The sequence below is a fragment of the Coregonus lavaretus genome (assembly GCF_964263955.1).
Source record: "Coregonus lavaretus genome assembly, chromosome: 5".
Classification (NCBI taxonomy): Eukaryota; Metazoa; Chordata; class Actinopteri; order Salmoniformes; family Salmonidae; genus Coregonus; species Coregonus lavaretus.
In genome coordinates this window covers 25774974-25847062 of record NC_139992.1, presented here as the reverse complement: position 1 = coordinate 25847062, position 72089 = coordinate 25774974, and the positions used below count along the sequence as shown (strand labels likewise).

Here is a 72089-nt window from a genome sequence, read left to right as displayed (position 1 = left end):
ACCCTTATGAGGGAAATTAGCGGTAGAGTATGATAGATATTGTAGAGGGTTTAAAAATAAGTTAATTGGGTGATGAGACAGGTTGACGTGATGTTGAATGGGATTGTTTAATAGAAGTAATTATTTCTATTTAGGAGAATGAGAATATGTTATTAGGTAGTATTGCTTTGTGGAGACGATTTACTAATGAAGAACATGTCTCGATAGTTGAATAAGGAACGATATTTGATAATTTATCATTTTATTATGACATTATATCGTTTGTTTAAACAGCAGTGAGTTATGATGATGGTTTATTACTTCAGATAACGATCATTTGTTTATAGTACGTTGAACGATGGGAGGTAGTTGTTGCTGTTGGCCTGATGGATTAAGTAGTCATCTTTTTATGGGTTTTGGATTATGAAACAATAGGTTTATATTTTTAAAAAACATCAATGCAACAGTTTGCGATGTATAAATTACTAAAAAGGAGTGAGATTGATACGAATGATTGGTGATGAGATCGGACTGGGGATATATGTATGATGTTTTGTGTGTAATTACTATCTTTGGATTGTTGATTATATGTTAACGACATGTATACTTTCTCTTCCAGGAACATGGGGATTTCTTTATATCTCATTGGGATGTTAAAAAAGTCTGTAGGCTAGGGTGGAACTAGTTAGTAAAATTAAGTAGTTTTATTTTTAGGTTGTCATAGGGAGCTACCAAAATAAATAAGGCCTGGCCATTTTTTGTTTGTTTATTGTTTTACTATATGGTGTTCGAATAACCACAAACAAACTACTTAGTATGAAAGGTTATTCTGTATAGGATTTTTATTTATATTTTGGGTTTTTTGACGGGATAGTAGTGAAATATCTTAAAGGGGCATACACATGTAATTTGGGTTTTATTTACTGAGGGATAAGTAAATATGTGTGATTTATTTTGAAAAGAGCTGTACTAAGGACTTACTGTACACTCGGGATACAACATTTATGAAATGTCTTAATGGTTATTAATGAGTAGTATACTATTGGATGAAACAATTCATTGAATGATTTCAATGACCTCTGAAATCTGTCCTGGCTTTATAGTGTGACCTGATCACCCGCACTATAAATTCTAGAGGCATGCTGTATTATGGGGTTAGATATAATAAGGATAATTGTGAAGAAGTTTATAATTTGGACAAAATCCTATATATATATATATTAGTCCAAACAGGACAAGGATGAAGTGAGAGAGTTAGTCCTGAAGGAGAGGTATTCCTTGAATAGTGTTATGGGATACAGTAAAGGTAAAGATATGCTCAAGGGTTGTCATTTTCAGTTTAGTTATTATTTTTGGTTTAATAGGCAATATTGTTGTTGTTTAGTTTTTTTTAACACATGAATCACGATGTGATGCATGTGTCCAAGGGGGGAAGTTGGGCTTACAGAGGTTTTAATGTTTTATAATGGTTTTGTGGGGAAATATGCAAGGTGTATTAAGGATATGAGCAGTAGTAATAATGTGTTATGGGTTAGGTTAAATCTTTTTTGTTTTTGTGATAGGAGGCATGAAATAAGTGGACTACAACAAGCTGGAAGCAGGTGTGCTTCATAATTTCAAGGCTTCTCTTGACGGATGAGAGGACATAAGTAGCATACTGTGTCTCACCTAACCTAACAATGTTCTTAAGATTTTATTTTCATGGGTGAAGATAACTCTGCCCAACTGAGTAGGAGAATCTGAGTATTTTCTGTGCCCTGGAGACTATGTGATGGCAAAAGACTACAGAAGAAAGAGCTGGAAAGACCCTATGTGGAGGGGCCTGTACCAGGTGTTGTTGGTTACCTTAATGATGGGAAAAGTGGTGGAGACAGATACTTAAATCCATGTTTCCCACTATAGGAGTGTTCCAACCTCAGCCATATGGTGGCATTGTTGTATTTTGTGTGTGTCTGTGCTTGTGTCTTTGCAGCAGTAACTCCGAGCTTCCCTATGGCTAGGCTGATAGAAGGACACTCTTCGCAGACCGATGTTGATAGATTGAGAGGGACTCTGGCTGATCCGGAGACCATAGTGATGGGAGAAGGTTAACAGCTAAAAGTGACCATACATCATTGTCCAGGTTACACCAACAGCGGTACGGACAGAGGGGAGCATGATCGGGTATCATCTAAACCATTGTACCAGAGTGAGGGAACTGATGACTAGGAGACCACCGAGACTTCCAAGACCTTCCAGACTGCCGAGAGATTCCAGACCACCGAGAGATTCCAGACATTCAAGATGTTATTACAGATGGTGTTGTAATGCATAGTAGAAATAATTCGGTCCAGAGCGGTGTGAACCTCAATAAAAACAAAAAACCCTCTACCCGGCTGAAGAGGAACAACAAAGGCGGTGAAGACGTTCCTGTCCGACACCACCTCTGCCAGGAGACCTGAATCCAGCATCAAATCAAAGCAATCAATTGCCTTCTCTTTTGTGCCTTTTCTCTCAAGAATGTGACAGGAGTCCATGTGGAGTGAGCAGGAAGAGAGAGGTCTATGCCAATGCAACGTTCTTCGTAGTTTGGGTATACTGGTTTGCAAATTGACAAAACAGAATGATGGTGGAGGTGGGGCGGCTCAGGTGTGACATTGGAATTGGGACATTGCCATGGGCAATCCAAGATGAACTATGAAGCTATCTGAAGAACATAATGAAGACGCCAGAAGATTGAGTGCCGGTAGAGTAAGGGAGTGTTAGTTAAGGTAGTATGTTGATTAAGGAGGTATTATACACTGCTAAATTTATAGTAATTTAGACTAGGAATGCATTAAGATAATGATCTGTTGTAATTCTTGTTATGAGGAAGTTAATGCTAGAATTATGATAGTGTAAATATACATTCTGCCAGTGTCAATATGTGCCAAGGTGAGAGATTTAACTTTGAATGATGGAACCAAAGTGAATAACTAAGAATTGTCATTCTAAATCTGTTTTGGGTAATTCATCTGATAATGACTATGAATTATAAGGTGACTGATTGATTTGAATAAGTTATTAATATGTTAATAACTAATGATGTTGACATTGCAATTAATGGATTAGATATTGATATTGATTATTTTGATTGTTATAATAATTGTGATATGGGTAAAAAAGGTTATGTAAGCTAAAGATGTTGACACTATTCTTAACATGTCCTAGATATTATGGTTAAAACAAAGTTGCATTTATTTCTTATATATTTTGATGTGTTAGAATACTACCACATATATTGGAAATACAACAAAACAAAAAGGGGAGCAATTGTTACAAAGCTCAACAGCAACAATTGGAGGTTAGTTTAGAGGGAAACCTTCAAGACTTGTAACCAATACCTGACTGGGCTCCTTGTCCTCATCAGGATGGGTCAGACAATGAGGAAGATACATTGGTCTGAATATATATTCTTATAAACATGTAACCACAGATGGCAAGGCTAAGAATAAGTATATGCACATGCTTACACTCATTTTATGTTAACTTTTGTTTTATTGGTTAAGGGGGGAATATATATAGATGATTTTCAAGTACATATGTTGTAGAATTAAACACCTATATGCCTTAAAATGTTTATGGATTGAGAACCAGTTGAAGGGTTAATACAGAGCAGAGACATTTATGTGTTTTTCATAACTCCCTGCAGCTGGTCTGGGTATGTCAATGACATGTGATGGAGATACAACTCCTCATGGTGGCCGTGTGGAGATTGGAGTAACAATGGAACTAGTGTTATCATTTGTTTGTGCTTATGACCTGACACATAGCCACATGTATATAATCTCAAGGGCCAGGGAGGATGGTAAATGATAAATTTTTAAATGTATGTGGTTGAGAATGGGTTATGGATGACATGTTTAAACCATGTTTAAGTATTCATTGATATGTTTTATAATGTGTTACTAAATGATAAAGGTAAAACAGAATGAACATGATTGATACTTTGTACTTCAGATATATGTCTGGATAGTGAATATAGTCAATACAGAGTGTGATTGTTCTTTAATGTACGTATGTACATAATATTTTGAGTCACGCCACTAATAAGATACAGAGGCCCCATTTAGATAAGCACAAGTAGCCCCTGTGAGTAGCCAACATGTGATAATGAAAATATGTTATTCATTCACAAAGAGAGGAGTAACTATGTATGTTGACTATGCATTTGTGTCTGTATAAAAGGACAGCTCCGGTTCAGGGCAAGCAGTTGCTCCATGGAGCAAGCTCGGCTTTGTTATGCAAATAATCAATGCAAGGGCGCAGACCTCCGTCTTTCTTCTTCACAAAAAAGAAACTCGAGGAGGCGGGCGAAGTGGAGGGACGTATGAACCCCTGGCACACAGACTTGGAGACGTACACTACCGTTCAAACGTTTGGGGTCACTAAGACATTTCCTTGTTTTCTGAATAAAAGCAATTTTGTTGTCCATTAAAATAACATCAAATTGATCAGAAATACATTGTAGACATTGTTAATGTTGTAAATGGCTATTGTTGCTGGAAATTGCTGATATTTTATGGAATATCGACATAGGCGTACAGAGGCCCATTATCAGCAACCATCAGTCCTGTGTTCCAAAGGCACGTTGTGTTTGCTAATCCAAGTTTATCATTTTAAAAGGCTAATTGATCAAAACCCTTTTGTAATTATGTTAGAACAGCTGAAAACTGTTGTGCTGATTAAAGAAGCAATTAAGCTGGCCTTCTTGAGACTAGTTGAGTATCTGGAGCATCAGCAATTGTGGGTTCGATTACAGAATAAAAATGGCCAGAAATAAATAACTTTCTTGTGAAACTCGTCAGTCTATTCTTGTTCTGAGAAATGAAGGCTATTCCATGCGAGAAATTGCCAAGAAACTGAGGATCTCGTACAACGCTGTATACTACTCCCTTCACAGAACAGTGCAAACTGGCTCTAACCAGAATAGAAAGAGGAGTGGGAGGCCCCGGTGTATAACTGAGCAAGAGGACAAATACATTAGAGTGTCTAGTTTGAGAAACAGACGCCTCACAGGTCCTCAACTGGCAGCTTCATTAAATAGTACCCGCAAAACACCAGCCTCAACATCAACAGTGAAGAGGCGACTCCGGGATGCTGACCTTCTAGGCAGAGTTGCAAAGAAAAAGCCTCAGACTGGCCAATAAAAATAAAAGATTAAGATTGGCAAAATAACACAGACACTGGACAGAGGAAGATTGGAAAAAAGTGTTATGGACAGACAAATCAAAGTTTGAGGTGTTTGGATCACAAAGAATAACATTTGTGAGACACAGACCAAATGAAAAGATGCTGGAGCAGTGCTTGATGCCATCTGTCAAGCATGGTGGAGGCAATGTGATGGTCTGGGGGTGCTTTGGTGGTGGTAAAGTGGGAGATTTGTACAGGGTAAAAGGGATCTTAAAGAAGGAAGGCTATCACTCCATTTTGCAACGCCATATTTTGCAACGCTTGATTGGAGCCAATTTCCTCTTACAACAGGACAATGACCCAAAGCACAGCTCCAAACTATGCAATAACTATTTAGGGAAGAAGCAGTCAGCTGGTATTCTGTCTATAATGGAGTGGCCAGCACAGTCACCAGATCTCAACCCTATTGAGCTGTTGTGGGAGCAGCTTGACAGTAAGGTACATAAGAAGTGCCCATCAAGCCAATCCAACTTGTGGGAGGTGCTTCAGGAAGCATGGGATGAAATCTCTTCAGATTACCTCAACAAATTGACAACTAGAATGCCAAAGGTCTGCAAGGCTGTAATTGCTGCAAATGGAGGATTCTTTGACGAAAGCAAAGTTTGAAGGACACAATTATTCTTTCAATTAAAAATTATTATTTCTAACCTTGTCAATGACTACATTTCCTATGCATTTTGCTATATTTCCTATTCAAACTCATTTCATGTATGTTTTCATGGAAAACAAGGACATTTCTAAGTGACCCCAAACTTTTGAACGGTAGTGTATGTCTCCATCGCCTCCATTTCAGCCTGCGACAGGGGATACAGATGACTCCTGGGAGGCACAGCGTCTACCCAGAGGTTTATCGCGCAATCCCCCGCCCGATGAGGTGGTAATTTGGTCTCCTGCGTGCCCCAAATCGAGGTATTCGGGGGGAATGTGCACGGTGAAGGTAGTGTCTGGACTTTCCACCGTTGTTGCACCAACGGAAACACCTAGACACCGACCCTGACACTCTCGCGACCACCCTGTGAGAACCCTATGCGGCCATGAAAAGGTGGGGTTGTGTAGTGCTAACCAGGGAAGATCTAACACAACAGAAAATCAGGAGACTCAATAATTTTTTAAAAAGGGACTTGCTCTCTATGGGTCTCGTGCATAACCATGGTGACTGGTGCTGTAACTTCCCTAACAAACCCGGACCCTAATGGCCGGCTGTCAAGTGCTCTGATGGGGAGTGGAATGGATAGGGGAACCAATGTAATACCTAGACTATGTGCAAATGACCTGTCCATGAAGTTCCCAGCTGCGCCTGAATCAACCTGCGCCTTACACTGGGGAGCTACCGTGTTATCAGAAAAGTGGATGTATAGGATACAGTGCACAGCAAAGGGCTCTAAACAAGTGTGGGTGTTCGATACCTGGGGTGACGCGAGAGTGCCCTGCCTGCCACCTCCAGACTCAAAAGAACGCAGACGACAGCGTGCAGGAGAATGTCCTCTCGTGCCACAAGAGTGACACTGGCGCTGTCGTCCTCTGCTCTCCCGGATTGCCGCTCCACCCAGCTCCATCATCTCGTGATCCGGGTTAAGGAGGGGGGGGGGGGGGGGGGGGGGGGAACGGGCACACCCCTTCCAGGACGTCCTCTAGAAGCCAGCTGGTTGTCCAACCGGATGGCCATGTCCATCAGTTCATTGAAGGACAACATGGTGTCCCGGCAGGCTAGCTCCCTTCGGACGTCCTCTCGTAGGTGGCACCAGAAGTGGTCGATGAGGGCCCCCTCGTTCCACCCAGACCCCGCCGCTAGAGTCCGAAACTCCAGGGCGAAGTCCTGCGCGGTCCTCGTCCCCTGCCTCAAGTGGACCAGCCGCTCGCCCGCCTCTCTACCTTCGGGCGGGTGATCGAAGACGGCCCGAAAGAGGCGAGCGAACTCCCCATAGTTGTCCAACGCGGCTCTTCCTTCACTCCAGACCGTGTTGGCCCACTCCAGGGCTTTCCACGAGAGGCAGGAGACGAGGGCGGACACCTTCTCCTGCTCCGAAGGAGCCGGGCTGATGTTCGAGAGGTATAACTCCAGTTGTAGGAGGAATCCCTGGCAGAGGGCAGCTGTCCCATCGAAATCCCGTGGTCGGGATATATGAATCCCTCTGGGTGCTGGAGTGTGGGTGGCTGGATCCGGTCACTCAGCTGGTCCCGAAAAATCGGGTCCTCTCCTCTCCAGGCGTTGGACGACCTGATCCATCGCTTCTCCCAAGCTGGCTAGCACCGTCAAATGCTCCCGGACCCATGCCATGACTTCAGGCATCTGCTCCTCTTCTGCTGACTCCATGTCTTAGGTGTGTGATTCTGTGATGAGGTGATGTTGAAGGAGTCAGGTGCAGGAGGGTAAATCACAGAATAACAGGCTTTATTCCGCAACCACAGAGTTACGCAGTAACGCGTCAACAACACTCCAGTGCGCAAAACAGGCGCACTGGAAAATACAAGGCACACAGGGAAATATCCCGGCGATACAAAATACAAGGAGCTCCACCGAGCTTCAGTATCCTCCACAATAAACAATCACACACAAAGACAAGGGGGCAGAGGGAACACTTATACAGGTACTGATGAGGGGATGTGAACCAGGTGTGTGTAATATAAACAAGACAAAACAAATGGAATGATGAGATGAGGAGTGGCAGTGCCTAGAAGGCCGGTGATGACGAACGCCGAAGCCTGCCCGAACAAGGAGAGGTGGTAGCTTCGGAGGAAGTCGTGACAACACCACTACAATCACATGTCTCATTTTAACCCTCCCCTGGGATTTCCAACAACCAGTAAGTGATCATGCTCTGTGTGACATCATTGGGTTGTGGACTGGACACAACAATCTGGGTCTTCAGTCTCTGGGGTGTCATTGAGTTGGGTATTTGGTCTCAAGATCTCTATACCAAGAGCAAACTGCTGGGAACAGCAGTACAGCAGATAACCAGAGTGTTTTTGACCTAGGAATTTACTACATGTTTATTACTGCAAGACTAATGCCGGACAAAACCAAGAGAGAATGAATCCTGGTCTTCCTTTATCAGTTGCTGATGAGACTTCCGGAACATCATGGATGTGTTTTAGGAAATAGTTTTCAGTGCTTCCAGAATTAAGAGGCCTGTTGTGATGTGCCTGGACTCATCCTCAGATGGGAATATCATAGAAAAATCCTCAACAAAAGGTTATGAAACACATTTCCTCTCCAACAAGGCCAGGGGAGCAACCCCCTAGAGGAGAACACAGCTGAACGCACAGGTGTGGCGGTGGCAAGTTGCCATTTTCCGAGCGGGCGGGCCCATGGTGAAGGATGTATCCTCTGAGAGGGCTGGGTAGCTGGGGGACTGGGGCACTAGGGGACTTCCTTTAAAGCGCTGTGTGTTGGTATGGTGGCCGCTGGCATGCTAAGCCCTGCCGTGGGCCCGTGAATGGCGCTGGGATTTCACACAAAGACATGATGTCATGATGGAGGGTGCTATTGAGCACGTGCGGTGAGGCGAGAGGCCAGATTAGATTCCTGTGGCAGGGCACTAACCGGCCACTAATCAGAACGCTAACACACTAACAAACCTATCGTACAGCGATCTGCCTACGGCGCGATGGCGCCACACGCTTCCAGCTTCCAACATAGCCATTGGAAAAGAGGGAGAGTGAAGGAGAGAGACAGACTGAGAGAGAGACTAAAAGTGATGGTAAAAACGAATATACATTAAGAACAAAAATACAGTAAGGACAGTACAGTAAGCAGGGTAAATACAGTGAAGAGAGTAAACATAACAGTTCATGTCATATGTCATCTAATGATTGTCATCATGTTATGAGGAGCTTATGTAGAATAGACAAACATTGCCCCCCCCCCTCCCTTTTTACCATTTAACACAATCACACGCCACATAGACAAAAAAAAAACAGACCACTCAGGTTTCTATGGTTACTACAGTAGCTTCCATCATTGGTCATTGACCTTGCTACAGCAATACCATTACATAGACCTACATCTCTCCCAATGACTCCACATACATTTCCCCACATACATTAACCATTTCTATGTATTTTTTATTTTATTTTATTTCACCTATATTTAACCAGGTAAGCCAGTTGAGAACAAGTTCTCATTTACAACTGCGACCTGGCCAAGATAAAGCAAAGCAGTGCGATAAAAACAACAACACAGAGTTACATATGGGGTAAACAAAACTTAAAGTCAAAAATACAACAGAAAATATATATACAGTGTGTGCGAATGTAGTAAGTTATGGAGGTAAGGCAATAAATAAATAGGCCATAGTTCAAAAATAGTTACACATTTCGTAATTAGCACTGGAATGATAGATGTGCAAAAGATCATGTGCAAATAGAGATAATAGGGTGCAAATTAGCAAAATAAATAACAATATGGGGATGAGGTAGTTGGGTGGGCTAATTTCAGAATGGCTGTGTACAGGTGCAGTGATCGGTAAGCTGCTCTGACAACTGACGCTTAAAGTTAGTGAGGGAGATGAGTCTCCAGCTTCAGAGATTTTTGCAGTTCGTTCCAGTCATTGGCAGCAGAAAACTGGAAGGAATGGTGGCCAAAGGAGGTGTTGGCTTTGGGGATGACCAGTGAGATATACCTGCTGGAGCGCAGACTACGGGTGGGTGTTGCTATGGTGACCAGTGAGCTAAGATAAGACTGGGATTTGCCTAGCAGTGATTTATAGAAGACCTGGAGCCAGTGGGTTTGGCGACGAATATGTAGTGAGGGCCAGCCAACAAGAGCGTACAGGTCACAATGGTGGGTAGTATATGGGGCTTTGGTGACAAAACAGATGGCACTGTGATAGACTACATCCAATTTGCTGAGTAGAGGGTTGGAGGCTATTTTGTAAATGACATTGCCGAAGTCAAGGATCGGTAGGATAGTCAGTTTTACGAGGGCATGTTTGGCAGCATGAGTGAAGGAGGCTTTGTTGCGAAATAGGAAGCCGATTCTAGATCTAACTTTTGATTGGAGATGCTTAATGTCTGGAAGGAGAGTTTACAGTCTAACCAGACACCTAGGTATTTGTAGTTGTCCACATTCTCTAGATCAGACCCGCCGAGAGTAGTGATTCTAGTTGGGTGGGCGGGTGCAAGCAGCGTTCGGTTGAAGAGCATGTATTTAGTTTTACTAGTGTATATAGTGGTGTGAGGAGCGATGGGGTGAGGTTGTGTTCCTCTAAGCGGGGAGGTAAGCTTGGCTTCTTCTTTATATGTGTCGAGTAAAGCTTAAACCATGCATTTAGATTGTAGGTAGGTATTGTAGGTAGTTTATCCAGGTAGTTATTGTAGGTAGTTATTGTAGGTAAGTATTGTAGTGTATTCGGCTGAGCCCGGTGAAGCACGAGGCTAGCTAGCTAACCCACTACCTGGACCATTAAAGCTAGCTAGCTAGCGGGTAGCAACACCGCAGCCACTGCTAGCTGGCCAACTATACCAGCTAGCAGTACAGTAGCAACTAAATACATTTCAACGGAACGATTTGATTAGTGTAAAGTTAGCTAGCTACATAGTTGTCTTGGTATCAAAGACAAAGGTGTAGTATAGAGAATATATCGAGGTTAGCTAGCCAGCTACATTTTCAAACAGTCAACACCGCAGCCACTGCTAGCTAGCCAACATTACCAGCTAGCAGTACTGTATCATTTAATATCAGCCAATGAGAATTTTGCAACGTAAGCTTCACTTTCTGAACATTCGAGATGTGTAGTCCACTTGTGTAGCTAGCATGACTGACTTTGTGCTAGCTAGCCAATGTTTAATTACTTCTGCGTTATGAAAGGAACTAGACATGGACATGAATGATCCATTGGTAGTTTGTTGTAACCAAGTATTGGTGCTAAACCGTGTGTTATTAGATGCTAGCATGCTAGTTAGCTATGGCGTCATAGGATACGGTGCCCTGGGCTGTTTTCACAGAAGAATACTGTACCAAGTTAGCTAGCTAAATAAACTAAGTTAGTCTATTCCTGGAAACATTGAACTACTGTAGATTACAGAAATTATCATTTCTAAAGTGGAAGTTGGAAGAGTTGTATTTGAGTGTTTCAGTGAAAGGTTAGTGAGGGAGGCCTCGCTTCCCCAGATGTTTAGTTAATTTCATTCCGATCTCCTTTGCATTAGTGTAGCCTTTTCTGTAGCCTGTCAACTATGTGTCTGTCTATCCCTGTTCTCTCATCTCCACACAGGCCATACAAACGCCTCACACCGCGTGGCTGCTGCCTCTCTAACCTGGTGGTCCCTGCACGCACGACCCACGTGGAGTTCCAGGTCTCCGGCAGCCTCTGGAACTGCCGTTCTGCGGCCAACAAGGCAGAGTTTATCTCAGCCTATGCTACCCTCCAGTCCCTTGACTTCTTAGCGCTGACGGAAACATGGATTACCACAGAAAACACTGCTACTCCTACTGCTCTCTCCTCGTCTGACCATGTGTTCTCGCATACCCCGAGAGCATCTGGTCAGCGGGGCAGTGGCACAGGAATCCTCATCTCTCCCAAGTGGACATTCTCTCTTTCTCCCCTGACCCATCTGTCTATCTCCTCATTTGAATTCCATGCTGTCACAGTCACTAGACCATTCAAGCTTAACATCCTTATAATTTATCACCCTCCAGGTTCCCTTGGAGAGTTCATCAATGATCTTGACGCCTTGATAAGTTCCTTTCCTGAGGATGGCTCACCCCTCACAGTTCTGGGTGACTTTAACCTCCCTACATCTACCTTTGACTCATTTCTCTCTGCCTCCTTCTTTCCACTCCTCTCCTCTTTTGACCTCACCCTCTCACCGTCTCCCCCTACTCACAAGGCAGGCAATACGCTTGACCTCATCTTTACTAGATGCTGTTCTTCTACTAATCTCACTGCATCTCCCCTCCAAGTCTCCGACCACTACTTTGTATCCTTTTCTCTCTCGCTCTTCTCCAACACTACTCACTCTGCCCCTACTCAGATGGTAATGTGCCGTCGCGACCTTCGCTCTCTCTCTCCCGCTACTCTCTCCTCTTCCATCCTATCATCTCTTCCCTCTGCTCAATCCTTCTCCCTCCAATCTCCTGATTCTGCCTCCTCAACCCTCCTCTCCTCCCTTTCTGCATCTTTTGACTCTCTATGTCCCCTATCCTCCCGGCCGGCTCGGTCCTCCACTACTGCTCCGTGGCTTGACGACTCATTGCGAGCTCACAGAACAGGGCTCCGGGCAGCCGAGCGGAAATGGAGGAAAACTAGACTCCCTGCCGACCTGTCATCTTTTCACTCCCTCCTCTCTACATTTTCTTCCTCTGTTTCTGCTGCTAAAGCCACTTTCTACCACTCTAAATTTCAAGCCTCTGCCTCTAACCCTAGGAAGCTCTTTGCCACCTTCTCCTCCCTGCTGAATCCTCCTCCTCCCCCTCCCTCCTCCCTCTCTGTGGATGACTTCGTCAACCATTTTGAAAAGAAGGTTGACGACATCCGAGTCAAATGACACTGCTGGTCCTGCTCACAACTTTTTTGGGGGGGGATATATTGTAAAGTGGTTGTCCCACTGGCTATCATAAGGTGAATGCACAAATTTGTATGTCGCTCTGGATAAGAGCGTCTGCTAAATGACGAAAATGTAAAATGAAAATGTTTAAGAGCAGTTGGAGGCTACGGAAGGAGTGTTGTATGGCATTGAAGCTCGTTTGGAGGTTTGTTAACACAGTGTCCAATGAAGGGCCAGATGTATACAAAATGGTGTCGTCCGCATAGAGGTGGATCCGAGCGTCACCAGCAGCAAGAGCGACATCATTGATATACACAGAGAATAGAGTCGGCCCGAGAATTGAACCTTGTGGCACCCCCATAGAGACGGCCAGAGGTCCAGACAACAGGCCCTCCGATTTGACACATTGAACTCTATCTGAGAAGTAGTTGGTGAACCAGGCGAGGCAGTCATTAGAGAAACCAAGGCTATTTAGTCTGCCAATAAGAATGCGGTGGTTGACAGAGTCGAACGCCTTGGCCAGGTCGATGAAGACGGCTGCGCAGTACTGTCTTAATATCGTTTACGACCTTGAGCATGGCTGAGGTGCACCCATGACCAGCTCGGAAACCGGATTGCATAGCGGAGAAGGTACGGTGGGATTCAAAATGTTCTGTGATCTGTTTGTTAACTTGGCTTTCAAATACTTTCGAAAGGCAGGGCAGGATGGATATAGGTCTGTAACAGTTTGGATCTAGAGTGTCACCCCCTTTGAAGAGGGGGATGACCGTGGCAGCTTTCCAATCTCTGGGGACCTCAGACGTTATGAAAGAGAGGTTGAACAGGCTAGTAATAGGGGTTGCGACAATTTCGGTGGCTAATTTTAGAAAGAAAGGATCCAGATTGTCTAGCCCAGCTGATTTGTAGGGGTCCAGATTTTTCAGCTCTTTCAGAACATCAGCTGTCTGAATTTGTGTGAAGGAGAAGCGGGGGGGGCATTAGCAAGTTGCAGCGGAGGGTGCAGAGCTGGTGGCCGGGGTAGTGGTAGCCAGGTGGAAAGCACGGCCAGCCATAGCAAAATGCTTGTTGAAATTCTAGATTATTGTAGATTTATCGGTGGTGACAGTGTTTCCTAGCCTCAGTGCAGTGGGCAGTTGGGAGGAGGTGCTCTTATTTTCCATGGACTTTACAGTGTCCCACATTTTTTTGGGAGTTATTGCTACAGGATGCAAATTTCTGTTTGAAAAAGCTAGCCTTTGCTTTCCTAACTGATTGTGTATATTGGTTCCTGACTTCCCTGAAAAGTTGCATATCGCGGGGGCTGTTCGATGCTAATGCAGTACGCCACAGGATGTGTTTGTGCTGGTCAAGGGCAGTCAAGTCTGAGGAGAACCAAGGGCTATATCTGTTCTTAGTTCTGAATATTTTGAATGGGGCATGCTTATTTAACATTCAGAGGAAAGCACAACCAGGCATCCTCTACTGACGGAATGAGGTCAATATCCATCCAGGATACCCGGGCCAGGTCAATTAGAAAGGCCTGCTCGCTAAAGTGTTTTAGGGAGCGTTTGACAGTGATGAGGGGTGGTCGTTTGACCGCGGACCCATTACGGACGCAGGCAATAAGGCAGTGATCGCTGAGATCCTGGTTGAAGACAGCGGAGGTGTATTTAGAGAGTAAATTTGTCAGGATGATATCTATGAGGGTGCCCATGTTTACAGATGTAAGGTTGTACCTGGTAGGTTCATTGATAATTTGTGTGAGATTGAGGGCATCTAGTTTAGATTGTAGGTTGGCCGGGGTGTTAAGCATATCCCAGTTTAGGTCACCAAGCAGTACGAACTCTGAGGATAGATGGCAGTTCTATCGAGACGGAAAATGTTGTAGTTGGGGATGGACATTTCTGAATTTTTGGTGGCCTTCCTAAGCCAGGATTCAGACACTGCTAGAACATCAGGGTTGGCGGAGTGTGCTAACGCAGTGAATAACTCAAACTTAGGGAGGAGGCTTCGGATGTTAACGTGCAAGAAACCAAGGCTTTTACGGTTACTGAAGTCAACAAATGATAGTGCCTGGGGAGTAGGAGTGATACTGGGGGCTACAGGGCCTGGGTTAACCTCTACATCACCAGAGGAACAGAGGAGGAGTAGAATAAGGATACGGCTAAAGGCTTTATGTACTGGTCTTCTAGTGCATTGGGTACAGAGAAAAAAAAGGGCAGATTTCCGGGCGTTGTAGAATAGATTCAGGGCATTATGTACAGAAAAGGATATGGAAGGATATGAGTACTTTGGAGGTAAACCTAAGCGTTGGGTAACGATGAAAGAGATAGCATCACTGGAGGCACCGATTGAGTCGGTCTCCGCGTGTATGGGGGCTGGGACAAAGGAGCTATCTAAGGCAGGTTGAGCTGGGCTGGGGGATCTACAGTGAAATAGTACAATAAGAAATAACCGAACCAGCAATAAGCAAGGCATATTGACATGGGAGAGCGGCATAAAGTAATCACAGGTGTTATTCGAGAGAGCTAAGACAACAGCTGGTAATGGCAACAAAGTTTGGGCTGAGGCTAAACCTAAACATGATGCGGTACCGTATAAAGGAACAGTCCAGCAGGCATCAGCTGTATAGCTGAGTTATCATAAGGTCCGGTGAACAGCAATAGGAGAGTTCGGAGGTAGTTCGGGGGCTCCTACAGCACTGGCGAGCAAGAGGCCACGGCTTGCGTGTGCTAGCGGGCCGGGGCTAGCAGATGGATCTTCGTGGTCGACGTCATAACGGGAAGCCTGTTGAAACCACATCAGACGATTTCGTCGGCAGACCAGTCGTGTTGGATCGGCGGGGCTCCGTGTCAACACTAGGAGGTCCCGTCTGGTTGACAGAGAGGTAGATAGCCGGGAGATGGGCCTGGCTCGAGGCTAGCTCAGGGCTGATTAGCCAACAACTACATCCATTTGGTTGCAGTTAGCTAGTTGCGATGATCCGGTATTAAAGGTCCAGCGATTTAGTGATTCCGGCAGAAAAACCGATATGTTCTGGGTCGATAACGCGCTGTGCAAACTGTGCAGACTGGCCGATAATAGTCCAGGCTAGAGCTGGCTGGAAGGTAGTGCAGGCCACGGACAATGGTGAAAAACCGCTAACGGTGGCTAATAGCAAGTAGCTAGTTAGCTGGCTACTCCCGTCCGGTAGACAGAGAGGTAGATAGCCGGAATATGGGCCTGGCTCGAGGCTAGCTCAAGGCTAACTGGTGCTTGCTTCGGGGGCAACGGTGATTAGCCAACAGCAACATCCAGTTGCGGCTAGCTAGTTGCGATCCGGTGTTAATGTCCAGTGATTCAGTTATTCCGGCAGAAAATCTGATGTTCTGGGTGAAAACCGCTAACGGTGGCTAATAGCAAGTAGCTAGTTAGCTGGCTAGCTAGTTTCAACTGGAGATTCTAGATAAAGGTAAGTCAATAATAGAATCCGTTCCACATTGAGTGAGGCGGGTTGCAGGAAAGTACATTTTGTAGAAGGATGAAAAGTGTGATAGGGAAATAAGTACGAAAAATACAAAAAAATACAAAAAAACAGGCTATTTACACGGACACACAACAAAGAACATGACCGCACTGCTACGCCAATATGGATTCGAGAATCTTGAGAACTAGTAAGACAAATGAGAAAAATAAAATACATGCCATACTGATTTTATGCTTAAAGCTGCAGCCCTACAAGTTACAAGACTGACTGAAGATTTCCTTTTTTCTCAATGTGATTTACAAAAATCTGATTTTAGCCTGACCACAGCTATAAGTAATACAGTTAATTTACTAAGTTCGTTAGAAATTAAAGTTTATATTGTGTTTGCCTTAAGGATGGCATAAATGTGCAGAACATATCCCAGAATATCCCAATAGTGCTGAAAATCCCAAGTCAGAGAGATTCCTCGTCCTTCAATAACAAACCCATGGCTGAGTCTCAGCCCTTCTACTCCTCTCTACATGAGGCAGGAGGAATGAAAAGAGTCTCACAGAAGAGATACAGGATGAGTGTCATGAGAGGGGGATGAAGGAGAGCAAAGAAAGCGAGTGATAGAGATGAGTAGAAAAAGAAGACTGAAAACCCAGGGCTAGATCCTGTGAGCTAGTTGTGGTCCTAAGATACTCACACACGTGAATACTTGAGTAGGATCCATAGTGGAACATTGTGCATCTAGCCACCCATGCATTTCATACAGTACATGTCAAGTGATGTATAGGTTATTTTTAAGGGAAGGACTGCATAAAGCATCCTATTTTCCATACAGATATACTGTATAGGCTATATATATGGAATTGCTCAATCTGAACACACACACACACCACATAAGTCGCTCTGGATAAGAGCGTCTGCTAAATGACTAAAATGTAAAAATGTAATGATCATTCATACCTGAGTGGTTATCAGACTCACAGTCTCTCATGCATAGAGAGGTTATTCACAGAGAGAGTTAAAGAGATGCTATCGGAGATGTCTGTATAGGAGGGCCTGCGGGCAATGCTCCCATGATGTAGCACACTACCATGACCACTACAGTATTGGACTTACTGTACACTGGAATGCAGTATTAAAGGGATATGTCACAATTTGTAAAGTACTTGATGTATCACCTTTATATAATGGGACATCTGATTTTAAGTTATGAAGCGTCTATGTAGGCTTTATAAAGGCTTAATAAAGAGTGATTTATTAAAGATTTCATTAAGCCATATAAGCCAATTTACCAGTAAAATCAGTCTTAGGCCAGAGACTTTTATGGCCATGGCAGCTCTAACCTCTCTCACCTCCAATGTGTGAACAAATCACCTATCTCTACCCCTGAGAAATGTAGTGTTTCCTCTGAGAACCCAACGTTCATTACTTTCCAATGATTGTTCTTAAGATTGAACAGACCATACAAAGGCATTTTTTTAACCTTTCCTCTCATAGTCACCAAAGCAAACAAAGCCAAATGTTTGAGAGAGAGAGAACGGGCATCAACGTCGGCCAAGTCAAACTGGTGATAAGACTTTTTAATCTCACTGTTTAAACTGGAGCCTTCATTTCGACCAGCTTATGTGCCAGTGGAGCAGTAGAGGCACACACATGCATACTAATATGCACACACACCTTGGGTTATGAAAGGCATTGTTCTATTCGGCTGGTCACGGGCCATACCATTGTGTTTAGGAGGGCAGATATGTTGTTGCCCAGCTGGACTTGGGTTATACCATTGTATTTGGGAGGTCAGGTTTGTTGGGTTTGGACGAGCACTCTGTCTCTCCCTCTCTTCTGGAGTAGACCTGGTTGATAACCTCACTGGACCTGCTGCCATAAACCAGATGGGGTATAGCCAAGGTCATCACGCACACCCAACACACAAACCAAGCTTCCTTCATTTTACATGTGATATTAGAGCTATGCAAAACAAGGAAATTAATCTGACTATTTTATCCTTAACGTTTAGCCGGCGATAAATATTTGTGTCGACCATTGTTACATGGTTTGTTAGAGAGTTAAATACTGTTAGATTGCTCATTAGATTGTAAAAATTGTTATCAAGATTGTTAGAGATTGTTCGATGGTGGAGGGTTGTATTGTTTGGGTTCACTACCTGTGTTTTTTCTCCAGGCTTCCCTTCCTATGTTCTACCACATTGCTAACACAATGCTAACACACGCCGGCCACTGTGTATTTCTGAGGGGACAGAGTTCCTGTATCCAACACTCAGAGTGTCGAGAAGGCCTCTATTGTCTTCAGCTTATGTTTACTGTGTTGCCTCCACTCCAGACAAGTGTTTTTAGGAGCTCTAGTGGTTCTAATGGTCCCCATGGGACATGGGGCATACTCCTGCCTGCTGGGCAAAGGCCTACTGTACACCATGGCCTGCTTCCTGCCATGTACAGATGTGTTTGTATTTAGTACAGGTAGCTATGTAGAGGATAACTTGCCTGACCAGGGGACACAGACAGGCAAGGCAAGGAAAACACTGGACTCTGTGACCATGAATCATCTAGGCTACATTCCTCCCATCTTCACACACCCAGTGAGGGCTCTGTCCTGGTCCTGGAGCTAGGAGGGATGAGTGAGTCTCAGGAGTCCTGTAGGCAGAGCTCACTGCAGGTTCACAAGCCCAAACCCTGCTCCAGTAAGCCTGGAGGACAGGGAGCTTTTAAATTATTCTTAAATGATGCAATAAAATAATTCCTTACTGGAAACCAGGAAACACACTCAGAGCACATGGGCCCAAGCAGTGGTGGAAAAGGTACTCAATTGTCATACTTGAGTAAAAGTAAAGATACCTTTATAGAAAATGACTCAAGTAAAAGTGAAAGTCACACAGTAAAATACTACTTGAGTAAAAGTCAATGTAATTGCTAAAATATACTTAAGTATCAAAAGTAAAAGTAAAACTATCAATCATTTCAAATTCCTTGTATTAAGCTAACCAGACGACACATTTATTTGTATTTTTTTTTTTTAGATAGCCAGGGGCACATTCCAACACTCAGACATATACTACCGTTCAAAAGTTTAGGGTCACTTAGAAATGTCCTTGTTTTCTAAAGAAAAGCATTTTTTTTGTCCATTAAAATAACACCAAATTGATCGGAAATACAGTGTAGACATTGTTAATGTTGTAAATGGCTATTGTAGCTGGAAATGGCTGATTTTTAATGGAATATCTACATAGCCGTACAGAGGTCCATTATAAGCAACCATCAGTCCTGTGTTCCAATTAAACGTTGTGTTTGCAGAGTTGCAAAGAAAAAGCCATATCTCAGACTGCCCATCTTAATCTTTTCTTTTTATTGGCCAGTCTGAGATATGGCTTTTTCTTTGCAACTCTGCCTAGAAGGTCAGCATCCCGGAGTCGCCTCTTCACTGTTGACGTTGAGACTGGTGTTTTGCGGGTACTATTTAATGAAGCTGACAGTTGAGGACCTGTGAGGCGCCTGTTTCTCAAACTAGACACTCTAATGTATTTGTCCTCTTGCTCAGTTGTGCACTGGGGCCTCCCACTCCTCTTTCTATTCTGGTTAGAGCCAGTTTGCACTGTTCTGTGAAGGGAGTAGTACACAGCGTTGTACGAGATCTTCAGTTTCTTGGCAATTTCTCGCATGGAATAGCCTTCATTTCTCAGAACAAGAATAGACTGACGAGTTTCAGAAGAAAGTTATTTGTTTCTGGCCATTTTGAGCCTGTAATCAAACCCACAATTGCTGATGCTCCAGATACTCAACTAGTCTCAAGAAGGCCAGTTTTATTGCTTCTTTAATCAGCACAACAGTTTTCAGCTGTGCTAACATAATTGCAAAAGGGTTTTCTAATGATCGAGTACTTTTGAGTGTCGAGTAAAAAGTACATTATTTTCTTTAGGAATGTAGTGAAGTAAAAGTAAAAGTTGGCAATAAGATAAATAGTAAAGTAAAGTACAGATACCCCCAAAAACGACTTAAGTAGTACTTTGAAGTATTTGTACTTAAGTACTTTACCCCACTGGGCCTAAGGAGAGAGAGAGAGAGAGAGAGAGAGAGAGAGAGAGAGAGAGAGAGAGAGAGAGAGAGAGAGAGAGAGAGAGAGAGAGAGAGAGAGAGAGAGAGAGAGAGAGAGAGAGAGAGAGAGAGAGAGAGAGAGAGTGGGAGAGAGCAATGGATTGTTCCATTCTGACAGGATATGGAAGGGCAGCTTCCTCTCTGTACCACGGGAAACCTTGGGATGTAGAGGATGATCGACACACACACAATGGAGGAGAGGAAGAGGGAGGGTAGGACTGGGTGGAGGAGGTGAGCAGGTTCAGTGTGATAAGATGGCAAGAAGGAGGAAAAGAGAATAGAGGGTATGGAAAATAAGAAACAGATCCATAGTTTGAGGAGTTGGGGTGCAGGGAGAAATGCATAACCGTAGGGTTGAAATTAGGTATTGGGGTTACTAGTGCTATAGTGGTCATGAAATTTTGTCAGCCAGTTATATTCATGCAAAAGTCTGCTGGTCTCATGGTAATTGACCATTAATTAACATAAACACGTTTAGCATCTCCAGACCTCCAGGCATACAAGCCACTGATGCAGGCCTTTTGAACATCTACATTTAAAAAAGTCTAATAAATCAATTTAATATACATCATTACAATAAAACCATTATTTATTTTAGTAATGTCTAAAGAAACATTATGATATGAAGAAAATGTATTTCAGAAGAATAGAATATGAGTTGGCCTGTGTAAGCCTATGTTATCTGGCTATGCTCCATTCTATAGGCTGTAGGCTTGTTCATTTAGCTGACAAGATATGCTTATAAATCCTGTGCCATTATTTTATTTTATATGATTTTATAGTATGAAGAACATAATTGAACAGCTGAATAAAATAGAAAGGATATTTTTCCCATTATACACCATATGAAGTGGCTATGTTGAGTGTGATCAATTGAAACAGGTCCTATATGCTAGATTTGGAGTTATTTGACAACTTTAGTTGTGAATGATACAAACCTTAGAATGTCTTAGAAATCAAAACATATATGGGCTGCATGGTGTGACAGACTATAGGCTATTGATGATTTGACGAAGTAGCAAAAAAAGCTTGGCACAGCTGTTATATTTATATTATATTTTATATTATATATTTTTATATATTTTATATTTATATTAGCTGTTCTCGCATCAAGTCATCCACCCATCAGACTATTCTCAATTTAATCTCGTCTTTACTAATATGTCAAATTAGTTTCGATTTAGAATTGCCCATTATCAAATTGGCGGGAACAGGGGCAGGGGAAAAAGACACGTCATCTGTATGCACTCAAATAGCCAGTGGTGGAAAAAGTACTAAATTGTCAAAGTAAAGATACCTTCATAGAAAATTACTCAAGTAAAAGTGAAAGTCACCCAGTAAAATATTACTTGAGTAAAAGTCTAAAAGTATTTGGTTTTAAATATACTTAAGCATCAAAAGTAAAAGTAAAAGTATAAATCATTTCAACTTCCTTATATTAAGCAAACCAGATGGCACCATTTTTTTTTTCTTCTTTTTATTGACGGATAGCCAGGGGCACACTCCAACACTCAGACATAATTTCCAAACAAAGCATTTGTGTTTAGTGAGTCTGCCAGATCAGAGGCAGTAAGGATGACCAGAGATGTTCTCTTGATAAGTGTGTGAATTGGACAATTTCCCTGTCAAAATGTAACGAGTACTTTTGGGTGTCAGGGTAAATTCATGGAGTAAAAAGTACATTATTTTCTTTAAGAATGTAGTGAAGTAAAAGTAAAAGTTGCCAAAAATATAAATAGTAAAGTAAAGTACAGATACCCAATAAAACTACTTAAGTAGTACTTTAAAGTATTTTTACTTAAGTACTTTACACCACTGCGAATAGCAAATGGAGGCCGCGCGCTTTCCCACGGGTCCGTTTTGTAGGCTACTTCGGGTTTTATAGCGGAGCATGTGCTTAATATGAGCAGCTGAGAAACAAATATAAGAACACTTATTTCACTCCACGCATCAACCACTGTTTGAGGAGCATGCTCTCGCTGACCCAACAGGTGATATTCCGCCCAAACTCTGATGCCATGGGCTCTCCAACCTTGTTCCTGCAGCTACCCAGTGCTTAATTTGGGAAACTAAGTGAAATCTGTTCGGGAACATCGATAGTAACATGTTTTCGCAACGAAACATATTTCACTAAACTGTTGACAGCCGGTCTGCACGCTCGAGAAAGAAATAAACAAGAGAGAGGAGGAGATGGAAATGCATGGTGATGAGATATTCTAGCTAAAGGTAATGTGTCACCCAATTCAAATCAAATACAAATTCACTAACTGTAAGCCGCACTGCATAATCAATTAACCAACAGCATTGCCTAGGTCTATACGTTCTCTCCCAGACTCATGGATATACATTTTGGAGAGTAGCATATGGTAACCAGTCCAAACCTTATGCATAATAATACAGTCCACACTCAACGGCAATAACTCAAATTTGTTTAATTTTGGAGTATAGGCTAGACCATTTATGTACCAAAGACATCTTAAATCAGTTTAGTTTTATGTTTTTCTGCCATTCTTAATATGCAGTAGGCTATGTATTGTAGGCATAATCATCATTTTAATTCAGGGTTTTTTGGGGAGTTTGGGCTCATAGGTCTCCTGTAGCTCAGTTGGTAGAGCATGGCGCTTGCAACGCCAGGGTTGTGGGTTCGTTTCCCACGGGGGGCCAGTATGAAAAATGTATGCACTCACTAACTGTAAGTCGCTCTGGATAAGAGCGTCTGCTAAAATGTAAAAATGTAAATAAGCCTATGCATAAGCTTTAATATGGGTATGGGTGTTTTGAATTAATCATCACCTTAGAAAGTGCTATCCATTTCGTTGTGTTAGGCTTTGAAACAACATCCACAACAACCATGTTTTACACTGTTTCAACCTGCTGTTGAACTTCTTTCTTCAAATTGGAGTTATTTGACAACTTTAGTTGTGAATGATACAAACCTTAGAATGTGGTTAAAGGGACAATAGAGCCCTGAGTGCCAGGTCATTAGGACCTGATGGTCGTTAGCAAATTGGGTACTACCAAAGCATGTCTAGAGCCCATAAAAGGAGATTACCGTGACTCAACGGTCACATGGAATTTTACTGCAGTCATGACTGCTGTTGTGGGATTACCGCAACAGCCCTAGGGGTTACCACGGATTAACAAGCAATATTGTACGATTTGGACATATACAGCACTATCTGTAAACACAACATGGGGTGAATACAGGATTTGTGGCACAGGTACAGAACAAGGGGTGAGAAGTGAGAGGGTGTGGCATATGAGTGAGTAAAGGTTGCTGAGAAATGCAGAGGGAGAACAGGAGGATGCAGGGGCACTAGGTTTTGTACAGAAGGTCCATAGATAAGGTGGAGGGTAACACCCTCTCCCTGTCCTATCTGAAGAACACATGTTGTCCAGGGTATGATTTCATCCCTGCTGGGCCCTTCAGCCAGGCAGCCAGCAGCCCACACAATGTTGTCAGTGGATACGAGCATGTGGACACACAGTTACAAGCCTTCCGTTCCCCTCACACCCTCACCCGTACACACACACACACACCTGCGTCCACACAAATACCCACACATACATTCTCACAAAGGTGTACAGCATGTAATAAAAATGATTTATTAGTGTTCTTATTTCCTGAAATACGACTGAGCCACTTTAGCAGACCCAAGGTGAACAGGAAGTTAATAAAACATTACCACATGTTTTGGAAAGAACATGTCAATGCTCCAAAAAAACACATAATAAGGCTAGCAATAGTCTCGAAAACCGCAAACTAGGCAACAGCAGTGACTAGGGTCTGGTTTCAATGACGGACTCTTGGCAAATGTAACGGGTTGAAGATTGTTGTGGTTCTTGAACGCAGCCTCCTGTCTCTGTCAGTCACAGGTGTAGCTCGTTCTAATTATGGGTGTGGCTTTTTGTATAAAAGCTGTGCTTTTACTTTGTTTCAGGGGATGTCCTTACAATGTGCAGGCTGGTATGAGCCAGGTATGGATTGTGAGTAGCCTATGTTAATTTTTTTTTAACTGTTCCCGTAGCCACTGGTACCCTTTTACCATGGCGCGCCTTTGTAAGTATGTGATTTGTATTTGGCCAGAAAGAGTAAGAATATTGGTTATTATCAGCTGTGATTGTGTCTGAGAAACTTTCATTGAGTTACTTGAATAATTGCAATAAAACCTATTTTTGTATACTTCAGGCCTGATCCTTCCCATGCTCCACTCCTTAATGTAAAGAACCTATACATTGCAAAATAGTAGCTAGCAAGATGGAGGTTATTTTTAATGAATGCATTTCGCAAGTGGCTAATTTGCATCAACTACCTTCACTAAAACCACTGCAACGATTTTGCCTGCCAACTTTGGTTTTGAATCACGATGTTCTGGCATGTCTTCCTCGTGATTTGTTGGGAGAGTTGTCTGTCTAAAGTGGACCCACCCCAGAACAATTAGTTTTTCCCTTATCGAAGTTACCAAAAGAGTATTAAAACCAGACCATAGTCACTGCTGTTGCCTAGGGTCAGGTTTTCGAGACTAGGCTAGCAACAACAAACTCTTTCTGTTAATATTCTATGAGACATGTATCAAGCCAATCCATTGTTATCCAGCTTAGGAAAAGTGTGGTACATTTCTTGGTGGTTAAGTTTTTGGAATAACCCAGATCATGACCCTTCAATTGAACCCTGGGCCAGTGATTGTGTGTTGCTTAATGGATGTATGTGGGTAAATCCATTTGAATTCAATCCCTTTTGAGAGCATCCCTTTTGCAACTAGCGCTCTCTCACATCAGTATTAGACATTCATCCATGTTTCTCAAATGTCAAATTTCGAAGGTGTCACAGGAAGGCCAAGAAGATCATCAAAGACCTCACCACCAGAGCCACAGCCTGTTCTCCCCACTTCCATCACTCAGACACAGGCAGTACAGGAACATCATGGCTAAAACTAAGACTGGCCAATAGCTTCTACCCCCAGACCATCAGGCTGGTGAATAGTCAACACTAGTCAGCTACCTGCTCCGCCTGTCTCCCTTTTTGTTTCATTCACACCTGCACGGTTGAAGTATTTCACTGTACACTGACTAAAAAATCGTATCAATCTACTCGTTGTTGTAGGTTACAGTGTGGGTGCCGTTTCAATCGTATAAATAGAATGGACTTAAACCTTCAGATTACTGCAATTTAGCTGGTACACCATTGACATTTAAATTGTATTGTAATGTTAACTCCTAATTACTACCACAAAGATGACCGCCGGTGCACCTACTGTTGAATGTGAACTTAAATGGTCATGTCTATTCTATCTATATTTCTATGATTTCAATAGGTTTCCTATGGAAGATTTGCAGTATAATTTAAAACAGACATTCCCATTCAAGTCAACATTCTGATGTGTGGACCTCCAACCATCTTTGTGGTACCATTTACATTTTTTTATTGTATTTATCAGCCAAAACATGACAACCACCCTGTATTTAAGAGCATGTTGTGTCTCAACTGATCATGGGCACAACACAAAACCCGTAGATGTAAAATAGGGTTTAAGCTACAACATATGAGAATATTTAAATTCAAAAATCTGAGTTTACTCGTTCTTAGATTATTGACGTTAAATGTCAATTTGTATAAAAAAACTTTATCCAGAAATTATAAAAGTTTGACAACCCTGTTTGTAAGCTTTTAAATTATATCAATCATTTCCAATGATGAAGACATGGATGTCTCATGGTATGGTGGGGTATGCAAATTGGGTCAACTCTCTTGAATGTTTTGGCATTCAGATCCAAAAAGTCACTCTGAGCGGTCGGGTAGGCTGTTTGGCGTGTTTATCCAGCAAAAAAAAAAACAGTTTGCCTTGTTTTCATGGTGGAGGAGGAAATAGCAGGGACCAATGTACATTTCTGTGTCACGGATTCAGCCGATGCTGCCCCTCCTCCTTGCTCGGGCAGGCTTCGGCGTTCGTCGTCACCGGAGTACTAGCTGCTACCGATCCATGTATCTATGTTCGACTTGTTTTGTCTTAATTGGTCACACCTGTTTCCCATCATGTAGTTGTGTCTTCCCTATTTAACCCTCTGTCTCACACTGTGTGTTGTGCGTGTTTGTTCATGTTTTGGTTGTCGTTAGTGTGCGGGATAGTTCCCTCCCTGCGTGGAGGTTGTTGTTCATTATTTTACCTACGAGTAAAGTACGCCTTTTGATTAGCTCTGTGTCCTGCGCCTGACTTCGCCTACCGCATTACACTGACGCCTTGACAGAAACACGCACCTTAACATGGAGTCGGCAGGTACAGCAATGCCAGCCGGATCGATGGAGGAACGCGTCCAACAACAAGTGGCCATGATCCAGGCTCTCGGCACTGCTATGGAACGAGTGGTGAATACCATGGAGCGATGGGAGAGAGGAGGTATCCCTATACCTCCTCCAATTACACCACCACCAACACCGCTGTCCATCTCTTCACCATCTGGGTCCAGTGGGATTCGGCTCTCACTCCCGAGGGCATATGACGGTACAGCTGCCGGGTGTCAGGGTTTTCTGCTCCAGGTAGAGCTCTACCTGGCAACCATCCACCCGGCTCCCTCGGGATACGAGAGCGTGTCCGCCCTCATCTCCTGTCTGTCCGGTAAAGCGCTGGAGTGGGCCAACGCCGAGTGGGGGGAATAGACGCCGCAACTGTAAGCTATGCGGGGTTTACCCGCCGCTTTAGGGCGGTATGCGATCATCCACCAGAGGGGAGAGCGGCGGGTGAGCGTCTATTCCACCTCAGACAGGGGAGGAGGAGCGCGCAGGAGTTTGCACTGGACTTTCGGACTCTTGCTGCCAGCGCAGGATGGAATGAGGGCCCTCATTGGCCACTACCGTTGCAGCTTAAGGGAGGACGTTTGTCGGGAATTGGCCTGCAGGGACACCAACCTAAACCTGGACCAACTGGTGGATATGTCAATCCGACTGGATAACCTGTTGGCCACCCGCGGACGTCCAGATCAGAGGCCGTCCATTCCATCCCCCAGCACCTCCGACCCTACCCTTATGGAGCTCGGAGGTGCTGCTATGAGGGAGACTGGTAGAGGGGCCGTCCCCTGCACCAACTGTGGCCGCAGAGGACACACTACTGGTCGGTGCTAGGGAGGGTCTTCAAGGAGTCGAGGCAGTAGGCAGAGCACTGGTGAACCGTTTCAGGTGAGTAGGCACCCAACTCACCCAGAGCTCCCTGTTGCGCATATGTGTATAAATGTTGTATTTCCCGAGTTTTCTTCTCATTCCCAGCATAAGGCGCTAGTAGATTCAGGCGCAGCTGGGAACTTTATTGATCGTCAGTTTACCCATAGGTTAGGAATTCATATTGTGCCAGTTGATGTGCCCTTCCCTATACATGCCCTAGATAGTCGCCCTTTAGGGTCAGGTCTGATTAGGGAGGTCACCGCGCCACTCTGAATGAAGACGCAGGAGGGGCATGAGGAAATAATTAGTCTATCTGATTGATTCTCCTGCGTTTCCAGTGGTGTTGGGGCTTCTCTGGTTAACGTCTCATGATCCCACTATTTCATGGCAACAGAGGGCTCTCAAGGGATGGTCAAGTCAGTGCTCAGGGAGGTGTGTAGGTGTTTCTGTAGGGGCAACCAGGTTCCCACCATGCACATTCCGCCTGAATATGCCGAATTGGCTCTTGCCTTCTGTAAACAGAAGGCGACTCAATTACCACCCCATCGACAGGGGGATTGTGCGATAAACCTCCAGGTAGGCGCTGCGCTTCCCCGGAGTCACGTGTATCCTCTGTCACAGGAAGAGACGGCGGCTATGGAAACATATGTCCGAATCTCTGAATAAAGGATACATTCGGCCGTCCACTTCCCCTGTGTCATCGAGTTTCTTTTTTGTGAAGAAGAAGGATGGTGGCTTACGCCCGTGCATTGACTACCGTGGTCTAAATCAGATCACTGTAAAATACAGCTATCCACTACCTCTGATTGCGAGTATGACAGAGTCATTGCACGGGGCGCGCTTCTTCACGAAATTGGATCTCAGGAGCGCGTACAACCTGGTGCGTATCCGGGAGGGAGATGAGTGGAAGACAGCATTTAGTACCACCTCGGGGCACTATGAGTACCTCGTCATGCCATACGGTTTGATGAATGCTCCTTCAGTCTTCCAATCTTTTGTTGATGAGATTTCCAGGGACCTGCATGGACAGGATGTAGTGGTGTATATTGATGACATTCTCATATACTCCGCTACACGGGCTGAGCATGTGTCCCTGGTGCGTCAAGTGCTTGGTCGACTGTTGGAGCATGACCTGTATGTGAAGGCGGAGAAATGTCTGTTCTTCCATGAGTCCATCTCCTTCCTAGGACACCGCCTGTCCGCGTCAGGTGTGGAGATGGAGATTGACCGCATTTCGGCCGTGCGTAATTGGCCGACTCCAACCACGGTGAAGGAGGTGCAGCGATTTTTGGGTTTTGCCAATTACTACCGGAGGTTTATCCGGGGCTTTGGACAGGTAGCGGCTCCCATTACCTCCTTGCTAAAGGGAGGACCGGTGCGTCTGCAGTGGTCAGCTGAGGCGGACAGGGCTTTTGGTCATCTGAAGGACCTGTTTACTTCGGCTCTGGTGCGGGCTCATCCGGATCCTACCTTGGCATTCCAGGTTGAGGTGGATGCGTCCGAGGCTGGGATTGGAGCTGTACTGTCTCAGCGCTCGGGTACGCCACCAAAACTCTGCCCCTGTGCTTTCTTTTCTAAGAAGCTCAGTCCGGCGCAGCGCAACTATGATGTGGGGGACTGGGAGCTGTTAGCTGTGGTTAAAGCTCTGAAAGTGTGGAGGCATTGGCTTGAGGGGGCTAAACACCCTTTTCTCATTTTGACTGACCATCGTAATCTGGAGTACATCCGGGCGGCGAGGAGGCTGAACCCTCGCCAGGCAAGGTGGGCCATGTTCTTCACTCGTTTTGTGTTTACTCTCACTTACAGACCAGGTTCCCAGAACGCTAAGGCAGACGCCCTGTCCCGACTGTATGACACAGAGGAGAGGTCCATTGAGCCCACTCCCATACTTCCGGCGTCGTGTCTGGTGGCACCGGTAGTGTGGGAGGTTGACGCAGACATCGAGCGGGCGTTACGTACCGAGCCCACTCCCCCCCAGTGTCCAGAGGGTCGGATGTACGTGCCACTCGAGGTTCGTGATCGATTGATCTATTGGGCTCACACGTCACCCTCCTCTGGTCATCCTGGCATCGGTCGGACAGTCTTAGTGGGAAGTACTGGTGGCCCACTTTAGCCAAGGACATGAGAGTTTATGTTTCCTCCTGCTCGGTGTGCGCCCAGTGTAAGGCACCTAGACACCTGCCCAGAGGGAAATTACAACCCCTACCCGTTCCACAACGGCCGTGGTCCCACCTATCGGTGGATTTTGTGACGGACCTTCCCCCTTCACAAGGGAACACCACGATCCTGGTCGTTGTGGATCGGTTTTCTAAGTCCTGCCGTCTCATTCCTATGCCAGGTCTCCCTACAGCCCTACAAACTGCTGAGGCCCTGTTTACACACTTCTTCCGGCACTACAGGGTACCTGAGGATATTGTGTCGGATCGGGGTCCCCAGTTCACCTCAAGGGTATGGAGGGCATTAATGGAACGTTTGGGGGTCTCGATTAGCCTTACCTCAGGTTTTCACCCCGAGAGTAATGGGCAGGTGGAGTGAGTTAACGAGGATGTGGGTAGGTTTCTGCGGTCCTATTGCCAGGACCGGCAGGGGGAGTGGTCGGGTTATATCCCCTGGGCAGAGATGGCCCAAAACTCACTCCGCCACTCCTCTACTAACCTTACGCCTTTCCAGTGTGTGTTAGGTTATCAGCCGGTCCTGGCACCTTGGCATCAGAGCCAGATCGAGGCTCTGCGGTGGATGAGTGGTTTCGGCGCTCGGAAGAGACCTGGAACGCTGCTCATGTACACCTGCAGCGGGCAATCAGGCGACAAAAGGTGAGCGCCGATCGCCACCGCAGTGAGGCCCCGGTGTATGCACCGGGGGACCGGGTCTGGCTTTCGACCCGAAACCTGCCCCTTCGCCTGCCCTGCTGGAAGCTGGGTCGGCGGTTTGTGGGGCCATTTAAAGTCCTGAGGAGATTGAACAAGGTTTGTTATAGGTTACAGCTTCCTCTTAATTACCGTATTAACCCCTCATTCCATGTGTCTCTCCTCAGGCCGGTAGTAGCTGGTCCACTCCAGGAGTCTGAGGTACGGGAGGTTCCTCCTTCCCCACTGGACATCGAAGGGGCACCGGCGTACTCGGTCCGGTCCATCTTGGATTCGAGGCGTCAGGTGGGGGGCCTGCAGTATCTCGTGGAGTGGGAGGGGTACGGTCCGGAGGAACGGTGCTGGGTCCCTAGGAGGGACATCCTCGATCCCTCCATGTTGAGGGATTTCCACCAGAGTCATCCGACTCTCCCTGCTCCGCGTCCTCCTGGTCGTCCCCGAGGCCGGCGCACGGCTGGAGCCGCGCGTCAAGGAGGGGGGGGGGGGGTACTGTCACGGATTCAGCCGAGGCTGCCCCTCCTCCTTGCTCGGGCAGGCTTCGGCGTTCGTCGTCACCGGAGTACTAGCTGCTACCGATCCATGTATCTATGTTCGACTTGTTTTGTCTTAATTGGTCACACCTGTGTCCCATCATGTAGTTATGTCTTCCCTATTTAACCCTCTGTCTCTCACTGTGTGTTGTGCGTGTTTGTTCATGTTTTGGTTGTCGTTAGTGTGCGGGTTAGTTCCCTCCCTGCGTGGAGGTTGTTGTTCATTATTTTACCTACGAGTAAAGTACGCCTTTTGATTAGCTCTGTGTCCTGCGCCTGACTTCGCCTACCGCATTACACTGACGCCTTGACATTGTCATAATCGTTACAGGAAGCGGACCAAGGCGCAGCGTAATAAGCGTACATACTTTAATTGTACTGAACACGACACAAAAACAATAAACAACGATGCGTGACGTCCTGAAGTTATACACAACACAAACCTTAACGGAACAAAATCCCACAAACCCGAATGAAAAACAGACAGTTTAAATATGGCTCCCAATCAGAGACAACCAACGAACAGCTGACACTCGTTGCCTCTGATTGGGAGTCACTAAGGCAAACATAGAAAACAACAAACCAGAACCCCCAACATAGAAACACACCACATAGAACAAACACACCCTGGCTCAACAACTAGAGTCCCATAGCCAGGGTGTGACAGACATTCTGCTTGTTTTGATTTGACTATAGTCCAGTCAGTTATGTTGGGACTACTAAAGGAAAAAGTCAGAACTCATGGGGCATTTTGAATATAAACATTGATAAGATCTTAATTTTTATAACAATGGCCCAGCTTATGTACCAGTACATTTCCCATCAATAACTGATGAAAGAGACATTCCTAAGAAATAGGCTAATTGTAATATATTGGAATAACCTTTTTGTCTATTGTCCTATAACTGTAGGTTATCAATATCAAATTTGTTTCCCGTTTACGTAACAACTAATGGAAGTAATCCCTCTCAGATTTCTCTATATGGACAAAGCCAATAATGCACATACATTATCATTTATATGAGAGGCTGAAAGGATGTAAGGACAGTCTCCAGTCTTTAGGAGGGAGGTGATGGGAGGAGGTTAGAGAGGGAAACCGACAGTCAACCTTGACACACATAAGACACACATGACCCACATATTCCCTCCATCCCTCAGGTCTGGGATAACAACAATATGATGATGAGCTCAGAGGCAAAGAATAGCAGTGGTCTAAGAAGTGGTCCGGTAGAAGGGGATACCTAGTCAGTTGAATGCATTCAACTGAAATGTCTTCCGCATTAAATCCAACCCTCTGAATCAGAGAGGTGCGGGGGGCTGCCTTAATTGACGTCCACATCATCGGTACCCAGGAACCAGGTGTTGTTGAGGGTTAACTGCCTTGCTCTAAGGGCAGAACAGTAGATTTTCCAACCTTGCTGGCTCAAGGAATCAACAGGGCCCATGAAGGAATGGGAGCAACAGCTCTGGGTTTGCCTATCGAATGACCGAGAGAGAGGGCTACATTAGAACAACACTGGTTTATCAGGAGGCCTACTCGGCTCACTTGCTGTATGTGGTCTAGTATGTGAGAAGAATGCAGACTGCCCTGGCAAATCACTCAGCACCAGGGGCGGTGTGTTCAATAGGGCGATATGGGCGACGCACTGCCAAACGGGAAAAGGAAGGGATTTTTTTTCTAATCAATTATATCACGGCAACAGTAGTTATCAGTGTTGTAATCTAGACGTCTGATCTGCCACAGTGCCACTAAATGTCCAATCAGGCTAAAGTCGTGCTTCAAATGCCCCCCCCCCCCCTTTTGGGGCGATTTCAGTCAGGTTGAAAATCGCCCAGAAGTCTGTCATAGACTCCCATGTAAAATCTATTTTTTTCAAATATCAGAGCTTTCAATACAATCTCTATGGGTTTCTGAGGGCTTGCACTTACGCGCTTTCGTCATACGTAACATAACCATGAACGTAACTAAGAAAAGAGCGGGTAGCAGCGTCAATCAATTCACTATTACTGTCAAAATGGCTAGGCTTCAGTGCAACTCGATTGTGTCTTTGAAAGAAGTTCCTTTTTGTCGGCGAACAAATGAAGATAAATTGGCAACGAAACAATTAGGACCTCCCAGACCAAATTTAATAATTCAACAGGTTTCTACTAAAGGGGGGAAGTCCTACACTAGAGGATTTTCCAAAAATTGGTACGAACGAAAAACCTGGCTAGCAGGCTGCGATGTAGCTAATGCAGTCTTCTGCTACCCCCTGCTTACTCTTTCACCCTGAAGGCGGCACGGCAGACAGCACCGCTTGGACAGCGACTGGTGTGTAACGGACATGCACCATCTTTCAGGAAAGATTAAGAAACATGAGCTGTCAAAGACCCACATGGATACCTGTTTGAGATTGTCTGCTTTGGGGAGAGTGAACATTCCCACTCAACTGGATGAGGGATACAGGCTAGCTGTCCGCCGCCACAACGATGAGGTTAGTGTTGATAATCACAAGTTTACTGGAGAACTGAAACTGACAAGGCTGACAAGATAGGACCCTTTTGTCCATTGTTATTGGATAGGAACAGAACTTATAACCAGCTCCTGACCTAAATAGATCTTAGCACAACATTTTACTCAACATATCATATTCCATATTCACTATAACAAATATATTTACTACGACATTAGCAAGAACCGCCACATCCTCAGCCGGCTAATCCAGTGTGTGAAGTTTTGCGGAGTGTTTGAGTTAGCTTTGCGAGGCAAAGATGAAACTGAGGGCTCCACCAACCCTGGTAAGCCAACACTTTTGAGATCAGTCAATAAATGCTTCTGGTATTGACTTATATGCTGCCCCTGTCTTCATGTTGTTGCTGGACATATCTTTTTTTAAATGTGTGTAGGTCACCTAAATCATCAGAAAAATTGCCCCCCCTGAGAATTTTTTCAGGAGCCGCCACTGCTCAGCACATACTTAGAGCACATATATCACCTATGCGTGAACACGTATGCACGCATACGCACACACACATATACATACACACACACACGTAAGGTTTGGTGATAGTATTATTGTGTATCACAACATATCACTGTTTTTGTCCCTTAAAAGCCATAGTCAGGGCAGTTGTGCTATTTGTGTATGTTGTACTGAACTTTTGTTAAATGTTCCACAGTGGTGTAACCCAGGCAACCCAGGCCTACAGTGTTGTGGGAGGGTGTTTTGGGGGGTGACTGGGGTCAAACCTGGTTTCCCTCGGACACGGGAGCAGCAGGGCTGAAATCGGTACGGGTCACCAGTGTGGGTAGTAGGTGGGGGGGTTGCGTGGTTATGTTAATACGATCTGGCAGCATTGGTTCCCCCCCCCCCCCCCCACACACACACACACGCTCCTCCCCACACACAGCCCCCACCCTGGCACTGCTGCTCTGTTAAGTTGCAGATCGTCACCTCTCTGTTCCAGATCACTTGATGCTGTTTGACTAAACAAACTCTGCTCTCACCATAATCTTGCCTGATGATGATGAACACTAAAGAGGTGAAAAGGGTTTGAATATCCCTTAGAATGAGAAGTGGGTGATTTAGGAATTATTAACATCTTTCCTTTCCTTAAACATTTCCTTTAAGAATATTACTGATTGATTTAGCCTCAAGGGGCACGGCATGATATCTGCATCATGAACTTGTTTTCCAGGTGTATACTGTATATACACGCACAGGCATTCTCCACAGTCCGCCATCAAAGACACACTTGTTACAGGGAGAACGGGCTCTTTTAGATGGCCCTGAATCACTCTTTAGATCGAACCCACAGAGTAACACCACTGGAGATCTGGCTGATCTGGGACCAGCACATACTGTAGGGAGTATGTTTCCATGTGTGTTGGGGGGCAAGATCTTTTTCCAGCTCCCCTCTCACTCCTCTCATTATAGATGGAAAGAAATGTCACATTTGACAGAGGTGCCCCTGCCACTAAATTAGCATTGTCATAATGTATGTGTATGTATGTGCCTTTCTGTGCGTGCGTGTATGTATGTGTTCACGTGTGTGTGTGTATGTTTGTATTCACGTGTGTGTGTCCGTGTGTGTTCCCTCACCACATACAACATGTAATTGCAGTCTTTGAACAGGCTGCCCTGCAGCAAGGAGGAATCACAACCTAAAGGATTGACATTATATAATGTCATCATATATCTGCAAGCCCATACATCTAGAACAGAGAAACCAGCGAGGCCAGACACTGGCTCTATGTACAGGAGAAAAGGAGAGAGAAGGAGAGACAGGAGGAGGAGGGTGTAGAGGAGTATCGGCTGGCATCCCAAACTTTGTCTCCTGACTTCAGAGCAGGACCGTGTTTGAGAGCGAGGGAGGAGGGAGAGAAGAGAAGAGAAGACATGACCAAAACAGGTATTCTCACCACAGAGTGGAGGGGTAGATTGTTATTGGCATCCTTGGGGCATGCTGTATTATACAGTATGCCAGATATGCTTGTAATATCCCTGACTGTATCTTTACAGAGTAGTTGAACAAGGGTGAGGTGCATTTCAATGCTTATTGAACCCTTATCATCATGAATACTTTTTTTGTTTGTTACCTATAAAATTAGCATAAAATCTACCATTTTATTGTAAACGTATTATAAAACATTAAACCTGTTTCACATATAACAATGACATTATTTACTGCGAATAACACACTTAAAACGTTGCTTTACTAAACATTTTCCACAAAACTTACCGAACAATGTAAAAGAGAGAAGGCTTATGCTTCATGACTACTTGCATTCATATGAAATCTCATATTTCTTTCCGGGTAGAGTGATTCTACTAGGTATATTTCTTTGACATAATTAATAATGTTACCTAAACATTTCACCACTACAAAAATCACAGTAGTTACATAGTAAGCTGGGACAGTATGTGACAATTTACTGTTGACGGTAGTAAAACAAAAAAACACACAACAAAGACTAAGTAATGCCACTGAAAGCTTTGTCAGAACGGAATTCCTATTGATCCCTGAACACAATTCCACTTCCCTTCCCGATGCTGAGGAATTCTTCCCACCAAAATAGAGTGCCAGGGAGCCTACCAGGGAATCTGGGAGAGGGATGTACTGTAAGAAGACGGGGGAGGGAGGGGACAGAGGAGGGAGGGAGGAGACTGAGGATGAGAGAGAGGCAGGGAGGAGGGCAGAGAGGGAACGCTCTCTCATGATGCCCCTGCTTTTCTTCCCATGCCCTCTGAGCAAGCTAGCATTCCCACCCTGGGACGGCACAGAGCTCCAGCACTACTCCACTCTACACTACAGAGATCCTACTCCACTCTACTCTACAGAAATCCTACTCTTCTCTGCTCTACCCAGCTCCTGTTGATGACATCTGACGGTGTGTCTGCAAGAGGTACGACTCAGCATCACTGATCTCCACCAACCTCTGTCCTCCGACCCAGCCCATCTTCACTTATCCCACCAGGTCACCACTCCTCTACGGTCCGGTCCCATCTCCACTTATCCCACCAGGTCACCACTCCTCTACGGTCCGGTCCCATCTCCAATCATCCCACCGGATCACCACTCCTCTACGGCCCGGTCCCATCTCCACTCATCCCACCAGGTCACCACTCCTCTACGGCCCGGTCCCATCTCCACTCATCCCACCAGGTCACCACTCCTCTACGGCCCGGTCCCATCTCCAATCATCCCACCAGGTCACCACTCCTCTACAACCCGGTCCCATCCGCCCTCCACCACTCCATCAGTCTGAGGGGAAGACCCTTATGGGAAGCAGCTAGGACCCTCTTCCTCAGCACTGACAGCCATCACCATCTGCAGCAAGAACAGGTAATTTACCACCACATCACCCTCGATGGGACGCACAAACATAGGAAGGGCACTTCAAAGTAGATCAGGAAACTTGTGGAAATGGATCAGTCGTAATTAGTCCCTTTTCATAGGTGCACTCAGGGCTATCAGGACTCACACAGCTGTCACTCACTGAGTGTGTGTGAGGGTTTTATAGAGGTATTCTATTAACATCTGTCTCTTGTATTCATACTATATAGTTGCTGTGCCACTAAAGCATCATACCCAGTGTCTCTGTTTGTTACTAGTTGAGACAGAGCATTGACAGGGCGCTGGTCCATAGCAGTGAGGTATCTGTCACAGAGAAGAGTGTAGGGACGATTTATAGGGGTTATAGTGTGTGTTAGTCTCACTCTCTCGCTCAACACTGACTCAGCCAGCCAGCAGCTCCAGAGACAAATATATTTTAACAAACGACTCCACTGTTCCACTGTCTAAGATAACATGGGTCTCTTAGAGCAGTAGATGTCCTTATATTAACAAATGTTTCTTTCATGAAGGTTATTCATACAGCTACAACACCATTTTAAATCTACAATAATTTACAAGACAACGACAAGTCATCAGATTGGATGGCTTGACATAAGATTGCATGCATGAAATATCAAAACATGATCATTAACAAATACAAAACATTCACCAATTCGGCATTAAATGAGATGAGATGACAGATATGTACATTTTTCATCTCTTTGTTTACCTATAGACGCATAGTCTCATGACCATGGCTGGATCTAGCCTTTTGGGGACCCTAAGTGAGATTTGGTTGGCCAAAAATGTTTAGTGGCCTCCCTTTTGATGGAGGAGAGAAAATGTTATGTTTTAAAGTTTATTTCCTGCAGTTCTACACATTTTGCCATTACTTATTTTAATGACATTTGAGTGAGAGTGACTAACCAAATCAATAGGGGACCCCTTCAGGTCAGGGCCCCTGGGCAGCCAGACAGAGATGGGCGATCTTCACTTCCTATCATTTCTAAACACAAGACAGAGAAAACAGACACTGACCATGAGCATGCATTGCGGTGCAGCTAGAAATAGGGATTCTATTGATAAGAAAGACTGTTATAACATTGATGCTAACCTTTTGCACAAACATCCGATGGTCTGACACACCCCTGTTTACTAGAAGAACCTTTGAAAAGTGAAGAGATAACTACAGGAAACATCAAGACACCTGGTCTCTGTTCTGCATGCTACTGATTATCACCTCACTCTCTACCTCTTCCTCTGAAATAAACTAGTGACATGAAAATATGAAATCCAATTTGATAATCCTGATAACCACAGTAAATATGAATTTACTTCCCGAAGGCAAAGCATACAGCAACTCAACTTTATAATTAAACTATAATTATATGTAATACCTGCAATGAAAATGTTATGTTAAAACTAAACTTTAATGCAGGTACTATACTTGATAATCAAACATCAATAGTCTTCCCCTCCGGCAACAGGCTGGTGTCTGGGCTGAGCGACCCAGTGTAACACTGTGCAGTTAAAACAATAGCTCATAACAGGGCTGTGGGTCTGTGTACAGTTAGTGGCAGATGAGAAGGCAGACCTCCATGTAAGGTAGCAGATGATTTGGCTAGCTGCGTGGTGTCTGGTGGGGTGAGACGGTGACTGATATATGGCTCCCCAGTCCTCAGGGCCTGCTGGTGGCTCCCCAGTCCTCAGGGCCTGCTGGTGGCTCGCTGCTCTATAAGTAGCTTTCGTGTGGCAGGTGACTAACCCACTCTGTATTTTAGGAAGTATTTCTCCCCCGTCTCCCGCTGCCTTCCCCCAACTCACCCAGGGGGTCTATCCCCACCCCACCCCTACCCCTCCATGGCTAAACTAAGTCGGTTAATAGTCAATGTGTTTAGTGAGGAGGGCCATTCAGACCTCAAACAGTTAATGTCTCATATACACTCATTGGCCAGTTTATTAGATACACCCATCTAGTACCGGGTCGGACCCCCCTTTGCCTCCAGAACAGCCTGAATTCTTCGGGGCATGGAAACGTTGCTCAATTGGTATCAAGGGACCTAACGTGTGCAAGGAAAATATTCCCTACACCACCGACACCAACCTGTACCTTTGACACCAGACAGAATGGATCCATGGACTCATGCTGCTTACGCCAAATCCTGACTCTGCCATCAGCATGACGCAACAGGAACCAGGATTTGTCGGACCAGGAGATTTTTTCCATTCCTCAATTGTCCAGTGTTGGTGATCGCGTGCCCACTGGAGGCACTTCTTCTTGTTTTTAGCTGATAGGAGTGGAACCCGGTGTGGTCATCTACTGCAATAGTCCATCCGTGAGAAGGACCGATGAGTTGTGCGTTCTGAGATGTCGTTCTGCACACCACTGTTGTACTGCGCTGTTATTTGCCTGTTTGTGGCCCGCCTGTTAGATTGCATGATTCTTGCCATTCTCCTTCGACCTTCATCAATGGCTGTTTTCACCGACAGGACTGCCGCTGACTAGATGTTTTTTGTTTGTCGCATCATTCTCGGTAAACCCTAGACACTGTCATTTCTGAGATACTGGAACCGGCGCGCCTGGCGCCGACCATCAAACCACGCTCAAAGTCACTTAGGTCACTCGTTTTTGCCCATTTTAATGTTTAATCGAACAGTAACTGAATGCCTCGATGCATGTCTGCCTGCTTTATATAGCAAGCTACGAAACATTTTCGTGAACATGGTGTACCTAATAAACTGTGTATATGTACTGTATATCGGCCTGTGTATGTTTTGGTGCTTGGTCACATGCAAGTTCAAAAGACAGGGCCAGTCTTTGTCTAGGTACCAATATGTCTGCTGTCTCTGAGGAGGTATTTCAAGCTAGTGCATGCCGACTTTTTCTGTTTCTCCTTTGTCTTTATTTATTCCCCTCTTTCTCTCCATTCATACCTTTTTTTCTCTCATGTTTCAGGCCACCTACTAAACAACTGTGGAGTGTTTTTGTCAGATAAAAGGCCCACCTGGCATCCATGTTAAAACCAAAACAACGCTTGTGCACCTGCCTTATGTCAGGGTTGGTGTCGCATCCTTACCCAACCTCTTTGTTCTCCAATGGTACACCAAGCAGTGTGCTGGGACTTCATAGAGAGAGGTGGGAGGAGGGGGATTTTATGTTTTCTTAATATGTCTCTGAAGTTGTGCCACTGTTGCTAAGCTGTCACTGCACAGTATATGCAAGCGGGACTGTTATTGGTGAGGATATTTTGTTGTCCCCCACGATGAAATCGGGGAGGGGACTGTGGATTTGTCTCTGTCTGTTAGTAAGTTAGTACGTTTGTTCGTACTTTAGTCACACACGATATCTCAGACAGCACTAGCCCGATTTTGACGAAACTTGGGTGAATGATGCATCTTGCCATAAAGATCTGCCATAAGAAAAATTACACTAATTGGCACTATAACAAGAGATTGAAAATGCAAACTTTGAAAGGTCATGCGCCTCACCCCGTTTGACCTAAAATCATGAAATTCGGTACATAGGTCCCTCTCCTCACAAGGAACAGATTTGCCATAAGGTTGGCCCCGATGGATTTTCTGTCATTTTAATTTTGTGAAAAACTCTTAAAACGCTACTCTCAAGGCACCGAAAGACCGATCTGCACAAAACTTGATGTGGCATCAATGGACAAAGTTCTCTCAATGCAATATTTTCCAGACAAGTACCTAAAACAACATGGCCACTATTGAGCAATAAACACTCACGTGGGCATGGTCTGGCACATATATGCATATATATCAGTCAAGGATATTGGTATTGTGACAAAATTTGGTACACAGGTTGCAAACACTGTCAAGACTCAACATATGCAAGAACATTCATATCGACCTCACGGTGGTTCTATAACGGGCACATGTTTATATCTCTTGATCTGTTCGACTCAGAGTGATGAAATTTGGCACACATGCTCAGGGATATGAGTCTAGCTTAACCAATGCAATACCTCAGAAACCACTGGCCTGATTTTGACGAAACTTGGGTGAATGATTTGTGTTGCCATAGAGATCCGGCATTTACTAAATTACACTGATTGTTCAAACGGGGGCACTAGAGCAATCAACTGTTTGTACATTTGTCACACACGATCTCAGACACCACTGGCCCAATTTTTACGAATCTTGCCATAGAGATCATTTACAAAATTACACTTATTGGCCCAAGTAGGGCGCTGCATCATTTGTTGGGGACGGCATGTTTACTGTTGTCTTGTTATAAAGTGCAGTTGGCAGAGGCTTGTATGAATTGATTTAAAATGCAAACTGTGCCATACGGTGGCATGGTATGTTTTGTTTCTACAGTTGTTTAGACAGACCTTAAAAATCCAGGTCAAGGACCATGTCTGCCACCTTAAACAGGCACATACAGTGGGGGAAAAAAGTATTTAGTCAGCCACCAATTGTGCAAGTTCTCCCACTTAAAAAGATGAGAGAGGCCTGTAATTACCATCATAGGTACACGTCAACTATGACAGACAAATTGAGAATTTTCTTTCCAGAAAATCACATTGTAGGATTTTTTATGAATTTATTAGCAAATTATGGTGGAAAATAAGTATTTGGTCACCTACAAACAAGCAAGATTTCTGGCTCTCACAGACCTGTAACTTCTTCTTTAAGAGGCTCCTCTGTCCTCCACTCATTACCTGTATTAATGGCACCTGTTTGAACTTGTTATCAGTATAAAAGACACATGTCCACAACCTCAAAGAGTCACACTCCAAACTCCACTATGGCCAAGAACAAAGAGCTGTCAAAGGACACCAGAAACAAAATTGTAGACCTACACCAGGCTGGGAAGACTGAATCTGCAATAGGTAAGCAGCTTGGTTTGAAGAAATCAACTGTGGGAGCAATTATTAGGAAATGGAAGACATACAAGACCACTGATAATCTCCCTAGATCTGGGGCTCCACACAAGATCTCACCCCGTGGGGTCAAAATGATCACAAGAACGGTGAGCAAAAATCCCAGAACCACACGGGGGGACCTAGTGAATGACCTGCAGAGAGCTGGGACCAAAGTAACAAAGCCTACCATCAGTAACACACTACGCCGCCAGGGACTCAAATCCTGCAGTGCCAGACGTGTCCCCCTGCTTAAGCCAGTACATGTCCAGGCCCGTCTGAAGTTTGCTAGAGTGCATTTGGATGATCCAGAAGAGGATTGGGAGAATGTCATATGGTCAGATGAAACCAAAATAGAACTTTTTGGTAAAAACTCAACTCATCGTGTTTGGAGGACAAAGAATGCAGAGTTGCATCCAAAGAACACCATACCTACTGTGAAGCATGGGGGTGGAAACATCATGCTTTGGGGCTGTTTTTCTGCAAAGGGACCAGGACGACTGATCCGTGTAAAGGAAAGAATGAATGGGGCATGTATCGTGAGATTTTGAGTGAAAACCTACTTCCATCAGCAAGGGCATTGAAGATGAAATGTGGCTGGGTCTTTCAGCATGACAATGATCCCAAACACACCGCCCGGGCAACGAAGGAGTGGCTTCGTAAGAAGCATTTCAAGGTCCTGGAGTGGCCTAGACAGTCTCCAGATCTCAACCCCATAGAAAATCTTTGGAAGGAGTTGAAAGTCTGTGTTGCCCAGCGACAGCCCCAAAACATCACTGCTCTAGAGGAGATCTGCATGGAGGAATGGGCCAAAATACCAGCAACAGTGTGTGAAAACCTTGTGAAGACTTACAGAAAACGTTTGACCTGTGTCATTGCCAACAAAGGGTATATAACAAAGTATTGAGAAACTTTTGTTATTGACCAAATACTTATTTTCCACCATAATTTGCAAATAAATTCATTAAAAATCCTACAATGTGATTTTCTGGATTTTTCTTTCTCATTTTGTCTGTCATAGTTGACGTGTACCTATGATGAAAATTACAGGCCTCTCTCATCTTTTTAAGTGGGAGAACTTGCACAATTGGTGGCTGACTAAATACTTTTTTCTCCACTGTACGGTAACATAGACACAGGACATTGCACTCCTCTGTTTCCCAACCAGACATAGGGTATACCACCTGACAAAGTTTACCCTTTTAGCCATACATAATGGCACTAATACGTAGTTTATGCATTAGGCATATCACTTCTTCACTATGACTTAAAGAGTTTCATCTAAACACAGCATGGCCTGGAATCTCTCAGTGTAAACTTATGGCTCTTACTCTAAGTGACTGTCTGAATCTTTTGAAGATCCTGTGGTAAAGTCATAGTCATATATATATATATATATATATATATATATATATATATATATATATACAGTACCAGTCAAAAGTTTGGACACAGCTACTCATTCAATGGTTTTTCTTTATTTTTACTATTTTCTACATTGTAGAATAATAGTGAAGACATCAAAACTATGAAATAACACATATGGAATCATGTAGTAACCAAAAAAGCATTAAACAAAAACAAAGTAGCCACTTGCCTTGATGACAGCTTTGCACACTCTTGGCATTCTCTCAACCAGCTTCATGAGGTAGTCACCTGGAATGCATTTCAATTAACAGGTGTGCCTTGCTAATAGTTAATTTGTGGAATTTCTTTCCTTCTTAATGCGTTTGAGCAAATCAGTTGTGTCGTGACAAGGTAGAGGTGGTATACAGAAGATAGCTCTATTTGGTAAAAGATCAAGTCCATATTATGGCAAGAGATCAAATAAGCAAAGAGAAACAACAGTCCATAATAACTTAAAGATTTTGAATAAATTGAATAAACCTGTTTTCGCTTTGTCATTATGGTGTATTGTGTGTAGAATTATGAGGATTTTTTATTTTTTATAATTATGCTGTAACGTAACAAAATGTGGAAAAAGTGAAGGGGTCTGAATAGTTTCCGAATGCACTGTATATACTGTGTATATATATATAAATATACAGTGCCTTCAGAAAGTATTCATACCCCTTGACTTATTCCACATTTTGTTCTGTTACAGCCTGAATTCAAAATGGCTTAAATTGATTTTTTTGTCTCACCCATCTACACACAATATGCCATAATTACAAAGTGCAAACATGTTTTTAGAAATGTTTGCAAATTTATTGAAATTTAAATACAGAAATATCTCATTTACATCAGTTACATCTCATTTACACCCCTGAGTCCATGCGTTTTATAATCATCTTAGGCAGCAATTACAGCTGTGTCTTTCTGGGTAAGTCTCTAAGAGCTTTGCACACCTGGATTGTACAATATTTGCACATTATTCTTTTTTTAATTCTTCAACCTCTGTCAAGTTGGTTGTTGATCATTGCTAGACAGCCATTTTCAAGTCTTGCCATAGATTTTCAAGCCGATTTAAGTCAAAACTGTAACTAGGCCACTCAGGAACATTCATTGTCGTCTTAATAATCAACTCCAGTGTATATTTTGCCTTGTGTTTTAGGTTATTGTCCTGCTGAAAGGTGAATCCATCACCCAGTGTCTGGTGGAAAGCAGACTGAGTCAGGTTTTCCTCAATGATTTTGCCTGTGCTTAGCTCCATTCCGTTTATGTTTTATCCTGAAAAACTCCCCAGTCCTTAATGATCACAAGCATACCCATAACATGAGTCAGCCACCACTATGCTTGAACATATGGAGAGTGGTTCTCAGTAATGTGTTTTATTGGATTTGCTCCAAACATAACACTTTGCATTCATGAAAAAAAAGTGAATTGCTTTGCCACATTTCTTGCAGTATTTGCATGTTTTGGAATTTAAAAAAATCTGTGCAGGCATCCTTCTTTTCACTCTGTCATTTAGGTTAGTATTGTGGAGTAACTACAATGTTGTTGATCCATCCTCAGTTTTCTCCTATCACAGCCATTAAATTCTGTAACTGTTTTAAAGTCACAATTGGCCTCATGATGAAATCCCTGAGCGGTTTCCTTCCTCTCTGGCAACTGAGTTAGGAAGGATGCCTGTCTCCCGAGTGGCGCAGTGGTCTAAGGCACTGCATCGCAGTGCTAGCTGTGCCACTAGAGATCCTGGTTCGAATCCAGGCTCTGCTGTAGCTGGCTGTGACCGGGAGACCCATGGGGCGGCGCACAATTGGCCCAGCGTCGTCCAGGGTAGGGGAGGGAATGGCCGGTAGGGATGTAGCTCAGTTGGTAGAGCATGGCGTTTGCAACGCCAGGGTTGTGGGTTCGATTCCCACGGGGGGCCAGTATGAAAAATATAATGTATGCACTCACTAACTGTAAGTCGCTCTGGATAAGAGTGTCTGCTAAATGACTAAAATGTAAAACATTTAATGACTGGGTGATTGATACACTATCCAAGTGTAATTGATAACTTCACCATGCTCAAAGGGTTATTCAATGTCTGTATTTTATTTATTTATACCTATCTACCAATAGGTGCCCTTCTTTGCGAAGCTTTGGAAAACCTCCCTGGTCTTTGTGGTTGAATCTGTGTTTGAAATTCACTGCTCGACTGAGGGACCTTACAGATAATTGTGGGGTACAGAGATGAGGTTGTCATTCAAAGAGAATGTTAAACACTATTTTTGCACACAGAGTCCATGCAACTTATTATGTGACTTGGTAGACCTTTCCTGCAGTCAAATGACCAAATCGCCCTCTAGTGGCATCATGGGTGGAATGTTATTAATCTTTTTCATAATTTCATAATTAATCAACATATTATTATTATTTTTGCTGAAAATCCGTTGTTTCTATGTCAAACGGTTTTGTTATATTTCAGTGTTCTGTGATGTATAGATAGTGTAATATTGGGACGCAAACTCAAAATGAAATACATTTCAACTCTATATCTGACATGGTACAGGTGTCTTCTTTATGTTAAGGCCATAACCATGTGTGTGAGGTGTATACTTTCGTTTCAAAGTAGATTTGTTTAAGACAACCAATAAACACTGTTTGATTTAGCCCACTGCAGTAAAAAGGGTAAGATAACTTTTACTCCTGAACTTATTTAGGCTTGCCATAACAAAGGGCTAGAATATTTATTTACTCAAGACATTTCAGCTTTTCAGTTTTTATTAATTAGTAAAAAATTCTAAACACATAATTTCACTTTGACATTATGGGGTATTGTGTGTAGGCCAGTGATACAAAATGTTAAATTCAGGCTGTAACACAACAAAATGTGGAAAAGGTCAAGGGGTATGAATACTATCTGAAGGCATAGTATTTTATATATTGTTGTCCTCTATGGGGACAGAGAGGGTGCGCGTCACTCATCAGACCAGGCCGCCAGTGGAGCGTGGAGTTCTGCTGGTTGGCTACTGCGTAGCAACCTAGCGGTGCCAAAAGCCCTGGTCTACCCTAGAAAGCCTATGAAAATTACGATTACCAGAACAGCCCAAAAATATATATATATATTTTGACCTTTAAAATTGGTTTATTATGATCAAGTTCAATCCCCACAGTGAATTATTTTAAAGATCGCTACAAATCAAGATATTTCATTAAATAGTGATCATTCTGACTACTACATTTGTCATCATACAGGACCACGTGCTGACACAGACGAATCACGACCGGTAGACTGAGTTGACTCTCTCAGGCATGATGAAAACGTCTACATCGACCATGATCCTTTGCTAGTTACGGCCACTTTCACCATGATCCTTAGCGATTTTTTTGGTGGCATTCAGCAATATGGCGCGCTTCAAATTCATGCGCCATCAGGAGTTTTCCCTAGGAATACGTCGATGACGTCAGTGCAATCACTATCTACTGGTTTTAATGTCTATGGGTCAGACTAGTGATGAGAGCAGTAAATGGACAATGTGTAAATCAACCCTGACCCCTGTTGTTCCTGTCTGGTGGATACATGGAGAGGAGGGAGAAATTGGGGTTGGGATTATGGTGAGGGAGGTGGGAGAGGGGGTTGTGATGGGAAGGGGTTGGAAAGGGGATAGAGGGGTTAATGTTTTGGAGCAAGACTGATTTCTCTCAAGTCTGTGTAAAGTTTATCTTTTACTTTTCAGTGTGAGGCAATAATTTTCTGCAGAAACTCAGGATAGTTCTACATAGATATGTAGTCTCATATAGTTCAATAAGGTAGACTGTCCAGTTCTGATACTACTCTTGCGGCAGTCTACTATAGATACCTGTGGCTACCTAAGCAAAGCTCCTTGTAGATAGTTCATCCTTTATCCAGTCTTCAATGCTTGAGGTTGTGGGTTAGGGTTTTCAAATGAGTCATCACTTGTTAAATGGCAATGGTTAAGGCAGAAAAAAGTCATACAGTCAGCGTTTTACAAGACAGCTATAAGTTGTAGAGATCAGTCCCATGAATGGAGTGGTGGATCTCCAGCTGGAAAATCACTAACTGCCCTCTAAGGCAATGCTTTGAGCCCAGGCAGAGGAGGGGAGGGGAGGGGAGGGGAGAGGAGAGGAGAGGAGAGGAGAGGAGAGGAGAGGAGAGGAGAGGAGAGGAGAGGAGAGGAGAGGAGAGGAGAGGAGAGGAGAGGAGGGGAGGGGAGAGGCATCGGACAGGATTTATTATTGTTGTGTTGCTGCCTGCCCTGCCTTGCGTGGAGAGAACACACTTCATTCATTCCGGTGGCTTTGTCAGCCCTGCTGCTGCTGCTATTGGGTCTGTACCTGCCCTGAATTAGAACACCAGTCACCACCCCACACTAGTGATGCAGTTTGCTAGCCGTGTCATCTCTATGGACTATAGCCTGGTTGCCCTGCAGCCCAGGTCTAGTCAATGTCCATGTATGTATAGACTACTGTAAATACTACTACAGTCGTGGTCAAAATATTTGAGAATGACACACATACTAATTTTCACAAGGTCTGCTGCCTCAGTCTTGATGATGGCAATTTGCATATACTCCAGAATGTCATGAAGAGTGATCAGATGAATTGCAATTAATTGCAAAGTCCCTCTTTGCCATGAAAATGAACTTAATCCCAAAAAACATTTCCACTGCATTTCAGCCCTGCCACAAAAGGACCAGCTGACATCATGTCAGTGATTCTCTCGTTAACACAGGTGAGAGTGTTGACGAGGACAAGGCTGGAGATCACTCTGTCATGCTGATTGAGTTAGAATAACAGACTGGAAGCTTTAAAAGGAGGGTGGTGCTTGAAATCATTGTTCTTCCTCTGTTAATCATGGTTACCTGCAAGAAAACACGTGCCGCCATCATTGCTTTGCACAAAAAGGGCTTCACAGGCAAGGATATTGCTGCTAGTAAGATTGCACCTAAATCAACCATTTATCGGATCATCAAGAACTTCAAGGAGAGAGGTTCAATTGTTGTGAAGAAGGCGTCAGGACGCCCAAGAAAGTCCAGCAAGCGCCAGGACCGTCTCCTAAAGTTGATTCAGTTGCGGGATCGGGGCACCACCAGTGCAGAGCTTGCTCAGGAATGGCAGCAGGCAGGTGTGAGTGCATCTGCACGCACAGTGAGGCGAATACTTTTGGAGGATGGCCTGGTGTCAAGAAGGGCAGCGAGGAAGCCACTTCTCTCCAGGAAAAACATCAGGGACAGACTGTTTCTGAAAAAGGTACAGGGATTGGACTGCTGAGGACTGGGGTAAAGTCATTTTCTCTGATGAATCCCCTTTCCGATTGTTTGGGGCATCCGGAAAACACCTTGTCCGGAGAAGACAAGGTGAGCGCTACCATCAGTCCTGTGTCATGCCAACAGTAAAGCATCCTGAGACCATTCATGTGTGGGGTTGCTTCTCAGCCAAGGGAGTGGGCTCACTCACAATTTTGCCTAAGAACACAGCCATGAATAAAGAATTGTACCAACACATCCTCCGAGAGCAACTTCTCCCAACCATCCAAGAACAGTTTGGTGACGACCAATGCCTTTTCCAGCATGATGGAGCACCTTGCCATAAGGCAAAAGTGATAACTAAGTGGCTCGGGGAACAAAACATCGACATTTTGGGTCCATGGCGAGGAAACTCCCCAGACCTTAATCCCATTGAGAACTTGTGGTCGATCCTCAAGAGGCGGGTGGACAAACAAAAACCCACAAATTCTGACAAACTCCAAGCACTGATTATGTAAGAATGGGCTGCCATCAGTCAGGATGTGGCCCAGAAGTTAATTGACAGCATGCCAGGGCGGATTGCAGAGGTCTTGAAAAATAAGGGTCAACACTGCAAATATTGACTCTTTGCATAAACTTAATGTAATTGTCAATAAAAGCCTTTGACACGTATGGAATGCTTGTAATTATACTTCAGTATACCATAGTAACATCTGACAAAAATATCTCATAACACTGAAGCAGTGAACTTTGTGAAGACCAATACTTGTGTCATTCTCAAAACTTTTGACCACGACTGTACACTGAACCACAGGTTGTCCATATCACTCGGTGTGTCCTTGTTATTTGCTGATGTTCTGGGTTCCTGATCCATTCTCTATCTATAGGCTACTCCACTACAGGCCCCTATGGTATGAGTTCAGGCATTACACCCACTTTTCCAAACCTCTCTAGCTCTGTGTTTACAGTATGTTCACTAAATGTAGTCCAACCTCACTCAATGCAAAGTGTGTAGGCCTACTGTCCAACCCCAACCCCCATGTCTAAACATACAGGATACTCTCGCTCTCTTTTTGATAACAATAACTCTCTCTATAGACTACAATACAGACCCCAGACTCTCTCTATGCCAACGCAGCCTATGGTTTCATTTGCCTATCCTCTCTCAAATCAAATCAAAGTTTATTGGTCACGTACACAGATTTACAGGTTTTATGGCAGGTGCAGCGAAATACTTATCTTACTAGCTCCAACAGTTCAGTATAATGCCAGGGAATACAATAAAAAATACACCAATAATCAACAACAAAAAATCAAGACATAACAATCCAAGTTACAGTTAGTAAACAACAGTATATAAAACAGAATATGAGGTCACCAGTGTTCAATGACTCTGTATACTGTACATTGGGCATTAGTCTCAATGTGTAGGGCTGAGTATCAGGCAGGTAGCCGGCTAGTGATGGCTATTCAACAGTCTGATAGCCTGGTGATAGAAGCAGTTTCTCAGTCTCTCAGTCCCAGCTCTGATGCACCTGTACTGTCTCTGTCTGCTAGATGGTAGCGGAGTGAACAGACCGTGGCTCGGGTGGCTGAGGTTCTTAATGATCTTCTTGGCCTTCCTTTGACACCGAGCGCTGTAAATGTCCTGGAGGGCAGGCAGTGTGCCCCCGGTGATGCATTGGGCTGACTGCATCACTCTCTGGAGATCCATGCTGTCAAGGGCGGTGCAGTTGCTGTACCAGGCGGTGATGCAGCCCGACAGAATGCTCTCAATGGTGCATCTGTAGAAGTTTGTGAGGGTCTTAGGGGCCATGCCAAATTTATTTGGCCGCTTGAGGTTGAAGAGGCGTTGTTTTATTTTTTTTTTTTTATTTTTTCACCTTTATTTAACCAGGTAAGCCAGTTGAGAACAAGTTCTCATTTACAACTGCGACCTGGCCAAGATAAAGCAAAGCAGTGCGATTAAAAACAAAAACAGAGAGTTACATATGGGATAAACAAAACGCACAGTCAATAACACAATAGAAAATCTATATACAGTGTATGCAAATGTAGTAAGTTATGGAGGTAAGGCAATAAATAGGCCATAGTGCAAAATAATTACAATTTAGTATTAACACTGGAGTGATAGATGTTCAGAAGATGATGTGCAAATAGAGATACTGGGATGCAAATGAGCAAAATAAATTACAATATAAATAACAATATGGGGATGAGGTAGTTGGGTGGGCTAATTACAGATGGGCTGTGTAGAGGTGCAGTGATCGGTAAGCTGCTCTGACAACTGATGCTTAAAGATGGTGAGGGAGATAAGTGTCTCCAGCTTCAGAGATTTTTGCAGAATGTTCCAGTCATTTGCAGCAGAGAACTGGAAGGAATGGCGGCCAAAGTAGGTGTTGGCTTTGGGGATGACCAGTGAGATATACCTGCTGGAACGCATACTACTGGTGGGTGTTGCTATGGTGACCAATGAGCTAAGATAAGGCGTGGATTTGCCTAGAAGTGATTTATAGATGTCCTGGAGCCAGTGGGTTTGGCGACGAATATGTAGTGAGGGCCAGCCAATGAGAGCGTACAGGTCACAATGATGGGTAGTATATGGGGCTTTGGTGACAAAACGGATGGCACTGTGATAGACTACATCCAACTAGCTAAGTAGAGTGTTGGAAGCTATTTTGTAAATGACATCGCCAAAGTCAAGGATCGGTAGGATAGTCAGTATTACGAGGGCATGTTTAGCAGCATGAGTGAAGGAGGCTTTGTTGCGAAATAGGATTGGAGATGCTTAATGTGAGTCTTCCGATTCTAGATTTAACTTGGATTGGAGATGCTTAATGTGAGTCTGGAAGGAGAGTTTACGGTCTAACCAGACACCTAGGTATTTGTAGTTGTCCACATATTCTAAGTCAGACCCGCCGAGAGTAGTGATTCTAGTCGGGCGGGTGGGTGCAAGCAGCGTTCGATTGAAGAGCATGCATTTTGTTTTACTAGCGTTTAAGAGCAGTTGGAGGCCACGGAAGGAGTGTTGTATGGCATTGAAGCTCGTTTGGAGGTTTGTTAACGCAGTGTCCAATGAAGGGCCAGATGTATACAAAATTGTGTCGTCTGTGTAGAGGTGGATCTGAGAGTCACCAGTAGCAAGAGCGACATCATTGATATACACAGAGAATAGAGTCGGCCCCGGAATTTAACCCTGTGGCACCCCATAGAGACTGCCAGAGGTCCAGACAACAGGCCCTCCGATTTGACACATTGAACTCTATCTGAGAAGTAGTTGGTGAACCAGGCGAGGCAGTCATTTGAGAAACCAAGGCTATTTAGTCTGCCAATAAGAATGCGGCAATATAGGTCTGTAACAGTTTGGATCTAGACTGTCACCCCCTTTGAAGAGGGGGATTACCGCGGCAGCTTTCCAATCTCTGGGGATCTCAGACGATATGAAAGAGAGGTTGAACAGGCTAGTAATAGGGGTTGCGACAATTTTGGCGGCTAATTTTAGAAAGAAAGGGTCCAGATCGTCTAGCCCAGCTGATTTGTAGGGGTCCAGATTTTGCAGTTCTTTCAGGACATCAGCTATCTGAATTTGGGTGAAGGAGAAGCGGGGGGGGGGGGGGGGGGGGGTGCATGGGCAAGTTGCAGCGTAGGGTGCAGAGCTGGTGGCCGGGGTGGTGGTAGCCAGATGGAAAGCATGGCCAGCCGTAGCAAAATGCTTATTGAAATTCTCAATTATCGTAGATTTATCGGTGGTGACAGTGTTTCCTAGCCTCAGTGCAGTGGGTTTAGATTGTAGGACGGCCGGGGTGTTAAGCATATCCCAGTTTAGGTAACCAAGCAGTACGAACTCTGAGGATAGATGAGGGGCAAGCAATTCACATATGGTGTCCAGGGCACAACTGGGGGCTGAGGGGGGTCTGTAGCAAGCGGCAATAGTGAGAGACTTATTTCTGGAAAGGTGGTGCCTTCCTCATCCCGGTGTCTGTGTTGTGGGACCATTTCAGGTCCTCAGTGATACGCACGTCAAGGAACTTGAAACTTTTGACCCTCTCCACTGCGGCCCTGTTGATATGGATGGGGGCATGCTCCCTCTTCGGTCTCCTGTATGTAGTCCACGATCAGCTCCTTCGTTTTTTTTATGTTGAGGGAGAGGTTATTTTCCTGGCACCACTCCGCCAGGGCTCTAAACCTTGTCGTTGTTGGTAATCAGGCCTACCACTGTCATGTCGTCTGCAAACTTGATGATTGAGTTGGAGACGTGCATGGCCACGCAGTCATGGGTGAACAGGGAGTACAAGATGGGGCTGAGCACACACCCCTGTGTGGACCCCGTGTTGAGGATCAGCGTGGTGGAGGTGTTGTTGCCTACCTTCACCACCTGGGGACGGCCCGTCAGGAAGTCCAGGACCCAGTTGCACAGAGCGGGCTTCAGACCCAGGGCTCCGAGCTTAATGATGAGCTTGGAGGGTACTATGGTGTTGAAGGCTGAGCTGTAGTCTATGAACAGCATTCTTACTACACTAAAAATTATGTGGACACCCCTTCAAATTTGTGGATTTGGCTATTTCAGCCACACCCATTGCTGTCAGGCATATAAAATCGAGCACACAGCCATGCAATCTCCATCGACAAACATTGGCAGTCGAATGGCTCGTACCAAAGCTCGTACTTTCAACGTCGCACCGTCATAGGATGCCACCTTTCCAACAAGTCAGTTCGTCAAATTTCTGCCCTGCTAGAGCTGCCCCGGTCAACTGTAAGTGCTGTTATTGGGAAGTGAAAATGTCTAGGAGCAACAACGGCTCAGCTGCGAAGTGGTAGGCCACACAAGCTCACAAAACGGGACTGCCGAGTGCTGAAGCACGTAGCGCGTAAAAATTGTCTGTCCTCGGTTGCACTACCGAGTTCCAAACTACCTCTGGAAGCAACAGCAGCACAATAACTGTTCGTTGGGAGCTTCATGAAATCGGTTTCCATGTCCGAACATCCACACACAAGCCTAAGATCACCATGTGCAATGCCAAGCGTCGGTTGGGGTGGTGTAAAGCTCACTGCCATTGGACTCTGGAGCAGTGGAAGCACGTTCTCTGGAGTGATCAATCACGCTTCAACATCTGGCAGTCCGACAGACGAATCTGGGTTTGGCGCATGCCAGGAGAACGCTACCTGCCCGAATGCATAGTGCAAACTGTAAAGTTTGGTGGAGGAGGAATAATGGTCTGGGCCTGTTTTTCATGGTTCGGGCTAGGCCCCTTAGTTCCAGTGAAGGGAAAGCTTAACACTACAGCATACAATTACATTCTAGATGATTCTGTGCTTCCAACTTTGTGGCAATAGTTTGGGGAAGGCCCTTTCCTGTTTCAGCATGACAATGCCCCCGTGCACAAAGCGAGGTCCATACAGAAATGGTTTGTCGAGATCAGTGTGGAAGATCTTGACTGGCCTGCACAGAGCCCTGACCTCAACCCCTTCGAACACCTTTGGGATGAATTGAAATGCAGACTACGAGCCAGACCTAATCGCCCAACATCAGTGCCCGACCTCACTAATGCTCTTGTGGCTGAATGGAAGCAAGTCCCTGCAGCAATGTTCCAAAATCTAGTGGAAAGCCTTCCCAGAAGAGTGGCTGTTACAGCAGCAAAGGGGGGACCAACTCCATATTAATGCCCATGATTTTAGAATTGAGGTGTTCGACGAGCAGGTGTCCACATACATGTAGTGTAGGTATTTCTCTTTGGGATGGGATAGGGCAGTGTGCAGTGCGAAGGCGATTGTGTCATCTGTGGATCTATTGGGGCTGTATGCAAATTGCATTTGGTCTAGGATGTCGGGTAAGGTGGAGGTGATATGATCCTTAACTAGCCTCTCAAAGCACTTCATGATGACAGAAGTGAGTGCTACGGGGTGATAGTGGGGACAGCAGACTGGGGTAGGGAGAGATTGAATATGTCCGTAAACACTCCAGCTAGCTGGTCTGCGCATGCTCTGAGGACGCGGCTAGGGATGCCGTCTGGGCCGGCAGCCTTGCGAGGGTTAACACGCTTAAATGTCTTACATCGGCCACAGAGAACGAGAGCTCACAGTCCTTGGTAGCGGTGTTGTTCCGCGTCGGCGTCACTGTGTTTTCCACAAAGCGGGCGAAGAAGGTGTTTAACTTATCCGGTAGCAAGACATCGGTGTCCGTGACGTGGCTGGTTTTCCCTTTGTAATCCGTGATTGTCGAGTCCCTGCCACGTGTCTTAGCCGTTGAATTGCGACTCCACTTTGTCTCTGTACTGACATATTGCCTGTTTGATTGCCTTACGGAGGACATAACTGGACTATTTGTACTCGACCATATAGTTTTGCACGAATACTGCCATTTGTTCCACGGTTTTTGGTTTGGATAGGTTTTAATCGTCATGGTGGGAACAACATCCCCTATACACTTCCTGATGAACTCAGTCACCGTGTCAGTGTGTACATCAATGATATTCTCAGAGGCAACCCAGAACATATCCCAGTCCGTGTGATTTAAAACAATCTTGAAGCATGGATTCCAATTGGTCAGATTACGATTGGTCAGTATCGCAATACTAAGAGGTATCGTGGCAAGGAAACAACACATGAAGCGGACTGAATTTCCTGAGGAAAACAGTCCTAATGTTGGAAACAAGCAGCCTTATGTTGTCACCCAGAATTATGTTTATTTTCTAAGTTGTAGCACACAACATTTTACATAAAGTAGGTTTTTAAAGGACCAAAGAGTTTAGTCTGCTTTGTGTTTTCTTTTTTGCCATGGAAAATCAGGTATCATAGTATCGCGATACTGGTATCGTGACAACCCTAGTTGTTGCCTACCCTCACTAACTGGGGTTGGCCCATTAGGAAGTGTAGGACCCAGTTGCACAGGGAGGAATTCAGACCCAAGGCCGTGAGCTTATTGACGAACTTGGAGGGCACTATTGTGTTGAAAGCAGAGCTGTAGTTGATGAACAGCATTCTCACATAGGTATTCCTCTTGTCCAGGTGGGATAGGGCAGTGTGCAGTGCAACAGCGATTGCCTCATCCGTGGATCTGTTGGGGCAGTATGCAAATTGTAATGGATCTAGGGTGTCAGGCAAGGTGGAGGTGCTATGGTCCTTGACTAGCCTCTCAAAGCACTTCATGATGACAGAGGTGAGTGCTACAGGGCGATAGTCATTTAGTTCAGTTACATTAGCTTGCTTGGGTACAGGAACAATGGTGGACATCTTGAAGCAAGTGGGGTCAACAGACTGGGATAGGGAGAGGTTGAATATATCTGTAAACACTCCAGCCAGCGGGTCTGCGCATGCACTGAGGACGCGGCTTGGGATGCAGTCCGGGCCCGCAGCCTTGCGAGGGTTAAAACGTTCTACTCACGTTGGCTACAGAGATTGGGGCTGGTTTTCCCTTTATAATCCATGATCATCTGTAGTCCCTACCACATCTGTCTCGTGTCTGAGCCATTGAATTGCGACTCCACTTTGTCCCTGTAATGTCGTTTTGCCTCTTTGATTGACTTATGGAGGTCATAGCTGGTCTGTTTGTACTAGTCCATGTTCCCAGTCACCTTACTGTGGCTAAATGCGGTGGCAGTCCTGTAGCATGGATTCCAATCAGACCAATGTTGAACAGTCCTTACCACGGGTGCGTCCTTCTGTAATGTCCCCTGTGCTCTGATCAATGCCAGAGACATATCTGAGTGGTGTGCTATGCCCGGTGTGCGCAATGTTAGATACCTCATAGCCAAAGTGTCCATTTCTCAGAGACAGATATTATAAACCAATATGACAGCTATGACGGTGTACAGATTATCCATGGTGCTACCAGTGGGTACAGTGTATTACAGTAAATCCCTATTTATTACTGGGCACCCAGGAATGGAATAGAACAATCTCAGATGTGACGGCAAAGATGGGCAGCTACCAAGTGGTTACGTGTACATCAGGACAAATCACTGGAAATTCTGTTGAAGTAATGACACATATGCAAGACTGTTGTTGTTTTTGTTATTTAACATATTTTTCCAGGGGCAGAAAGGGCACAACTCCTCTCCACCTCCACCCTTCCTCCTTTTCCTTTATTTTTCAACAATATCAAATTAGGCCTCTTCCCAACTAGGAGTTCTTAAATTCCATGCTCTATAATTGCTTGCAAAGTAATTTTATTAATTGAGTTCAGAGATTAGTCATTGTTAGACTATATTACATGGATTTTTATAGCGCCATGGGGTCCTTTCAAAAATCAGTGCCAGAACATGCCTTTTTACATCCAACTGTCATCAAAGCTTTGGGTAGCGATCAGATAACGTGTGTACAGCGAGCCACAAAGAACTGAGGAGTAGCCAGCCTAGACTAGAGGAAGGGAGTGAGGGAGGGCCTTCACAATGGCAGGAGGTAGGAGTTAAAACAGTCGTTTTCCTACCAGACTGGTCTGACAAAAGGGTTTCCTCACCTGTTTACAACACAACCTGTTGGCTGTGTAACCTGGCTGGCCAACAATACAATATTAGTACCAATATGAGGCCAGACGTTTACATACAGTAGTGTTGTGTTTAGTTAGTCAACACAAGTTATGGTATGTTCAGATGAACCTTGCTCAAAGTGGTGAGGTCATCATTCTGTGTGTAAAGTGACTATGCATGAATAATAAACAGAAAGTAGCAGCAGCCTGTGTGAAGGAATGTGAATGTTTGTGTGTGTGGCGTCAATATGCATGTGTGTGTGTTGGAGTGTCAGTGTAGTGTGTGTGTGTGTGTGTGTGTGGTTAGTCAGTGATTGAGCCTGTGCAAGTGAGTCAGTGCAAAAAATAAGAATAGATAAGAATAAAATAAGGGGGTCAATGCAAATAGTCCGGGTAACCATTTGTTTAACTGTTCAGCAGTCTTATGGCTTGGGGGGTAGAATCTCGTTAAGGAGCCTTTTGGTCCCAGACTTGGCTCTCCGGTACCGTTTGCCATGCATAGCAGAGAGAACAGTCTATTTTTAGGGCCTTCCTCTGACACCGCCTGGTGCAGAGGTCCAGGATGGCAGGGAGCTCGGCCCCTGTGATGTATTGGGCCGTACGCACTACCCTCTGTAGCGCCTTGCGGTCGGATGCCGAGCAGTTGCCATACCAAGTGGTGATGCAACCAGTCAGAATGCTCTTGATGGTGCAGCTGTATAACTTTTTGAGGATCTGAGGACCCATGCCAAATCTTTTCAGCCTCCTGAGGGTGAATAGGCGTTGTCGTGCCCTCTTCACGACAGTGTTGGTGTGTTTGGACCATGATAGGTCCTTAGTGATGTCGACACCAAGGAACATGAAGCTCTCTACCTTCTCCACTACAGTCCCGTCGATGTGAATAGGGGCGTGCTCGGCCCTCCTTTTCCTGTAGTCCACGATCAGCTCCTTTGTGTTGCTCATGTTGAGAGAGAGGTTGTTGTCCTGGCACCACACTGCTAGGTCTCTGACCTCCTCCCTATAGGCTGTCTCATCGCCGTCGGTGATCAGGCCTATCACCGTCGTGTTGTCAGCAAACTTAATGATGGTGTTGGAGTCGTGCGTGGCCACGCATTCGTGGGTGAACAGGGAGTACTGGAGGGGACTAAGCATGCACCCCCATGTTGAGGGTCAGCGTGGCTGAGGTGTTGTTGCCTACCCTTGTCAGGAAGTCCAGGATCCAGTTGCAGAGGGAGGTATTCAGTCACAGGGTCCTTAGCTGAGCTGTAGCCAATTAACAGCATTCTCATGTAGGTGTTCCTTTTGTCCAGGTTGGAAAGGGCAGTGTGGACTGCAATAGAGATTGCGTCATCTGTGGATCTTTCGGGGCGCTATGCGAATTGGAGTGGGTCTAGGGTTTCTGGGATAATGGTGTTTTTTTGTTGTTGTTCCCAGGCAGAGTTGGCATGGTCGCTCAGAGGGATGAGAGGTAGAAGCAGGAGCACGGGGGTACAGACCCGTCACGGGAGCAGTAATTAGTCTGTCAGTCTGTCTGGATACACACACACACAGGCTATGTCGTGGTGGGAACGGAATCTTAGCTACGCTGAGAATTGGAACAGAGCGGATATCTCCATCGGTTGCAGAGGGCTGAGCGGTCTCAGTCTATGTCTCCTTTCCTCAACTTCCTGTTCTTATTCTCAGAGGAAGCAATCCCAAACAACATGATTTCCTAAAGAAAGCCACTCAAAAGGGACCTCTCTCTTAAGGGTTCTAATTTGGCCAACTCTAGAGCGAGAGATGTACTACCAAACCTCTTATGGTCGTATGTGTGTGTGTGTGTTGGAGGGGGGAGGGGGGTTGTAGGCCGTCTTTGTTTTCACCTGTTTAATATTTGTAGTAAAATGTAGATCAGTTCACTTAGTGAGTACTTCGTGATACCAGTCTGAGGCTGAAATACTGGAATAACCTCTGACTGCTCATTCTCTGCCGTCATTCTTTCTGCTCTAACTCGTTTCTTATTAGTCACTCATTGCCACCCTAAATCGTACTCTGGGTATATATTTACACAATTCTCATTACTGTCTCTCTGATGTGTCCTGTTGAGGACTGATGGATTGGTTTAACCCTTCGATGATTTGGATGTTTATGACACCCATGAAGCTGTCTGCTGAGATGCCTTATAGGGGCATTAGATACAACAAACTCTCACTCATATTGCGGCCAGGGGGCAACGGCACACACTCTGATACAAATCACAGGAGGAGTGGAACGGAGAGACAAAAGTGTAGAGAGAGTGAACATCAAAGGCGTCAATTAACCGGTACAAACATGGTGACCAATGACCGTTGCTGTGCTCTGGACAATATGGAGGAGATTAATGAGATTGTAGAGTTAGGTCAGGGGCACATCATTCCATTATATTTGTACCATTAGGGGCCACTAGCTCCTAGCCTTGTCCTGCCCTATGGCCCCTCACCCTTTCTGTCTGGTTATAATGTGTCAGTGTCAGGAATAGTAATACAAACATCTAACTGCTGTATATCATTTCTCAGAAACAACCTCACTATTTACTTTGAAATGCCCTTAAATATACAGTATGTTTGTGTGTGTCGTGGGAAAAGATTCCATCTCAGGCATTTGTGTCGTGTCCAGTCTCCAGGCCAATCACAGGCTATTTATACGTGCATACCATGCCACACGCACACACTGGTCATTTTATCACCAGGATAATGGAGAGTCTCTAGGCTGTCATGGTTTATCATAATATACATTGTTTCTCCATTCTTTTCTCTCCCTATTTTCTTTCTTCTTCACTCCCTATCTTTCTATCTTTTCTCCATTCTCTCCCTTTACCCTCACCCTGCCCCTATCTCTTTCTCTCTCCCTCTTCTCCTCTCTCAGATGTGTGCCAGTGACCAGTGAGCAGTAGTGATGGGGGACTGGAGTCTCCTGGGGAACTTCCTGGAGGAGGTTCAGGAACATTCCACGTCAGTGGGGAAGGTGTGGCTCACTGTCCTCTTCATCTTCAGGATCCTGGTGCTGGGCACGGCCGCAGAGTCCTCCTGGGGAGACGAGCAGAGTGACTTCCTGTGCGACACCCAGCAGCCCGGTTGTACCAACGTCTGTTATGACCAGGCGTTTCCTATCGCACACATCCGCTACTGGGTCCTACAGATCATCTTCGTATCCACACCGTCACTGATCTACATGGGCCACGCCATGCACATAGTGCGGAGGGATGAGAAACAAAGGAGGAGGGAGCAGGAGAAGATGGAGGAGAGAGGAGAGGGGGGGAGTGTATCAGGGGAGAAGGCGTACCTCCAGCAGAGGGATTGTGGGAAGGTGCTGCAGGCATCAGGGCAGGTTCGTCTGCGGGGAGCACTGTTATCCACATACATTCTGAGCATTCTGATCCGCACAGTGATGGAGGTGACCTTCATCGTGGTCCAATACATGATCTATGGAGTCTTCCTCAGGGCTCTGTACCATTGCAAGGCCTGGCCCTGCCCCAACCCAGTCAACTGCTACATGTCCAGGCCCACAGAGAAGAACGTGTTCATCGTCTTCATGCTGGTGGTGTCTGGTGTCTCCCTACTCCTCTCTGTGGTTGAGCTCTACCACCTGGCCTACAGGCGTATCAGGAAGTGCAAGCGCAACCACGCCGCCCTCAAAAACCACACCCATAACGCTGTGGCCATCGTCGTCACCAGGGACCCCGACACCCCGCCCAATCACAACTCCCCGGGCTGCAGCCCTCCCCCTGACTTCAGCCAGTGCCTGGCATCGTCGGGGACGATGACCCCCATGAACCCCATGCCTTCTCACCCCTTCAACAACAGGATGGCACACCAGCAGAACTCCATCAACATGGCCACTGAGCGCCATCATTCCCATGACGACCTGGAAGGGGAGGGAGGATTCCTGAGAATGAGCTACACCCAGATGCCAGGGGAGATGGACAACGGGTGCTCCGCACCATCCCTGCTGCACGCCAGCTACCTGAAAGACAAACGCCGCTTCAGCAAGACCAGCGGCACCAGCAGCCGGGTCCGACCAGATGACTTGGCCGTGTAGAACCAGACAGACAGAGAGTGACAGAGAGGAGCTGAGAAAGAGAGGAGGGAGCAGACAGGACTTTCAGACACAGCAGGAGAGAGGCCCTTCCTAGAGGAGAGTGGAGCAGGCTGGGTCTATAGACCCAGAGACAGAAGTGGAGCAGGTAATACAGACTGGGGCTAAAGATGGATGTGTTAGCAAACTCCAAGTGGATCCATTCAGAAGGCACCAGGCTGGCCATACAAACCCAGGAGCAGCAGCCCAAAACTGGGGAAACTGTGGAGGATTGTCTACAGCTCCAAGAGCACCACAGGAATAGAGACCTTGGGGTCTGTAAGCTCACTGGGAGTGGGTCGAGTGGATCTTGAGAGCTTCCGCATATTGGACTGAGCTTTAAGACTGTGACCGTTGGGAGAACTGATGGTTTTTGTTAGAGCAATAAGTAGCTGGCCAAGCTTGAAACATGGACATGATAACTGTGATAAAATATTGATCTTGATGCAAAAGAGACACCTTTTATATCACAATTCGGGAAAAGCCTTGAAATAACAGATAATTACACATTGTATGTTTTTATGTTTTATAGAGCAGAGAATTACAGTAGCTATTTCTTTAAAGTCTGAGAATATTATACATTAAACTTGCATATTTAGTGTGCCAAAATCTGTCCCACAGTCTATCTAGCTGCTGATTATAATAACACAAACATGTACATGCTTGCAAATGGAAACACACACACACAGAGACGCGTACACACACAAACACACACACACACACACACTGCTGTCAGAGGAGGAAAAAACCTATATTCAGGGGTCTGACCAAAGAGTGTTGTCCCCTGATGCCTGGGATCCAATGACGGAGGCTATCTGCAGCAGTTTGGAAAGTGAAATTGGGACACAGATCCCTGCAATGCAATCCAATGTGCACTATATCAGCTTCAAATATAGCAGGAGCAACTGTTTTCTCTGTGTTTAATCCTGATTGCATACAGTGCATTCGGAAAGAATTCAGACCCCTTGAATTTTTCCACATTTTGTTACGTTACAGCCTTATTCTAAAATGGATTAAATTGTTTTTTCCCCCCTCATCAATCTACACACAATCCCCAGGTTTTTATACAAAAAAATAAAATAATAAAAAAAGGGAAATATCACATTTCAGACCCTTTAGTATTCAGACCCTTTACTCAGTACTTTGTTGAAGCACGTTTGGCAGCAATTACAGCCTCGAGTCTTCTTGGGTATGACGCTAAAAGCTTGGCACACCTGTATTTGCGGAGCTTCTACCATTCTTCTCTGCAGATCCTCTCAAGCTCTGTCAGGTTGGATGGGGAGCGTTGCAGCACAGCTATTTTCAGGACTCTCCAGAGGTGTTCGATCGGTTTCAAGTCCGGGCTCTGGCAAGGCCACTCAAGGACATTCAGAGACTTGTCCCGAAGCCACTCCTGCATTGTTTTGGCTTTGTGCTTAGGGTCGTTGTCCTGTTAGAAGGTGAACCTTCGCCCCAGTCTGAGGTTCTGAGTGTTCTGGAGCAGGTTTTCATTTTACATTTACATTTTAGGTTTTCATCAAGGATCTCTCTGTACTTTGCGCCGTTCATCGTTCCCTCGACCCTGAGTAGTCTCCCAGTCCCTGCCGCTGAAAAACATCCCCACAGCATGATGCTGCCACCACCATGCATCATCGTAGGGATGGTGCCAGGTTTCCTCCAGATGTGACGCTTGAGTTCAACTTGGTTTCATCAGACCAGAGAATCTTGTTTCTCATGGTCTGAGAGTCCTTTAGGTGCCTTTTGGCAAACTCCAAGCGGGCTGTCATGTGCCTTTTACTTTGGAGTGGCTTCCGTCTGGCACTCTACCATAAAGGCCTGATTGGTAGAGTGCTGCAGAGATGGTTGTTCTTTTGAAAGGTTCTCCCATCTCCACAGAGGAACTCTGGAGCTCTGTCAGAGTGACCATTGGGTTCTTCGTCACCTCCCTGACCAAGGCCCTTCTTCACCGATTGCTCCGTTTGGCTGGGCGGCAAGCTCTAGGAAGAGTCTTGGTGGTTCCAAACTTCTTCCATTTAAGAATGATGGAGGCCACTGTGTTCTTGGGGACCTTCAATGCTGCAGACATTTTTGGGTACCCTTCCCCAGATCTGTGCCTCGACACAATCCTGTCTTGGAGCTCTACAGACAATTTCTTCGACCTCATGGCTTGGTTTTTGCTCTGACATGCACTGTCAACTGTGGGACCTTATGTAGACAGTTGTGTGCCTTTCCAAATCATGTCCAATCAATTGAATTTACCACAGGTGGACTCCAATCAAGTTGTAGAAAAGTGAATCTACAAAAGGATCAAAGTCAAATACTTTCAGCTCCATGTTAGATTTGTGAAAATGTCCTGATGTGAAAGAAAAGTGTGTTCAAAAGCCATATATGTAAACAAATAATTTACCTTGAATCAAGGCAAGGCACAAGCTTGAAAAGTAGATTGTCCTTCAGTATATCTGCATGTTTCAGTTTTTTTAACCACGAGGTGGAGACATTTCCCCTTGAACCTTTAAAATACAGCGTAGTTCTTCGCCTAGAACAAAATTACAGGTAACTGCCAAAATAAAGGAAACACCAACATAAAGCGTTTTAATAGGGCGTGGGGCCAACACGAGCCAGAACAGCTTCAATGCACCTAGGCATGGATTCTACAAGTGTCTGGAACTCTATTGGAGGGATGCGACACCATTCTGTTGTGTTGATGGTCGCTCTGGATAAGAGCGTCTGCTAAATGACGTAAATGTAATGTAAATGTTGATGGTGGTAGAAAACACTGTCTCAGGCACTGCTCCAGAATCTCCCCTAAGTGTTCAATTGGGTTGAGATCTGGTGACTGAGACGGCCATGGCATATGGTTTACATCATTTTCATACTCATCAAACCATTTGTGCCTTGTGGATGGGGACATTGTCAGGGGTCATAGCCATGGTAGCCAAAATAATGGCCTGCCCAGCATTTTATACATGACCATAAGGATGATGGGATGTTAATTGCTTAAACTCAGGAACCACACCTGTGTGGAAACACCTGCTTTCAATATACATTTACTCGTGTTTCCATTATTTTGTCAGCTATCTGTACTTTAATGTGACTGTGTGAAACTGTTGATTGATTGTCACATTGGTAGCTATCTATCTCTTGGCAGTACGTATATTTTCATATTTGTTTAAATGTGTTTTATTTTTGTTTAAATGTGAGGCTAGTCAGAAAAAACATGTCTAGGCCTACAGGCTACTAGAGAAGTTCTAAACTGATTTTGCACTAGGCTTTTCGGGTTTTTGGAATATACAGCCCCCTTTATAATATCATGAATCACATTTTATTTTTCTATAGAGTAGAGGAACCACATTAATTTGCAGTAATAGTCTTTTGGAATTCCAACAGACTGGTTGCCGTTTCTCTGTGCACATTTCAATGTCATGTTGTCATTGTCCCTGTAAAGCCTGCAATAAAATAAAACTAATCTGTCAAATTAATTTGTCTCCCAGAAATGAATGTAACACAAACTTTCTCAGTAAAGTCGACCACAGCCCAAACATTTGTCCTTAATAGATTGGTCCTCAAAATGGTTGCCCTCAAAGAAATTAATTGACATTGCAATGCCATATATGGCTAACTCTACACAGGACCTTCCCTCCATACAAGCGCTCATCTGGTCATCCAAGGGGTGGTTTTATACTGTATATGTCCTTCCTCAATTAGGGTACTCTGGGAAACACTGATCAAAACTACAGTTCCTACCCTCTCTACTGTAGGCCTGCATACATGCAATCTTACTCGTTTCAGATAGCTTTCATTCACACTACTCGTTGTCTACAATACAATTAATAGGCTATCATTATCAGTATTGGATATTCATTTTGTATCATATTGCCTGTCTGACCATATAGTGATGACTATCGGCTTCATCATTAGATTATATAAATACATCATAACATCCAATGGGTATATCTACTTTATGACTTCCACACTAAAGTACACAAGATGGGTCTAAAGTTCAAGTTCAGACAAGGCACTGATGCAATTTCAATTCCACTCAGTAGAAATATTGAAATATTTAGTTCACAAGTAAATCTCCACACATAAAACCATAGACCATAGGCCTATATTTATAATATGCATAACACATTTGCAGGTAACTGCCAAAATAAAGGAAACACCAACATAAAGTGTCTCAATAGGGTGTTGGGCCACCACAAGCCAGAACAGCTTCAAAGCACCTTGGCACATGTCTGGTACTCTATTGGAGAGATGCGACACCATTCTTCTGCAAGAAATTCCATCATTTGGTGTTTTGTTGATGGTGGTGGAAAATGCTGTCTCAGGCGCCACTCCAGAATCTCCCATAAGTGTTCAATTGGGTTGAGATCTGGTGACTGAGACAGCCATTTATTTCACCTTTATTTCCATGGCATATGGTTTACATCGTTTTCATGCTGATCAAACCATTCAGTGACCACTCATGCCCTGTGGATGGGGCATTGTCATCCTATAGGGCATAGCCATGTTAACCGAAATAATGGCCCATCATGTTTATACATGACCCTAAGCATGATGGGATGTTCATTGCTTAATTAACTCAGGAACCACACCTGTGTGGAAGCACCTGCATTCAATATACTTGTATGCCTCATTTACTCAAGTGTTTCCATTATTTTGGTAGTTAGTCATCTATTATTGCGCTGAATTTAAGATGCGCACCACGCTGTGCTTACGGTAATGAGGGGCCTGGGAGGGAAATGACGCATGTGGGCAGCTTTTTCGTGAAGAGTAGTTTCCCGCTACCATTGATTCACGTTGAACGCGTGGATCACACCAGAAATGACTACATATTCCAAAAAAACATTTTGTCCCTGGCCGGGTGCCGTGTTTTCAAAATACACGGAGTTAGCCGATTACTTTTATTTGTTTTAAAAATTGTTAATAACTGTTCCAGAGGTAATTAAAAGTAAGTACTGTACAGTTGAGTTCAAAATCGTGTGCCATTCAAGTAGCTAAAGATGTAGCTAGTTAGCTAAGCTGAAATTGATAGAATTACGAATTTCTGACAAATTCTTAATTCTATCAATTTCGGGTTCGCTAGCTACATCTTTAGTTACTTGAATGGTTTTGACATTAGTTGAGATCTCGACTGAATTTCTGCAAACCTTATCAATTTGCACCAAATCCTCGATATTGACAGCTAACTAACGGTAGCTAACATTAGCTCACCGACACAGTCAGCTTGTTTCTAACGCCTGCTTCATAACTTGCTGCCATCGACACCAAAAGATCAAGTGCCAGGTTTACCCAGAATGTAGTTGTATACAGTAACTAGTTAGTTACCGTAAAATAAAGATTGGAATAACGTTTGCTAACTAAAATCTTATGCAGATCACTAAACATGGTTAACGTTAGCTGCAAATGATTGGCAGTGTGCTAACTAACTAGCTATGTTCAATGTTGTAATTGTGCGGTCTGTCTCGGCAGTATAGTAACGTTAAGCATGAGGATGAGGAACCTCTGGACCAAAGCAGGTGTTCTGGGCTCGGTGTCCATGGCGTTTGGATCCATGTTCTGGTCTCATAAGAAGACAGAACCAACTCAGACGGATTCGGGTTCGGCCCCCGCATGCACGGAACCACCTTTTCCTTACGAGCTCAAACTCGTGCAAGTCCTGTTCCGCCACGGAGCACGAACTCCGCTGAAGTCTATACCAGATGTCATGGAGGTGAGAGACCACCTGTGTCACGCAAAAGCATCTGACAGACTGGATGCTCTGTTTCCCAGGACTTGAAGTTGAGGGAAAGCCATTCATCTTAGCCTGATCGCCAAGACAAGACATATGAAGGTATGTTCACCAGCATCTGGAAGTATAACTGCTTTCCTTGTCTCTTGTCCTGTCTGTATCAGGCCCAGTGGGTGCCTAACCTGCTGGAACCCCCAGCACACACACAGATCAACTATGTGGTGACAGACCTGGAAGGAGGTCCACGGCCCTCCTCACCGGTGGAGGACAGCTACCGGGCCAACATACTGACCGTGAGTGTGTCTGTGTCTGTGAGCGAGTAGAGGAAGTAGTGCCTAGAGAGATAGGGAAAGGAGTAGGCACCGCTTTGATAAGTACGGTTAATGGGTTTAAGTTGTCACATAGGTGTGCTGGCATGGACTCCATCCAGACATATGTCACTTACTGGGTTACTCACAGCCAGCTGTCAACCAATAGGATTTCCCTCTCCAGGCCAGTAACATCACACACCACACTGGAACGACATGTCAGGATAAAAATTATAGTTTCCCATTAAATCTATTAGTGGTCTCTGAGGTTAGGGGTCACCATAAAGCAGGATTTAGCACCCTGAGAGACCTGCTCCTGAGGCTTAGGCCGGTGGCTGTATTTCAGATTAAAGGCCCATTTTAAGTGAAAGAACAATCTATGGTTCACTCTGAACCAGCTCTGACTGTTGTTATGGTCTGGGCCTGGCACTGAGGGAACGAACAGATAACGAATGAGCATATACCGAGAGGTTTGTCCGTCACTCAGCGAGAGATTGCTGCGAGACTCTTCGGGGGATCGTGTCTGTCTCACGGTGCACCTGGCATACCACAATACTACTCCGTCAGTACCCAATGGATAGACACAGATGATGCCATTTAGGATTGACTGCCTTGGCAACCTTTGACCCCTGACCCTGTCCCTCTCCCCTGTAGGGGGGTACGTACCCAGGTCAGCTGACCACGGTGGGCATGCAGCAGCTGTATGAGCTGGGAGAGAGGCTGAGGAAGAGGTACATCCAGGCCACAGCCTTCCTCAACCCCACCTTCAGCCCTACAGAGGTTTAGTAAGTACTACAGCCTTCCTCAACCCTACCTTCAGCCCTTCAGAGGTTTAGTAAGTACCACGGCCTTCCTCAACCCCACCTTCAGCCCTGCAGAGGTTTAGTAAGTACTACAGCCTTCCTCAACCCCACCTTCAGCCCTACAGAGGTTTAGAAAGTACTACAGCCTTCCTCAACCCCACCTTCAGCCCTACAGAGGTTTAGTAAGTACCACGGCCTTCCTCAACCCTAACTTCAGCCCTACAGAGGTTTAGTAAGTACCACAGCCTTCCTCAACCCCACCTTCAGCCCTACAGAGGTTTAGTAAGTACCACAGCCTTCCTCAACCCCACCTTCAGCCCTACAGAGGTTTAGAAAGTACTACAGCCTTCCTCAACCCCACCTTCAGCCCTACAGAGGTTTAGTAAGTACCACGGCCTTCCTCAACCCTACCTTCAGCCCTACAGAGGTTTAGTAAGTACCACAGCCTTCCTCAACCCCACCTTCAGCCCTACAGAGGTTTAGTAAGTACCACTGCCTTCCTCAACCCCACCTTCAGCCCTACAGAGGTTTAGTAAGTACAGACACATCATGTGATCATCACCCGTAGCCTGGTAGTCACATCTGGTTCTGTAGCCAACTCCCGCTTTGTTTTGCTTGACAACGTTAAAGGCTGTAGCAGATATCTGGGCCCCAGATTAGGTAAAATATAATGTACTGTTATTACTTTATGGATCTAATAAGGAAGACACTGAATACAAGGATGTAAACATGAGCTTTGCATTTACTAAAGTAATTAGCAATGCCATAATTACATTGCTCATACACTACGCATGACTATAGGCGCTCAGTCCATAAACGGGACATGAGTAGTTAACAGAACAAGAACATACCGTACAGGTTGTTAACTGATTATAGTAAAGTATGGGGCGGCAGGTAGCTTAGTGGTTAAGAGCGTTGTACCAGTAACCGAAAGGTCGCTGGTTCTAATCCCCAAGCCGACTAGGTGAAAAATCTGTCGATGTGCCCTTGAGCAAGGCACTTAACCCTAATTGCTCCTGTAAGTCGCTCTGGATAAGAGCGTCTGCTAAATGACCTATTTATTTATTTATTTACACTCCTACTACAACACGATTGTAAGATCTGTGACACAGTACATGTAGCCTACAAGACATTTATATATTCTTCTCTCTCTCCCCCAGTGTGCGTTCCACTAACATTGTGAGAACTATAGAGTCTGCCAAGTGCATGGTGGCAGGGCTGTTCCATCAAAGCCAGAGCGGTAGGTGTCAGCGTTTGTGTGTGTCATAGACCAGTATTTCATATCTCCTAATGTTGCGTCCCCTCTCCTCTTCTGAAGACATGGTTCCCATTCTGACGACTGAGGCAGAGTCAGAGATCCTGTACCCTAACTACCACGGATGCAGACTGCTCAAACTCCTCAGTGGGTGAGTGACTGTCTGGGACCCTTTCTTGTTGTTTTTTGTGATTGGCTGGATCCCTCTCTCGTTGATTTTTATGATTGGATGTTTCTCTCGTGTTGATTTTTGTGATTGGCTGTGTCTGTGTGTGCTGTAGTCATCGCTGGGCGGCATCATCCACTCTGCCAGACATTGCTGCGGACCTGAGGAGCATCAAGAGTGCTCTGGGCATCGCTGCCCACCAACGGGTTGACTTCATCCTCATCAGGGACGACATGGTGGCGAGAGAGGTGACACAATACAACAAAAATACAGTACCATGACTAAAAAATATAATTTTGTTACCAAAGTTGATTAAGTGGTCAAAAGATATGTGATACTGTCACTGTGTTGCATTGACATTTAACATTACAATATGTGTGTTATAACAGACCCATGGCCTACCCTGCCCACCAGTCCTGGACTCCTGGAGGAACACAGTGGAGCAGAGAGCTGTGGAGATGATCTACCACATCTACGAACCCAGCAAGAGGTCAGGGGTCAAAGGGCAGAGGGATTTAAATAAAGATCAGCATGTGTAGAGGGTCGGGGAGTAGAACACAGAGACAATACAGTTCCCTGTTCCATGAGCATATGCTTCCTTATTCCACATTCTGAAATCAGTGCATTAAAAAATCACCCAAGACAGTTGTTTTCTTAATCTTCTCTGGGGTTTGTTTGTTGTGACTAGGGAGAACCTGCAGCTGTGTGTGGGTCCCCTCCTGCATACTCTGATGGACAACATAGAAGACAAATTACAGGACACAACCTCAGAGCCCAACAGGTGAGCTACTGTAACATTTACCTGTCCATTAGAACACACACACAGAGCCAGTAGTATAGATTTGTAGAGCTGCAGTTCTCAACCCAACCACTTGATCATAGCAAATGTCCTTTTCCGAATGGCACATTCTTAGAACGTTTCGTTCCCCACCCCTACTCTTTGCTAAACATCAGAAATCTGAGGGCATTTATGCATATGTTTTTCTCTCTCAGGAAGCTGTTCCTGTACTCTGCCCACGACACCACTCTGATACCCTGTCTCATGGCTCTGGGGATTTTTGACATGCGATGGCCACCGTACGCTGCAGACATCACCCTGGAGCTGCACCAGCACCGGCAGACCAAAGAGGCCTTTGTCAAAGTGTCATACATTGGCCAGGTAGGCTAGGAAGGATGCAGGGCTTACAAAAGTGTGCACATATTGAAACAATTTCCGTACTGTTTCTCTCTGAGAAAGTCAGAGATCTGTTTGTTTGTGTGTGTATAGCTAGGTTTTCATCCAATGGCGAAGGTGCATAAAGATGGAGCAATGACATCATTGTTTTTAGCACTACCCACAGAGTTCTTAAACTACGGCGTGGTCCAATGTGCCAGTAAATCAGCACAATCACATTTTTCTAAATGCCGCTGTCTTGGAGCTATAATTGGGATCATGTATACTGTGCTAATGCCAATACAAAAAAAGAGTAATGGAGAGCATTGTACAATACGGTGAACTGAGCAAACGAGGCATATGTGGTAAGTACATGGGGGCCACCATCTTTATGCACCTTCGTTATTGGCAACAGATTTTCATGTGAATATTCTAAAATCCGCTTAAAGAAAATATGTGCATTTTCCCACCAAACTGACTTGTTGCGGAGTGATGATGTAATGCACACAATGTTATTTTTTCTTTTCAGTTTAAATCTAAAGTTCAATGTGTTTCCATCGCATTTTCAACTCTAAAACTGTTGCGTTAAATAGCAAATGTGCCAACTCTGCTCTTGGCACATGCGCTCTAGCCATCAGCTCACAGATACTGTGCGGGCAGGCTAGTCTACATGATGAGATTATTATGGATAATATTTATATTTCGATCATCATGTCACCAGAATAAGATCCTCGATATTTATTGGAAAGGAGCATCAAGCTCATCACTGTGCACTTTCACCACCCTGTGAAGTTCATCAATTTATTTAATCTGTAGCCTAATAAACTGCATGGTTTCCCGAGTCATAGTTTTCACCGCCATTTATCGCATAATATATTTTACCGACACAAAAAGTTCCCACCATGTCGAACGAACAAATTATCTATCTGCATTTATAAAATTGTACCGAAAGGTCCTGTTTCCATCACAGTTGTCATGATAATTTTTTTTATACGGTATGACTTTACTCGCGTAAAGACTGTGGATGGAAACGTGGTTAGTCTTTCTTACACGTTCTTGATTCTGATCTGTGTCTGTAGGACCAGTTGATTCCAGGCTGTAATGGAGTCTACTGCCCCCTGCAGGAGTTCAAGCAGGCCCTCTCCAACTACTCACTGACCTCTGAACTCTACGAGTCACTCTGCAACCACACAGAGGGCGTGGCTGACCCCTGAGGCTTCTGCGACCCCCTCCTTACCTCTCACCTTTGACCCCCAGCTCTGCCCCATGCACTCTCACTGTTACCAGCCACCATGTTTACATCCCACCAGAGACCTCCACTCTCCAGCCTAGCATTAGCCTATTACTAGCCAGTGTATTACAACAGAGATTTTCAAAGTGTCTTAATGTTCATTGAAGGGAGGCCCACTGTCTCAGACTTTGAAAACGGCTATATTTACAGTACAAACAGTCTAAACGCACAAATGTAGCTTCACTGTCAAAGTGCATAACTGCCTTTGAACCACATCCTGTGTGTTACTGCTCCTACTGGTTTAGATTGAGACAGTTTTACTTACAGAGATCTTAATTATTGAAATAATCTGGTGATATAATCTGCCTAAAAAATAAGTATGTTACCAATTATATTCATATTCAGTATGGAAAATGTATGCACTCACTAACTAAGTGCTCTGAATAAGAGCGTCTGCAAAATGACTAAAATGTAAATAAGCAATGTGCATTTACTGTATGTCTGTAGATATACTGCATTTATCCAATTACTTTATGCACTATAAAGACAGAGCACCAGATTCTAGATATTTACTTTCTGAAATATTTTCTGGCTTTGTTGCTTTTAGAGTGAACCAAAATTCTTCATATCAAACTGCAATCTTTTCCTCAGGGGAAAACCAAGCACATCATGTAAGTAGTGTTCATAGACCAAGGGAACCAAATGTATGGTATGAGTGTGTGTGTGCATGTTTACCCACACCAAATCATTCATTTTAGAACCTGTTCAAAGGGAATTATTCTGCTAAAGATCTGTTGTGTGAGTGAAACAGTATGTGCTGCCT

At 44.7% G+C, this 72089-nt stretch overlaps 2 protein-coding genes across 3 annotated transcripts in view; both read left to right on the top strand.

The window, feature by feature from the left end:
* Positions 1-36293: 36293 nt before the first annotated feature.
* LOC311129075 (gap junction alpha-5 protein-like) lies at positions 36294-60604 on the top strand (the record flags this gene model as incomplete). The annotated part of the gene is made up of 2 exons (XM_084161345.1): positions 36294-36593; positions 59432-60604. Exon 2 carries the CDS (start codon positions 59462-59464, stop codon positions 60602-60604), a length of 1143 nt encoding a protein of 380 aa, XP_084017471.1. The 5' UTR covers positions 36294-36593; positions 59432-59461.
* Positions 60605-65405: 4801 nt separating this feature from the next.
* The window catches only part of LOC311130082 (lysophosphatidic acid phosphatase type 6-like), a 6867-nt gene continuing 183 nt past the window's right edge, over positions 65406-72089 (top strand). The window contains exons 1-11 of one of the 2 annotated variants that reach the window (XM_084162735.1): positions 65406-65570; positions 66092-66332; positions 66515-66643; positions 67313-67443; positions 68622-68701; positions 68780-68867; positions 68998-69130; positions 69272-69372; positions 69571-69663; positions 69876-70041; positions 71115-72089. The exon at positions 71115-72089 is cut by the window's right edge and continues 183 nt beyond it. In XM_084162735.1, coding sequence (XP_084018861.1) covers positions 66108-66332; positions 66515-66643; positions 67313-67443; positions 68622-68701; positions 68780-68867; positions 68998-69130; positions 69272-69372; positions 69571-69663; positions 69876-70041; positions 71115-71249 — 1281 coding nt within the window. In that variant the 5' untranslated portion in view covers positions 65406-65570; positions 66092-66107 and the 3' untranslated portion in view covers positions 71250-72089. The remainder of the gene's footprint in view (positions 65571-66091; positions 66333-66514; positions 66644-67312; positions 67444-68621; positions 68702-68779; positions 68868-68997; positions 69131-69271; positions 69373-69570; positions 69664-69875; positions 70042-71114) is intronic. The other variant, XM_084162736.1, reaches the window with a different exon arrangement.